The 60948-nt window shown below is 40.9% G+C and overlaps 2 protein-coding genes across 5 annotated transcripts in view; one reads left to right on the top strand and one right to left on the bottom strand.

The window, feature by feature from the left end:
* Window positions 1-975: 975 nt before the first annotated feature.
* On the bottom strand, window positions 976-42924 carry egfra (epidermal growth factor receptor a (erythroblastic leukemia viral (v-erb-b) oncogene homolog, avian)). 3 transcript variants are annotated; one of them, XM_015956651.3, is made up of 28 exons: window positions 42713-42924; window positions 23260-23411; window positions 20181-20367; window positions 19973-20104; window positions 19801-19869; window positions 18888-19006; window positions 18432-18573; window positions 17802-17918; window positions 17080-17206; window positions 16927-17000; window positions 16760-16847; window positions 16432-16631; window positions 16203-16323; window positions 15736-15826; window positions 15119-15276; window positions 14348-14386; window positions 13381-13525; window positions 13182-13304; window positions 12751-12849; window positions 8879-9064; window positions 8575-8730; window positions 7555-7630; window positions 6661-6807; window positions 4520-4617; window positions 4272-4439; window positions 2704-2751; window positions 2522-2615; window positions 976-1739 (listed from the first exon to the last, which is right to left on the bottom strand). In XM_015956651.3, exons 1-28 carry the CDS (start codon window positions 42789-42791, stop codon window positions 1420-1422), a joined length of 3555 nt encoding a protein of 1184 aa, XP_015812137.1. In that variant the 5' UTR covers window positions 42792-42924; the 3' UTR covers window positions 976-1419. The 3 variants fall into 3 exon arrangements, with proteins under 3 accessions (XP_015812137.1, XP_070397741.1, XP_015812141.1); XM_070541640.1 differs by lacking the exon at window positions 42713-42924 and adding an exon at window positions 24597-24696; XM_015956655.3 differs by lacking the exons at window positions 976-1739; window positions 2522-2615; window positions 2704-2751; ... (13 more) ...; window positions 16432-16631; window positions 16760-16847 and having other exon boundaries at window positions 16922-17000.
* Window positions 42925-52690: 9766 nt separating this feature from the next.
* The window catches only part of mmp16b (matrix metallopeptidase 16b (membrane-inserted)), a 27776-nt gene continuing 19518 nt past the window's right edge, over window positions 52691-60948 (top strand). The window contains exons 1-5 of one of the 2 annotated variants that reach the window (XM_015956649.3): window positions 52691-52969; window positions 55751-55899; window positions 56078-56092; window positions 56346-56462; window positions 57556-57860. In XM_015956649.3, the coding sequence (XP_015812135.1) occupies window positions 52841-52969; window positions 55751-55899; window positions 56078-56092; window positions 56346-56462; window positions 57556-57860 (715 nt within the window). In that variant the 5' untranslated portion in view covers window positions 52691-52840. The remainder of the gene's footprint in view (window positions 52970-55750; window positions 55900-56077; window positions 56093-56345; window positions 56463-57555; window positions 57861-60948) is intronic. The other variant, XM_015956650.3, reaches the window with a different exon arrangement.

Here is a 60948-nt window from a genome sequence, read left to right as displayed (position 1 = left end):
TTTAGTCTAAATCCAGTCTTAACATTTTTGGCCTTCTGATAATGACACTTACGTTTATATTCACAAAAAGAAAGTAAAAAGTGGTTTTACACAGCTGATTATCAGCTGATGAAGGTCCTTTTATATGAGTTTTGCTTGAAGTGAAAGCTCAAGATCACTTTCAATAGATAAAAATATTTATTTATTCTCTGAATGATATAATCACAGTCAGAAATAGTGCATATGCACATAGTATGACAAAACTGGGTATTGAGTATAAATTACAGGTGAGTATTTTGGGATACATTACAGAATAATCGCTGTTCTCTGTACACGTACCTGTGTAAAATCACAAACCAGCTGCTACAATAGAACATTCCTTTAAAACTAGGAATAATATTTGCAGAGTTAATGCTCTTGCAAGACCGAATAACATTAAAGCCATGGAGCTGATTCATGTCAAAAAGAACCACTTGTGAAACAACTCTACAAAAACACAAAAGAACAATTTTTTTATTTCTGACACTGTCATTCTAATCTTCCAAAATGCAACACGAGTAAAATGCTACAACTATGACATGGCATCACCCTGCATTTCTCAACAAAATCCAAGCAGAAAAATATCTCTGGGAACAGAAATATCATATTTTTGTAAGTATGCGTTTGCTGAGAAAAATTTAAAATCCCATGTAATCAGCCCTAAAAACCGTGCTGAGAACTTTTCGTTTCTGCAAAAAAACTGTGCCTCTTGTTACAAAGTGCTGCAGGTTTTGAGCTACAAAAACACAGCCGAGCAAACAAGACCTGAGTCACATCTGCTGTATTTGCCGTCACATTCTTCACATAGTTTGGTGTGATAAAGACGTACAAGCATGAAGAAGAAACTCGCTGGTAGATTTTAATGCACACAAACCTGTTTTTGGAAGGTAAGGACATTTTGCTCTTTCTTTTCTTTAAAACAGATTTTACATTCTGTACATGACCAGTTTATTTTTTCTTTTTTTGCTGACTAATCCTTCAGAGGAAACCTGAATCAGCTACTTCCTCTAAAACTTCCTCTAGTCTTTAGTAGAAATCAGGTTCAGGTCTACAAAAACACATGCTCCTCATGCTTCTGCTTTCCCTCCCATATAATGGATCTTTTTCACATTTTACCCTCCATTCACACGTTTGCATCCCAGGAAATATCTGCGGCAGATCTTCACTTCCTCGTATTGGTAACATTAAAAAGGCTGACTGCTCTGGCATCAACTGAGACACGATCAACTCATTGTTTGCCTTGTTTGAATTAGTAAATGTCTTCTTTTTGTTGGGTGGAGAGGAAAAAAAAAACACTCCAAAACACAGCACTTATTCATTTGTTTCCAGCTATAGGAAATCTCTCTCTCTCAGTGGAACAGAAAACAGTCTTATTTCTCTTCTTCCGATCCCGCAAAGTCCTCAGTGCGGGCCCAGGTACTCTGAGTTCTCAGCAGCAGGTATGTGTCCGTTTGTGTGGGTTTTGAAGGTGGGAGTGAAGTCTTGTTGGTAATCCGGGTTGTCTATGCTGTTGTGGGGTTGGAACTTCTGAGCGCCGCGGACCCCACCATTGGCCGGGAGCTCGTTTAGGTATTCAGGACCGTTGGACCCGGTCTTAAAGTAGTTCAGGTACTCGTTCTCAGTGTCGTCTGATGAAATGGTGGGAAGGAGAGGGCGAGATGAACACGAGCGCTGGTAGATGGGATTCGCCAAGTTGGACACTCCATTCTGGTTCATGTAGTCTATAAGACAACCAAATACTTTTAAGTGCCACATAAACTTTTATTTTCTTTTTGCTTTTATTCATTTTGGTGAGTTATCAGCAGTTAGAGGTGGGTAACAGGGGTGGTTCTGAGGGGTCTGGGGTCCAGGGTGGGCTAGTGCCACCCTGACAGTATGCTTGCCCCCCCCCCCCCCCTGCTGAGGGCAGACCCTTAGCATATAAGTACATAGAAGCAATGGTTTTGAGTCAAGAGCAGAAAGAGGTACTTGAGTCCATTATTTAGTAAAAGGATGTATTTGCGTTTTATTTGCGTGTATGGTGGACCGCCCCAATGACTGACATCTGTAGTGGTGAGTATGTCTCGTTGTTCATTGTCCAATTGCGTGCAGAGACAGTTTCAAAGACAATCGTAGCTTCCATCCCACAACTGAGCTCTCTCTATGTGTCGTGGCCAGACTATCATCAATCACCAATTTGTAATCAAATCAGAGCTGCGCTCAAGATAATTTCTTATAACTGATACAATTCCCTATATGATGAATAGCAGGTTAATAAACACACAAATAAACTGATTTTAAAAGGTCTAAAAAACACGTTGTTCGCTTGCAGTTATTATTTGCACCAATAGTTTTTTTTAAAGAAACCAGTAAATAAAAGCAAAATCAGATAACGATGCAATCCATCTTGTCCACTAGATGACACCATTTCTCACTATGCCAAATACAAAGGGCAGTGGGACAGGGTCAAAGAGCAATACCACTGTTTTAATACTGAGTGCGATGTTATTTGAAGGATACTTGCCTGGAGCTGGCTGGAAGGCATCGTCTAACGGGTTACCAGTGGGATCAGGAATGTAGCGGAGAACCATGCTCCCATCTCGGCTTGGGACTCCATTCTGCAAAAAGGGATAGAAGCCTTCAGTCACACGGCTACAATAAAGGAACGTCATTTAAGACTGATTTAATAGCTTGTTCATAACTCACCAGTAAACCATTTCTGTTTTGGAAGGTTTCAGTGCTGCTGTTGAGGCTCTGAAACAGACATCAACACTTATTGTTTTTAATTTGATTGTTTTTCTTTTTAATAAGGTCCCAGGGAGATTGTCTAAAAGAAGAAAGGATCTTCAGAACACAGTTACGGGGGTCAAATCAGATCAGATTTACTCCCATCATGTCTGTTAGCACTTAACTCAGAGAACGGAAAACCATAAAAAGAGAGCAAATACAGAAAACAGAGCGACAGCTCTGGCAATCCAATTACTTTCTACATGAGAAGGAAATTGAAGACGCTGAAGAGGCGAACCTCTGTGATAAAAAATAAATAAATAAAAAAGGGATATTACAAAAACAGACCAGTGTGAACTCCTCCTGATTGCCTGTGAAGGTAATCAAAACTGATTCTCCAGCTAGAAGAGTCAGACCTACGCCTTGGCCTTCACGAAACCTGAAGAGGAAGAGTTTTTCTCACTCAGTCTTCATCAATCAAAGGCCAACTGGCAGGAAACGTGGGGAGAGGGTCGATGAGAGGCATGAGGAGGAGTAAGGACAGAACGGCTGCAGCTATGAGCCAGAAGGGCTCAGGCCAGGTAACTCGGATCACATCTTCTGTACAGAATGATCATCAGTTTAATAGCTGATGTTCTCTCCCTTCTGATTTGATTACAAGCTAATTGTTTCTAACGAGCTAATAGATGGTAGTGTTCATTTCCACTCTGGATCACGGGCTACGGTTAAATCGTGCAATTAAAAATTCAAAAGCTTGACTGCACCTTGGCAACGAGTGCACAGCTGAAGGATGTAATGCAGCTACTTTCTCCATTAATGCAGCTTTTTTCTACATAATTGCAAACTGCCCTTTTTCTTTCCCTTTTAGTGTTTCGGTATTAAAAATAGTGATTTGTGCTGAAAGCACTAAAAGCAGAACCAGAATTCAAACTTTATGTGAAATTTGTGGTTTATTTTCATGAAAGCACAACAATAACCTGCTGGGATTTGTAACAAGGCTATGAATGATCAAACAAAACATCACCAACCAAACAAGGTGGGTTTTTAGCAAAACTCTGCCATCTTGTGGCAGATGGACTTAGCAAAATGCAAAACATGCTGGAATTGTCTGAGGGCATATTGCTCCCTCATTAATTTAAGTTTATTCAAGATAAGAAAACAATTTGTAATCAAAATACAACATGTTAACCCTTTGATGCATGAATTATGAAATCTTCAACCATGATTTTTTAAACAAATTTTTTCATTCATTTTTAGGTGTGAATGAAACAAATTTCAACAAATTTTTTTTGTAACATTTTGTTAATTTACAAATAATTTATTACACGTCCATCTCAGTGGACAGCGTGCATTCTGAACATGAAATATGTTGGCTTGACTTGCTGAAGCCCAAATGGAGGGGCTCACACGCAATAAAGTCTTCAACAGCTGTGCTTAATAGCAAAAGTAACAATTTTGAGTACCTGTCCACTGTAGTGACCATTATGCATCAAAGGGTTAAAGCTGACAAACAGGTATTTGAAACTCTTCTGAGCACAGGAACTCACCGTAGAGTGGAGCAGCGGGGTGTAGGAGGTGCTGGGACTGCTGAAGAATCTGTGCTGAGGCACCAGGTACTCGTCTGCATCTACACCGTCCTCCATGTCCTCCCCGCTGATCAGGCTGCGGTAGAACGTAGTGTCTGTAGGACTTGGTAGGTGCATACGGTCATCACCCTGGAACAGAAAAGTTTTATGGTTCCTATACATCTTTTCATCCTTTAACTTCCTGCAGATTTAGGTACTCTGAGTTTTACCTGAATGACAAGATATCGGGACGGATCTCGAGCCATCTTTGTAAATTCGGATATTAGTTCTCGGAAATGAGGCCGGCTTTCTGCATCGATCATCCAACCTGCATGATGGAGGTAGTCAAGGTTATTTATTTGATGAAGTATTGGCAGTTCAAAAGGAGACACGTGCCTTTTTTTAAGGCGCATTATGTAGAAATGAAGTAAAAATGACTGGTTACTGCAACCACTTTAAACCACTCAGGAGTTTTTTGCCAGCCATCGTCAATTTACAGTTGTCGGCGCTGCAGTATTAGCTCACAGGAGACACGACAACCCCATGCTCACTGATGGTAAACAGTGGTTACGTCCCTCCTTTCTTTGTTTTGAAAGGAGAAAAATGGACAATCCCCACAGCCAGCTGGATATGAAATATGTTTTAGTATAACCTTCCTTTCAAATTGATTGAAACAGACTCTTTTGGGATTTTCTCTCAATAAAATTCTCACAATATTCTTTCATACTGCACCTTTGAGATTAATAGTCCTATGGTCAACACAAAAGATATTTATGAAGTGCTTTGATCCAACTCCATCTCACACAAAGCTATATCAATAGTTTAATTCTTGACATTTTCAGTACCTTCCAGAATGAGCTGCTTCAGGACTCTAAACTTTAAAGAACAAGTTGGAGCTGGCCACACCCACCCATCTCCCGCTCAAGCTGCTATTTACCCTTTGCACGTGACATCACGCCACTCATGGGACCGCCCCGTTCGCCATGATGGATGGCAAAAAGACCATTTACACACGTTGAAACTCTGGTGAAGCTAGTCAAAACAAGCCAGTTTGTAGCCTTTTATCGCTTTTATTTAGTTGGTTTCACAGTGAAACAGTAAAAACTTGCTATGTGGCTGGCTGCACTAACAGACAAGGATGTAAAGTCAACTCGTTATTTATTTATTTATTTTTTCAAATAACGCGGATCGAGACTGAGGACGGAGATGAACTGCAGCGATCAATCAAACGGACTAACAGCCCTCAGGTTTACAGCAAACGTGTTTTTACCGGGTAAGATTAATGTTTATTTATTTCATGACGAAGACAGGGGACACGGACAAACGTGATGCGTTCTTCTGATAGATGGATATTTCACCATGAAGGACTAGCGGTACCGTGGTACCGTCCACTGTAGTGAAATGCAAGATAATTACAATATTGCTCCAATGTATGATTACGTGTGTTAAAATTACGTTATTTAGTACAAGCGTCGCCGTTAAGAGAGATCTTGTCTCATCCCGGTGTGAGAGCAGCAGCTGAACACGCGGTGACACCACCAGCAACAAAAACTAGTAGGACATTTTTTAAATCAGCTTCGGTGTAAAGTGAAACGCTGTTTATAACAAAATGTTATAAATCCATTCGGGTGCATTTAGGCAAAGTAGGCAGCTTGTTTACATCGGTGAACAGCTGCAGAGAGAACTTAAGCTAACGTTCGTAAGCTAGTTAATAACACTTAACTTTTGTAAATATCGCTCTCTATGAGCCCCATCTAGGTGCGCTACTTCTTCTGATAACTAAGCATCGGCTTGAACTAGTAGAGGGAATGCTAAAGATCGCAAAAACTATTTCAGGCTCTACTTTTCCCTTTGTTTAGTACTTGTGTCGCTCACTGTTTACATGCTTTTGCCGCCCAGTATGGTGGACCCACGTGATTAGGTGACGTAGGTGCAAAGGTTCAATAAGCAACAAAGCTCCAATATCCAAGAGGAGGTCAGAGTAGAGTTGCTTGTCCTCCACTCTGGGGAGGTGAGAGGATGTTTTATGCTAATTATCCCACTTGTGATGTAACAATCAGGGACTTATTGAATCAGATTATTTTAGGCAAATAACTCCTAAAACCAAACAGTGTCAAAAAGTGGTTGGGCGAGTTGTTTTCCATGTTAGGAGTGTTCATAGAGACAGTAGAACCACACATGGCAGCACGATAGTGTGCAAAAGGTGAGATTTGCATATTACCCCTTTAAGAAAAGCAAGATTGATCAAAGTTTGAAAAAAAAGAAAAAGAAAGTGATCAGCCAGTGCAGGTTCATCATAAACACTAAGCATTTAATATAAGGATGATATAACTTTAATTTCTAGCAGCTACAAGCCCCTCTCCATCCTTACATTTCACCATGATCATGTAGACATCTATGGTGCAGATTGGCGGTTGAGGCAGGCGCTCCCCTTTCTCCAGAATTCCGGATATTTCACTGGCTGGAATCCCATCATATGGCTTGGTCCCAAATGTCATCAGCTCCCAGACTGTTACACCTACAGCAGAGATGTGGCGACAAATGGTAAATGTCATTCTGATGAGCTGCCTTTCACATTGTTTTACCCCTCAACAAAAAAGGGAAGAAGCATGAGCTGACAGGACGTGCGCTCCTCAAATATCACAGAGTATCAAAATGTTGACAAATTGGCTGCGTGTGCAGGAGTGGGAGTTAACAGGATGCATGTCTGTGTTGGAGGAACTGAAGGAGGGGAAAGGAGGAAAGGAAGCCCGTGGCTTCTGCCAGCATCTGCTGATGCTTTTGCCAGATTGAGCGGAAGGCCTAATCAAACCCTCGGGAAAAGGAGATTTGGAAGCAGGCCTGCTTCACAAAAATCCTGTGCTGTGTTTGTTTTTCTTTGTTTCGTGAGTGCGTAGGCTACTCCATTGTGAGTTGAGTTTGTTGTAAAGTTGTCCACCTGAACCTGCTGGTCCTAAAATCACAGATTCTGACAGGATCTCCTCTCTTTTCTTTTGTGTTTTAGTGGCTTTGGGGGCGTTTAGGGGCTTTGTACGGTCCAAAAACAACACAGAGCTTCAAAAAGGCGCTCTGCTCTTCGCTGTTAAGATGCTTTACCCAACAAGTACGGTAAATATTTCTCCAGCCAAACAGTCATTGATAGGAGAAGTGCAGCTGGTTCACGTTTCCTAATTTCACAAGGGTCCATGCTTAATCTGGAACACAGTGATTGCAGTTTTTCCTGACTGGGTTAGACGTGGGGCATGCATTCACCACACAGACTCACCGTAGCTCCAGACGTCGCTCTGATGAGTGTAAGTTCTGTTCAAGATCGATTCCAGAGCCATCCATTTTATCGGTACCTAAAGGAACACCACAGTAGCAAAACATTAATGAAAATGCTACTGATTTAAGGGCTGAATCCAAATCCAGGGGTTGCATCCTTCTGAGCACACATTTTAAGGCTGATTAAGTCACAGCAAAGTGACAAGGCTATCCAAATTAGAAGGATACTCGAAATGCATCCTAGTTCTCCCCGAATTTCAAGGACGGGTCTGGTGATCCCTTACTCGCAAAGGCTATCCCAGGATTCATTGCGGGCTGAATGGGAGATTTTTGTTCTTGTAATAATGGTGGACTGTTGCATACAGCGGCGCAGGACTGAATTCAGCCAGATGGTGGTGTCCATCAGAGGGGCACACTCATGGAATAAAATACCAGATCCCATGAGAAACATTATGATTTATAAGAAAACATTAAAACAGTGGTTAAAAATAGCCCTGCTCCAATGTATAATCCAGCCATATGTTTTCTTTGTTTCTTTTTTATGTATTTCATATAAATGCAATAGTCTTTGTGATCTACTGTATGTAATTATAATGCATACGAGTTTTATGACTGCGGATGCAAATTAGCAATTGAGCTAATTCTGGCATGGCTACATTGATGCTTCTGCTAACATGTTGATCAATATGCATTGTCCTAATTCAATAAACAAATGAATGAAAATGAAAAAAAAAATCTGAATGGGATTATAATTTTACATATCTAGCAGATTAAAATTTAAGTTGTTGTTGGAATTATCTGTTAAAACTTATAAAAATGATTTATTCATTTAATATCTTCGTGACAGTTTGGACTCAGGAACCGCAGCACTTTCCTAAATTAATTTCAAATCCTCCACCGTCTGTCGCACAGATTGTAAATGCCACCCAGTGGCAGAAGGCTCCAACACACTTTTATGAGGCAACTCGGTAAATTAAAAAAAAACATATTTCATTCAGAGTTAAACACATCTTTGACCAACCTTTCCACCATCAGCGTGGTATTCTTTCTCATCTGCGTTGAGGAGCTTGGCCAGACCGAAGTCGGTGATCTTGACATGATGAGGAGTCTTCACCAAAACATTTCTAGCTGCCAAGTCTCGATGCACCAAATGGCGCTCCTCCAGGTAGCTCATACCCTTTAATCAGACAAAGCATGCAATATAAGCTCTTTTATACCAGTCTGAGTTATAGCCCTCATCAACAGCTGAACTTTAAGAAATGAAAACAATTAAAAAACCAAAACTTGAGTTGTGTTGAGTAACTCCTTCCTGAGCTTCCTCCTACCTTGGCGATCTGCACACACCAGTTGAGCAGGTGTTGCGAGCCGATGCTGTCCTTGTTTTCTTTGACATAGTCGAGGAGGCAGCCGTACGGCATCAGCTGGGTAATGAGCTGCACCGTGGAGGTGAGACAGATGCCCAGCAGACGACACACGTGGGGGTGTTCAACACTGGCCATCACATAAGCCTCCTGTAATGAACATTAAGACGTAAATATTATCAATTTAAAAACATCCACAAAAATAAACAATCAATGATGAACAAGAGCCTGCTTCTAGACCTGCTGAAGGAGGGAAACAAAGAAAAACAACACACAACAATACAACAGGAGCAAACAATCACTGCGTCAACCTGATGAGGAAATATAAAATCAACATTGTTTAACTGAACAATCAAACAATAATAAATCACAGTGCATTAAGTGCCAACCACAGCCTTAAGACATGTGTTGAACGTGCCCAAGTCCATACTTATGAGAGCATCATGTGAGCACCTGTGTGTGTACACGCGCTTGTTTATGTAAGGTTTCTCTATAGGAGCGTCCAATAGAGACTGTGAGGGGCCACAGATCTGCCCCCCAAAGATGTGTAGGAGATGGAAGGAGCTCCAAGTCTCAGAGATCCAGGAGCTGCCCCAGAGCGCAGGGATCCCAGGGAGACTGCAACCAGAAAAGCCCCTGCCCCCCTCAAGTGGCGCAGAGGATCACCCCGGGGGTCACAACCAGCAGCCGGCAGAGACCCGGGGGATATCAGCGGCAAGCCCACAGAGACCGCCCATATCCTCCCACCCCCAAGTTGGCCGAGCCCGGAACCCAGCAACTCGGGACCCAGAGGCGACCAGCCCCGCCGGGGACCCAAGAGAGCCCAGCAACCCAGATCCCACCAGGCAGCCACCGAGAATAATCAGGCAGACGCCAAAAATCTTAAACCCCCTGGCCCGAGAACCATGAACACTCAGGCAGACCAAGGCACTGCACTCCACACCAAGCGTGAAAGGGAGAGAGGAGGCGAAGATGTGTAGCAGCAAAAAAAAGTCCCAGGAGAGGGGAGGAGTCAAAGGCCCTACCTGACATACGCAGTCACACACTCCCTCCCTCATGCTGTCACATACACATACAACCTAAGACTCACAAAAATACACGACAGACACCCACTCATGCTCCCCATACACACCCTATTCATTCTGGTCCTGGTACTGCTGCACAAAGGGTACAACCATCACCGGTTCCCTGAGTTCGACCCTTCCTGCTGGGGTGCTGATGAGCAGGCTCCCTCACCCAACGCCGAGCAAAGCGACCCACCACCCCAGACCCCAGCCAGACGACCAGATCCCCCTCCTAGCCTCCAGCCCTGGGAAGCCAAGCGACAACAGAGGTGTGCTAAGACCCCTAGTCACCCTCTGCCTGCTCCAATACAGTGTTGGTACGTGTTGATAAGGTGTATTCCATGGCTGTGGTGAGCGGGCAGTGCAGGCATCGTCTGGCCTACGCCAGCTGATGCCACCACACCACCCCTCTTCCCCCCACAGTCCTCTGTGTCTAAGTGCAGTTTAAAATTGGAAATGGGCACCGGCACTTGGGATGAGGCTAAAAGATCCCCTTGCCAAATGCTGTTGAATGTGCTCACTCCCGAAGCCCTAAGTGTGTGTTTGCGTGGAATGTCATTGGTATTTAATGTGCAAATAAAATTGGGGGGCAGTCTGCCACAGGAATGTGGAAATGGGGTCCATACCCACACCCCCTGACTTGTCCACCCCCCAAGGTCCTGTGTACATGTTTGTGTGATGATGTGAGGGAGCAGGAGAAGAAAAATGTGTGGGGATGGGGAGGAATGGTTGGTTGTGCCTAGGCCATCCAGGGAGCCAGCTCCACCACAGGCCCCAATAGGCCCCTCCATTGCCAAAATGCCACCCAGGGCATGGAGACCCCAGCCCATCTTGCCAGGACCCAAAGTAGCAGAATCGCAGAGCTCCACAGACTCTGAGGGAATCAATGCAGCCCCACCCCAGCAGGATATCTACTCCCATACCTGCATTTACACAGCTTCCAGAATATATAAGACATAGGACATCCAGGTAAGGTTGGGTCCTCCCCTTCCTGGACATCCCCCTCCCCCATGATGGGACAACAGAGGAGCCAAGGTCTACTTGAGGCCCCTGAGCCTGGGCCAGGCACTGCCACATGTTCCCGACTTCTTCCCGGCAGCATATATGTCAGGACCTGACCCCCACGCACCGAGCCCCCAGGCCCTCACTCAGACCCATTCAGGGGCAATGCAGCCACCAAGCAGCAACCCATGGCTGCTGCCAAGGCCCCCAAGGGGCCCCACTCACAACTGTCAGTCGTCTTCCCCCCCCCCCCCCCCCCCCCCCACCCCCCCGAGGCAACCCAAGCACCTCCAGAGGGGGCAGCAGCCCCCCAGCCTCAGACACCCCCCCAGTGAACCCACCTCCAGGGAATGTCCAGATACTCCAAACTCAGACCCTCCACCCCATCACCCATATCAGCCCGCAGGACAATATCAATGACCAACCCCCCCATCCCCCACCCCCCACCCCCACCCATCATCGCTATGTGATGGAACCGATCAAAGGAGCCCAAAGAGATTGACTTGACGTGGAAGCAGAGGGTGTATCAAGTGCAATATGATCTAACATAAATATTTCTATACTGGTTAATGCAAAGGGTATCTCTATTTTTCCAATTCATGAGGATAGTTTTCTTAGCGATGCATATGGCAGTCAGAACCATCATTTTGTAAGGAAGCATGGAAATAACAAACATGTTATTAATACAAATTTATTACAAAGCTGCGTCTTTACTCATATGCGCCTTCCCACAACAGGGATGCACATTTCGGCAGGCACGCACTTTTCCAGCTCTGGGTCCTGCGCCCGTTGATGATGTCACACTATATGATTGGGTGGACGTACGACTGTAAGAAACATGAATTTTATAACAAAACTGCTAAACTCTTTCCAAAACCTATGTGAAAGAACAGAATCGACAAAGAGATGCAATATATTTTGGCTGAGTGGTATTGCTGTAGTATGACATCATCAGCAGATGCAGCACCCCAAGTAGATCCAGAAACAACAGGGAAACTACCATGAAATGTATGTACTGCCCCCTAGTGGCAAGAAATTACACACTGCCACTTTAAACAATAAAAGAGGATATGTGCATGTTAATGTCCAGGCAGCAGATAGCTCGAGAACTGTCTGCGGGATGCTGACTGTTAGTGGATACGTATTTTACACAGCCAGCTTTATTTTGTTGCCAGAAAATCTGCTTTGAGAATACACTGGGATTATCGACACAGGCCAGGACAAAAGCAGAAAAAGTTGGTTTCTTGCAGGAGAAACAGATATTTAAACTGAGGTTTCCTCTCATTTATAAAATAATCCCAAGAAAAGTTTACAGGATGAGACTGATGCACGTTTGTCTGATTGCAGCGATGCATTTAGAACAAGCTGCACCCCTCCTTCTCAGATTACACACCAGCAACACCATCACTCCCAAATGAATTAATCCCATTTCCCCAAAACAGCGCATGGCATTCTCTTTTCAGCGTGGCACATTCTCCATTACAAAGAAAACAAGAGCATGTCAGTTTGGAACAAAGCTCCGTGAGCTATAAACAGCACCAACATGAAAGCAGAGTCCAGCATGCAAGCAACAATCCCTTTGTGCAGCACTTGAAGCTAAAAAGTTGGGCCCTTCTTCACCATAAAGTAAAGGTATTTTGATAATTACTTAGAAAAACACAAATATCTCATTTCCAGACTCTCAGCAGCGGGAATAACATTTCAGATGAATCATCACTGTAACCACACAGACCAGAAAGTTTGGTTTAAATGAGCGAACTTTGAACTCACATCCAGGATCTCTTTGTTGGCTTTTGGAGAAGTGGCCTCTCGCAAAACCTTGATGGCCACCGGTATCTTCACATCCTCTCCCTCTGGCACCCACAGACCCTTCAGAGACACAGTTTCATTTGATCTGAACAGGATTTTTTGCAATAACACTTTTAAGGTTTACACATCGACTAGAAACACAGACACCTCAATTCTATCTGAATTCCTTCCTTAAATTTTTAACAAATAAAAGCTTAACCCGTATCCCTGGATGTGGTTATTACAACAGCGAGAGTGCAGCCACTCATGCGTGACGTGCCGAGTTAAAAATGCATGTTCTAAGTGAAAGATTGAAAACATGTGTTGGTATGACTTTCAGTCCTAGTGAGCACCAGCCTAAAGAAAAAACTACCTGAATAACAAGCATTACATGTAGAATGAATAATTTTTACTTTGTAAACTGTCCCAAAAGCTCCTGATCCCAAAACCTTCATTTTCTTAAATTCCGGTTCCTTCAGGATCCGCAGCAGAGCCTGGTTTGGAGCCTGCCCGCTTGGAGTGAGCGGCTCAACAAGCTAGAAATAGAGAGGAAAAAACAGGTTTTAAATAAAACCTCTAATTTTTTTGTGCTATACGAGCACCTGCGCTCACCCCTCTCTCTTGGAGAAGTCTGCGCATGGTCCTCTTCCTCTTGATGTGTCGGCGGCGGAGCAACACGAAGACAGACAGGCCTGCGATCAGAGCGGCCAGAAGCCCGCCAACAACACCAGCCGCAATCATGGACAGACCTGAGGGGCTTCAGGACAGAAGGACAATAATATAAATGCAATAGAGTTTGTTTCATCATCTATTTAGGCCTCATATGCAGAATATTTTACATTTTTGCTAATCTTTGAAATGAAACATGAGCAGATTGCACCACAAAGCCCAAAAGTAAATAGAGAACGCCATTAAACTACAACAATAATATGAGTGAGAAGGTTTCTCCTATCTGTAGACCAGCCTACAAATCAAGTTGAACTTTGAGATGCTGGCAGGTCTTTTGCCTGGTGGTATGAGTGTCCGCCCTGAGACTGGGAGATGGTGGGTTCCATGGTCGGGCCATACAAAAGACCTTAAAAATGGGGCCCAATGCCTCTTAGCTGGACACTCAGCATTAGGGGTTTGATTGGGGGGTTTAAAATGCCAAATGGTTCCCCAGCGCGGCTGTGTCTGCAGGTCACCGCTCCCCCAAAGGATGGGTCAAATGTGGGGAACAAATTTCACACAGACTTGACAACTAATGGGGCTTTAACTTTCATGTGTGTTTTGTTGTATTGCATATTGTTCTGGACCTGGCATCTTCCTGCATCACTCGCTTTTCTACTTTAAAACATGCAAAACTGATTATTTCACTACAAATAGTGTTTCACAGATTGTACTGAAGATGATGATGAACATTAACTTTGCTGCAGCGGTTTCTTTGTGACTCAACATGCTGCTCTTGGAACGATCAATGTTTGTCTACCACTCCTGAGGTGGGGTTAACAAGGATGTTGGATTTCCTCCATCTGGCTGCAGATCGGTGGTGTTATTGTTTTAGCTTGATGAGTAACGCCTCGCTGGAGCAACCACTTACCTTTTAATGTGGCAGCCTTCGAGCCCAGGACCTGTACACCTTTGAACAGAAAATATTTCATGTTAGTATTCTGTTCTTTCACTCTAAACACACCAAGAGAAGCTAAACACTGCTTTGCAAATGTCAATTTGTTCTGTTACACTTCTTTATTTTCTGACAGGTTTGATTTCACTTCTGCCAGCAAAACGGTTCAAGTTTCTGTCATTTTGTACAAAACTAAATACTAAACCAGATCAGCTGGAAACTATTTATTTCCAAATTTTCAACTGAAGCATTCATAAAACATCAAACTATACTGAGGTACTTTGAAATACGTATCGTATTTTCCTGTGTAAAAAAAGGTAGCCAGACTCTACCAGACGTGGCTGGTTAATGTGACAGCTTTCGGTGGTTTTGAGGGGTTTTCAGAACCGTTTCCTTCTCATTCACCCGGATGTGCCACCATGCCACAGTGTGGGGCTCAGAAAACATCAGTTCTGGGTTGAATCATTACGGTTTTGTTTCTTAAGTGGAGTACAGACCAGTAAAATTAAATACTGCAACAAGAGAATAAATAAATAAAATAAAAACAAACAGTAACCAATGGAAACAGAGAATATACAAAAGCAGGAGTATACAGGAATATTCTTATTTCCAGCTTTTCCACCAAATCGTTTCATTTTAGACATCTCAACTGACCGAAGGGTTCATACTTCTGAAAATGTTTAAAAAAAGATAAATATTTGCAACACAGAAATGCAGAGCTGGCTTGTTCTCGTCGGCCATGTTTACCCCTGGGTGCAGTTCTTGTGGCACAGTTGGCAAACTCTCTTCTCGTCGGCGTATTTCCACATCAGGGTGTCATCCTCTCCCAGCACGCCTTGGGGGCAGCGGGACACACAGAACAATCCATCATGGAAGTTGGCACACTTAGTGCAGTTTCCAGATCCCTGGGAGTAAATAAAAAGGAAAAGAAAACTCACTAGGTTTATAACCCTTCTGAGAGTGATAACTTCTAAAAGGAAGCTGCATCCACACAAAGAGGAAAATGGCAATAAAAGCAGCACAATTGATTATTTGGGTTTACAACGGTGTCCTCCTGCACGTCTTTTGCACATTTAGTAGCTTTTCTTCTCGCATTTTTGTTTTAAAAAAAGGGGTCTAAACTTGTCCCAATCTCAGACAGAGTGATGAGGATAATAAGGAAGACAGTTGGCAAACTTCATCTCGCAGACACACCCGTTATTCAAAACACAACATGTCTTGTGGCTAAGCAGCATTATGGTCTGTGCAGATGAAGAAATCCAAGGCTTGAAAACGTTTAGGAGGGATTTCATGCTACACAAACACTGAGATACTGTTCATCAAGGCTCAGCGTGAATTTTGCAGAGCTTTAGGGTGACACATACAGGCGCCCTGCAGGTCGCAGTCCCGTTCATGTGCAGACACTCTGGGTCACATTCCACGCAGGTTTTATTCACGACCGCCTCCCGCTGATCTCTGCAGAAAAACAATAGCAAAGCTGACAGACTCTTTGTGCAAAAAAGAAAAAGGGTAAAGTTAAACTGTAAGCATGTCAAGATTCAATGTTTGACAAATATTTTCACAGATAAACAGAGTTTGTGCCATTTCTCCAACAATGTTTGTCTTACATCTACTGGAAATTTAACTTCAACAATACCTAAGATCACAGCCTTTCTCTCAGTAATCCTCACATTTATCTAAAGACCTGAACTGGGAATGAAAACAGACTTTGAAGAAGTGAAATATAGAGGACACAGATGTGATGTTTTTGACTTCTTGTTTGCTTAAAATGAAAGGCAGGACATTTTGGCGCTTCAAAAAACAGGGACTGGAACCCTGAATCCCTCCTTACCCCTCCAGGATGTTGCAGGAGTCAACACAACTCCCACCGCGGCTGTAGTCACGGCAGGCGAAACACATGCCCGGGCCCGGCCCCCAGCAGCTGTCCTCCGTGCACTTCCTGTCACACAAAGCTGCAAACCAGACAGATAATTTCGAGCAGAGATTTAAATAATTGCTCTGTTTTGAAATTAGCTTGGAGATTTCATAACAAAATGTTTCCAAGGCAGCAGGGAGCTCACCGCAAGAGGTAGCATTAGCGTTTTCTCCCACTGTGGCACTTTGTTTTGCTGATATAAAGAGTCCAGTCCAGTGGTTTTTGTTAGTGTAGCACAAGTTCTGGTTCTTAAGGATCGCCACATCTCCGTCGCTGATTTCTTTAAGGGATCGTAGGCCCAAGTAGTCGATATCGAGCTGAGTCACAACCAGACTGCGGCCACCTCTGTCCAATGGGAAAACAAAAGTTTGATGACTATTTAAACAGAAGAAACTTCTCAGATGATGCACTAAAAAAATAAATCGTGCTTTATAGATTACTTTGGGGGAGGCGGGTGTTTACAGGGAACATACCGTTTTGTTCTTCCTCGAATTATCTCCAGATTCTCAAAGGGGCTGAGAGAATTCATGCTAGTTGGCCAAGTTTGAATCCACAAATATCCTGAAGGAACACATGATGTGTTAAATGAGGAGGCGTGTGAAAGTGTGTCATCGATTGCTCATGTCTTCCATGATCTAACCTGTAATTTCTTTAACAGTTTTAAACACATCAAGCTGGGCAGGATCCATCTTTGGTGTTTTGGTGAAGGGATCTCTGCAAATCAAAGACGAGCAGAGAAGTGAAGCAACGGAATAGCAGTTAGCAGAGAGGCCGAGATTAAAAACAAACTTACCCGTGAATTGATGTATGAATTAAAGCAATGTTGCCGTTGATTTTGGTGCAGTTTTTGAAGGAGCCAATGTTGGTGGCATTGATGGACAGGGCATGGGTCAGCTCCCCCGAGCCAATCCCGTTGCATACTGAAAACAGTTCAGAAGATTAAATACTAAGTCCTCATCATGAGCGCCGAGACCAAACCTAAACCTAAATGTGATTTATTGTGATATAAACTGAATCACCAGAATCTCTCCAACACACACCCTTACTATGCAAGTTATCTGCCTTCTGGTGGAGAGCCTGAGTACTGCATGCAATGAGTGCCAATTTTATTTATCTTTTTTATTACTGCATTATTATATAGCTATACAATAAAATATAATCCAAAGGTATTTTGCTATATTAAAATTCGTCAACTGTAAAAATGATCAGCTTTCTGATTATTAGTTCATGCATCAGCCATTACAGGTTTCATGGTAGAGGACCACAAATGGTAATTATTGCTTTATCTATTTGGGTTTTAATATTTGCTATTTTAATGCATTTTAAAATAAATATAGCAATAATTTAGATTACAGGTATGCCAAATCATTCTTTGGTAGATGTTTGTCTTTACTTTTTAGTGACAGGTTTATAAAATGTGCTTTTCTGTGAGCAGATGATCTGTCCAGTGTATATATATATATATATATATATGAAGTGTATGTAGAACTGCACAGAAACAGCTTAACCTCTGACCTTTTGGGCACAGTCCATCACACTTGGCACACTTCCTGACTCCTCCTTCATCAACCTCGTATGTGTTGCCGCTGCACGTCCGCACACATGCGCCGTGATCAGTCACAACGTAATTATCTAGAAAGAATGAGATCAGGTCAGAAGGAAAACTAGAAAATTTACAGAAACAAATAAAATTTTTCTATGATTTTCCTGTAACTGCTTGTATGAGTTAAGAATGCTTTTATTTGTCCCTCAGTGGGGAATTTGTATCTTTTTTTCTATAATAAGAAAGAGAATTAAAAGATTAAAATGAGAATGAGTTATACAACAAGGAACATCATAGGTCATACATCAGATGGAGCAACAAACAAAAACTGTTAAACTTCTAGAGATGGGATGTTGCATTAACACACCCTGAAATTCAATCATTTCCTTCCTTGTTTTGGAAGTTTATAATTAAACTTGAACAAACTGTAACCTTTAAAACAACCCCAAAGAACATCCTGGGCCAATTTGCAGAAAACCCTCATGGTGCCATTTTTTGCAATCCATAATTTTCTGTCAATGCAAGCATTTCTGCTGGGAAATAAAAGTAACGTTTTACAAAAAAGCGAAAGCAAATTAGTCCCTTTTTTTTATTGTGCTTACGTGGGCAACTCTTCACACAGGTGGCTCCAAAGTTGTACTTTCCATGTGGGTTAGAAACCAGCTGGTGCTGGTTGGGATCATAGCGCATGAGGCCCGGGCAGGAGTCCTTACACACCCCGTCGTCCTGGAAGTCCCGACAGGCCTGCAGCACAAACAGTCATCTAGCTCGCCGGGACCAAAACAGAGCCTCTTTCTAATGATAACACTGCATTCCTCTTTCATAGCTTTGGCTTAGTTCTCAAAGCAGCAGCGAGAGGGAGAGCAGACGCTGATACTCAAGGTCCCAGCCAAATAAAAATATTTAATCAGCATTTACGCGTCTCGCTGGTGTTAAAAACTAAAAACAATATCTCAGATCTTAAAAACAGACGTTGCTTAGAGAAGGGTTTTGTTTTAAAGGAGAGTTATGAGCAGATTTAATGGAAGTGTGTGTCTGTACTCATTATTTATCCTCACCAGACAGTCGGTAGGTCTGGGCCCCGTGCACCCTGCTGCACAGTGCTCGTTGCAGCAGTCGCTGGGTGAAGGTCCTTTGCATCTCTTAGAGCACTGCTGTGCACAGTTCAGCTTAGTCACTGGAGACGAGAGTGGGGTTGATCCATTACAGGAAGTCATTTTCTGTTTCCGTTTTTAAAATCCTTACATGTTTGATGTGATTACAAGATGCGATGGCATTTATCATTTCAAGGTGTCAAATAACCAGTCAAGTGAAAAATGCTTTAAGGGTGTAGTTCACTTATTTAATCAATGCATTTGCAGAGGTCTCTATTAGGAATGAATGCCTTGCAAGCGGTACTTGGGGCAAAAAAGCCCAGAAACGCTTGGATCAGCAGAGACAAGTCTGCTGCTGCAGAGTAGCAGAACACGACGGGTTTTTAAGTATTACTTCCTGATATTTGGACAACTTACCTTGGATTTGATAACAGAAACGCGACTCTACCACTGACTTGCAACATGGATGTTTCATCTCCAACTAACAAGCCTGGAGGAGTTCTTCTGTGTGGTGGAGTTGCAAATGCTAACGGTTAGCTTGACTAGTCGGGACGCTGTCTGCTGATTCCTGGACGCTAAAACAGCAACAGCCTTTACCGTCATGAGTAAAGATGGGTGAGTCCACGAATATCCACAAAGTGTGATGTAGATCTGTCGGGCTTTTCAAATCCTAGAGTTTCACCATCTATTTTCTATCCGAAGCTAGTACAGGAGATAGGTGTAGGAGACTGTTTTCATGTTCAGCCTGCATGAAAAACTCAGAGTGACTGATTATAATTGGAAACAATCAATGTTTTTTCAGTGAACCACACCTTTAAAATAACAGGGTTTTATATGACTTGATACTGCTGCATCATGAATAAAACCTAAAGCTTACAGGTCTGACAGTTTTGCGGACCAGGTCCCCAACATGAACCATTAAAGCAGCTTGTGTGGCATCTGCTGCCTAGAAAACAAACAAACGACCCATTGTGTGTTTATTTGAAACATTAAAGCACATAAATACATTTTCAGAAGTCTACTTCAGAATTGTGAGCCGTGACACTTACAGAGCGAGTTGCTGCTGGCCTTTGGAAGCTCCATACTGGGTTTGGATTCGGTATTGATGATGTCAAACCACTGGATTGTCTCCACGTTACATATCTGGTTGTTTCTAAACTTTACACCTCCTTTAAGAATTTCTGCATCAGGACATGAAATGTGAGTTCAATAAACGTAAACCTAAATGCAAACATAAACATTTGGGGCTGTAGTTACCTGTCAGGCTGGTCAGAAGCAGCTCGGTGGTGCCCTGACCTGTTGTTTTTTCATAGTTGGCAAGCACGGATAGCGCGAATGCTCCCTCATAGAGGGAATGCCCTCGGATGATGCGCAGGTTCTCCAAAGGGATCCGGGATGCCGTGTTGAGGGCGATCAGGACGTAACCACTCACTTCTTCAATAGACTGCAGAGGTTAATAAAAGAGGGAAAAATAGTTGTTAACAATAAAATCAATGTGCAAAGTCACGAGATTTTCAGTTAGTGAAAAAGCTGAAGACAATTTAGACAAGTTGGTGTTATTTCTTGTATTTACAATCATTTATACAAAAGCTTTGCAAAAAAAATCCAGATATTTTATTAAAAATGCACTTTTTATGGCAATGCCATTATATCCAAGTACATTTTAGAGTTAAAACTAATGAACATTAACTAAATCTAATAATTTTCATGGTGCATACTTGTGCAATGATAGATTTTGTGATAATCTGTGCATCATAAATTCATGCAGAAGACCAATTTGCCGGCAAGGTGGAGGAGGTGCACTGCAAACAATTATTTAAAAAAAATAAAAATAAAAAGATAAATTGTATCTTATTTTTAGCCTGAAATGTAAAAAAAATCTTCTCTGCAAATGAGGTAAATATTCTTAAGTATGATGAAAGGCTAGAACTCTTAAAACTGGCAAATTAAACTTTTTGCTACAATTTGTGAGATTATGGAAATTTTCTTGTTTTCCATCAAAAAGCAATTAAACATTATCCTGAACAGGAAATAACAGGACATGCAGACTTTGACAGAACAAGAAACAAATCAATTTAAATAGTGATTTCTTTAAATTTGCATTCATAAATAAATAAATAAACAACAATTTTGGCGATCTGCAGCCTGACAGCTCTTACTCTTTAAATATTGCTGAGTTTATAGTTCACTACATTAAGCATCAGAAGCTGTTTATTTGCAGTCAGAAAAAAAGATCTTCTTTGCAGGCCGTTTATTTTGGTATGCTACAAAAAAAAAGACTCTTGAAGGTGTGGAACTGCTCTACCCTGTGGACAGGTAGTGATTGGGGCTGGTGTCATTCTACCTGCAGGATAATGATCTATAACACATGTTCAGAACGTGTCAGCAATGCTTTCTGACAGTAATGGAGTGGCTAGCACGTTCCCTAAGATAAAAATCACCAGGTCGTCTTTAAGGGAAATAGACAACTAGAATGCATCTGCCATGGTGGAATTGCTGCACTGATTACAGCAACATTTAAAGAAAAACATCCACTTTAACTAACTGGATTGTAAATCTGACAACGTCTGCAAGTCCTATTCCTTTGCAAAATTTCCTATTCAGACAAATGTTATGAATGTAAGTATGGAAAACAAGAAAAGTGACCCAAGTGATCAATGACCTCCAAGAATGAAGAAGAACCCTATCAACATTTTTTGTTCATAAAACTGATTAGTAAGTAAGTACATTTTATTTATACAGCACTTATCACAGACATAGAATCACAAAGTGTTTCACATAGATCAAAACAAAACAAAAAAAGTCATAAAATCATAATAATTTCGAAGCAGAAATAGATTAACATCATAAAATCAAAATGCTCTCAAAACAGAATCTGATTAACATCAGAAAAAATAAAGTAATAAAATTATAAAATTTCATAAACAGATGAAATATTAAAAATTTGAGTTAAAAATAAGAATAGAAATTAAAAGATTTTGAGTATTTTAAAGGGCCTATATCGTGCAAAATTTACGTTTTTGGAGCTCTTGACCATGTTTCATTGATAATTCCTCATGAAAATCACCCCGATGCGCTTCTAGGCTTCAAGCATGTATTCTTCTCTTAGAGCTGGAGAGCCTCTACAGGCCTGCTGACCTATTGCAAACGTCTGTGTGGAAAAGTTTTACATCCTCATACACTGCCCCTCCCCATCCAGGTAGTGTCACGTCTGACTCCCTCCTCCCCTGGACTGCAAACACTAACATCCGCTCTCTTTGAGTTGCAAGTGGCAAGTGCAGTCTCTTCAGTTATGAAGAAGTGAATTCTATCTTATCTAGCCTGCACTTCGATAATGCCTAGAACTCAAAAACGTGTTTCTGTCTGCGAGAGGTAGAGGAATTTCTTCTGTCTTTTTAAAGAAGAGTTTGGTCACTAGAAATGGTTGGATTTTATCTTCACAAGCTCTCAAAAACTGAGCCAGAATGTGATTAGAGTGGGTTTTCAGACAGATTACTTTTTCAAACCAGTGATATTCCAATGTTAAAACCAGCCGATGGATAGTCCAGAGTGATAAGTAAACCAAAATGCCAACTGCGAGCCGCTAGCTGGTTATAAAGTCTGATGGGTGAGCGTCAGGGACGGATTGGGACAATAGCTGATCCCAGAAAACTATGCAGAAAAAAAGCATTTTATTGGTTAAAAAAATTAAAGAATGACAAATGAAATTAAAAGCATCTGTGGAAAAAAAAGAACTGCCTGTCTTGGAAATAACTTTAGGTGATAAAGGTTAAAATATTTCTTCCCCCTAAACAAACAACTAAACTGAAAAAAATTTGCAGGTATTGCCATGTGCAATCAGCTTTTGTGCTCCACAGTCCAAACTTGGGTAAGTTTGTGTACAAGTCAGTCAGTTCAAAAAAAAAAAAAAAAAAACAAAAAAACAAAAAAAAAAAACTCATAAAGCACGCCTTGCTAGTCCACTGGCAAATTTGTAAACTTCTCCTTTGATTTATGACTCCTGAACTGGTGCCGCAAGTGAAGAGAAACATGAAGACGACACAAACAAGACGCCAAAAAGCCCCTTTAAAAATGACTGCACTGTATCTGCTGAGTGCTTGTTACGAATATGTGTGTGTGTGTGTGTGTGTGTGTGTGTGTGTGTGTGTGTGTGTGTGTGGTCCTTTATTACATCTGTCCAGTGCTCAGAACCTCTGGCTTTAAGCAACACTCCAACCAGAGGATCATAAACACACTGAACAATTATACTCACATATTCTCAACTGGTTTTAATGAACTTTACCAAAATGAAAACGAGAGCCTTGAGAGATTCAGGACAAACTTTGAAAATGTTTACCCTGAGGAAGGACAAGTCTCGGTGCTGCTCCATGTAGGTGATCTCTAGGTTCTCCAGAACCACGGTGCAGTTGCTGTAAGTCTTCACCAAGTTCAGGTAGTGGTCGTCTTTAGAGCCTAGAAGGTTTAAGCGGTTGGTGATGCCTTGGCACACTGCAGGAAAGATCCCAAACAATAAATCAGCTGTTATGAAACATTTAATTTAAACATCCAGTAATTATGCAATAAACCATCTCAGTTTATGACTTTCTGCTGAACTTGATACGCACAGTCATAAGGTAGCCAGTTTGTTTCTGTGAAAACAACAAATCAGTGTTGCATCCACAACAGAAATCAAATCTCGGTGACGCAGCAAGTTCTGGCTGTGTTTGTGCTGGCAAAGGCTCCGATCTTTCCGAGCAGATGCAGAAACCCTCACAGATGACTGCTTCGGGCCTCATGAGATATTCCCAGGAAAAAAACACATTTGATGTGTCATAGATTCCACTGGAAATGTTTCTAAAACAGATCCTGCACAGACTTTTTTCCCTGCAGAGATTTGCTTTCACAAACAGAGATCTGTAGGATTGCATTTGAGCTGATAGAGTCAACTGGTCCAGCATAATGCAACGGCAGGCCAGGATACGGAAGGCAGTGATAAACAAGGAAAATAGAAGAGGCTTGTTCTCTTTGAACCAATAATGTGCATTACAAGTAATCTTTTAGTGGTCAGACAGCAGCTGTGCTTCTACACACAACCATGCATAAACAAACGTTCCGCATGCACGCTGCAAATACTAATGTTTTAAATAGGTTTAAAACAGAAAGTAAAAAAGAAAGTTTTGGAGAAAAATAAGCAGAATTCACATCCGGTTTATTAGAAAATGCCCCAGACACATTCCTAAACATGTCTACTCTTGAGAGCAAAGACAGTCAAAGCATGAAATTTGATTTCTGGGGCACACCCTAAAAAGCGTGCACACAAATAAATTTAAGTGATATTATAAAAAGGAAATAAATAAATCCAACAGAAACTAAGCATTTGTGTTATTGGAAGGGATTTCCCTTAATTTCCCTGATGTTGTTGATCTTTCACACACAAACACCAACAAACAGATGTCTATTGCTATTCCATTTATTAATCCTCATTAGTTTTAACCCTGAGGGATCCGAGTCTTGCAGATCCAATGCCCCGGCAAACAAGAGGCAGGCATGCAAAAGCAAGACGGCTGTTTCAATTATAGGAGCCATCTAAGACTTAATTATTCTCGTGGTTACTACTCGTTCTGCAAAACCAAACTGAAATAATAAAGTCAAGACTTGTCAGCTGTGAATTAAACCTCCAAAAAGGCATCTTACATCTCCAAACTGCAGTAAAATCTCCATTCCCACTTGAATTTTCAACCAGTAAAGGGTGAATAAGAGAGGTGACCAGAGGAGCAGCAAACTCCCTCAGACACGGAGTCTAAAACAAGAAAAAACAAAACAAAAAAAGAACAAAATAAATAAATAAATAAATAAATAAATAAATAAATAAATAAATAAATAAATAAATAACTGTTTATTGCGGAAGCAGGCAGCCACAGTAAACTCATTGCATGTCCAGCTGTTGATTTCATAACCGAACTGCAGGTGGGGAATGACCTGACACTCCACAGCCAACTTCCTCATTCTGCTGCAAGACAGAAACTAGATCAGTTCAACCTTAAAAAAGGTTACTTCATAATTTTTTTCCATTTGGTCCATTTAGCCAAATGAAAATGACTCAAATTTATGAGCTGGATGTCTCGTAAAAAGTTTGCACAACTTGCAGACGGCCTTCTTACAACAGGTGGTGAGTAAAACAAGACATTTTACTCAGTGGGAACCTTGCTCTTCCTCACAAGCACTAAAATGCAACAACCCATGGGGGAAGGGTGGAGTTGTTGGTGACGTTACTGATACTGTGACAAAGACTAATTACAGATTGCTCCACTTGCTCCAGCTGCATTATCGTCACTAAATGTCCAGGAGGCAACTGTGGCAGCAAGGAGTGGCAGGCCAGGCCTCACTTTGTACTTTACGTGTGTGAGTGTGTGTGTTTGATTAAGTGTGTGTGTGTGTGTGTGTGTGTGTGTGTGTGTGTGTGTGTGTGTGTGTGTGTGTGTGTGTGTGTGTGCAGCACAAAACATTCCCCGGATTGAGCGCTGATCAGCACCCAGCCAGAGCTCAACAAAAGACTTCATAAAGCCGATCATTAGTCATCTAAGCTTGCTGAAATGTGCGGCTGCATATCGCTCTTTAGAGGTTTACTTTGGACTAGCGTTGGAAGTCAAGGGTGTGTGGGTAGATATTTGTTTCTCGCGGCTATAAGATCTGCCCGGCTACAGAAATAAAAACTGCTTAAAGCTAAAGATAAATAGTCCACATTTTAAATCCCACAAAATAATAGCGCACACGCATTTAAAGCCAAAATTGCATTTTGTCTAAAGTTTTGTGAATGTGTCAGTCAGCACTGTAACTTTGCAAGATGCACTCATAAAAAGCTTGCAGGTGTGTAAGGGAGATCAAAATAAAGCTGTAGAGGGAAGATGTGTGTGGTCTGACTAATGATTAAACAGTACAAGAACGAACGAGCGCTTAGTTGTCTGTGAACTCAATCCAACTCTGCAGGCCAACAATTTTATTTTATCATATTTTTGGTACAAAATTGGCAACTTTTGGAGGTTTTAATGTAACAACACATATAATATATAAACAATGATATTTATACAATGAGTCAACTGCTATGCTGGTGACATTTAACCAATTAAAAAAATATATATATATACGTGTATATATATATATATATATATATATATATATATATATATATACGTGTATATATACATATGTATGTATGTATATATATATATATATATATATACATATGTATGTATGTATATATATATATATATATATATATATATATATATATATACATACATACATACATACATATATATTAGGGATGTGTTCCATTTCTGATAAAAGCATTATCTTGCTTTGGTTCCACATCTTGCAATAGGGTTTAATCCTAACCCTAACTCAAAAGCATAACAAAAAAATCTGTACTCATTAATGTTTACCCTGACTTCACACCGGAGGCATGAGCGGTGCAGAATAGCAGCGAAATGTCTCTGCTTCAACTAGAACCCATTATAGTCCATGGGTTGATTCAAACTGGCCGCCATGCTGCGCAGCGAGCGCCATGCAGTGTCGTGCCATGTCGTATCGCTGAAGGTAGTATTGAGTTATGTTTCTGCTGCAAGCCACTTCTGGGACACGTCAATTTCAGCAGTGAACATTGGGCTAGACAGGAAATCACACACAGTTTTAGTGTAAAATGTCCCGTAATTTTCTAAATAATTGAAGACTACTGATATGAAGTCTTGAGGGATTTTGTGATCTCGCGAGGAGAACTCTGCCATCATGGATGGACACATACGAAGTACGCATGTAAACCGTTCAGCACCGTTGCTGCCTCCAATGTGAAGTTAAGAGTTAGGTCCCACCCCTTAGCAGGGGGTTGGGAAGGTGCAGGATCTCTGTTAAAGTCTTTTGATGCAGTCAAATTTAGAAAATAATGTGTTATCTTGTGCAATCTGTTAGCACACAGCTAGCACTCCAAATTTTACTGTAATTTTATCCACAAAACTGACTGAGTTATGACCATTGTTGGGTTTGCCAGTACCTGGATTTTGGGGGGAAAACTGAAAACTGGTTGAAAAAATATTTCTCTACCACTTTTAACTCTCCTGTGGCCAATGTGTTTGGTTTCATAGTAAAAGATTACGGTTCTCAAACTTCTTGCTCTAGATTTTTAAGCGTGACACATTAAGTACATCTTCTGATCTGATGAAGGAGTTAGATAAGAAGGTTGAAAACCTGGATGCTTTAAAGAACTTGATACACCAAATCTGTTACTACAAGTGTTACTTGCAGAAACTATGTCAAAGAGAAATACACGTTACTCAAAAGAGGCAGAAGAAACATCTAAAAGGTTTTACTTTTTGTTTAACTCATCGTGTTTTACCACAAACAAGAGTTATTGTCCTGCCTCTTTCTCTTCCTCTCACTCACTACCTGCAATCCAATTACGCCGTGTCCAGGGTCTGGTGATTGCATTATCTGAAAGCTTAGACGCCATTAAAGGGCAGCAACAACACTGACCGACAGGACTTGTTTGTTTCTCTCTCCTCTTCGCAGCATTGCATCATAAAATCTTACCTAACCCAATCTGCTGGGTTCCAAACCAAGATGAATTCCAGTTTTAAAGGTTAATTATTCTTCTGTGTCTGTGCTGCTTTGTGCTAAGATGAACTTCCTTTATTCTTATGTCACATAGACAGTCTAGACACATTTTAAAACAGCTTTAACTTAAACCTGGATGTTCAAATCTGGCCCTGGAGGGCCGGTATCCAGCATGTTTTAATGGTTTCTCTGCTCCAACACACTAGAATATGTGGTTGAATCACCTGTGCAGCAGCTCATCAGGCTGCAGAAGCCCATTAATCACCTGCTGATTGAAATCAGGTGTGTTGAAGCAGGTTAAAACTAAAATGTGCTGGATATGTGGGACCGGAATATGAACACCCCTGGCTTAAACCCTTTGCGTTTTTCATTTGTTAATGACCCTCATTCTCTTTTTTTAATGATCTTTTAGTTTTTATTTGATCTTTATTAATATTTTTAGATTTTTTAAATCATTTTTTACTGTTTTTATATTTTAAATAATCTCTATTCATTAGTGTTTAACACTTTTGTATTCTTTTGGTTATGCGTTTTGATTTTGATGCGATTTTATTTGTGAAACTGATTTTGTTTTTTTGTGATAGGTGCCATGTAAATGAACATCTTATTAAAAGGCGCTGGTGATTTACTTCTATTGGTTTTGGGTTACTCTCCAATTCCCACACCTTTGGCTTTAGGGGAAGCATGAATCTCCAAAAGCCCAATATTGATGCATAAACAGGTGGGGAAAAGTCACTTCCTTGATTCTTTCATTGCATTTGGCTCATACTTTCTGCACACATTATTTGACTGGCTGAAATTTGTGGGACGTGTGAGAGGTCAGATGTGAAGAACAGAAAAAGAATCATAATGTGCTCATGTGGTAAATTATGCTCATAAAAACACACTTTGTAGTCGAGACATAAAACGTCCTGAAATCCTGCTCTCTCATCAGGGGAAATGCAAACTTCCTTTGTGTGGGAGATGCACCAGTTCCTTGGAGAAAACATCTCAGGGCCTCTGTGAAGAAAAGGGGGGGCCAGTTAAGACTGGAGGACACCCCCCTCCCCTTCATCCCTTGTGAATGAAACTGCACAAGTCCGTCTGACAGGAAGTTGATTGTTGCACAAGGGTCATCTCAGATGGCCACCCTGCCTCGCCGGAGCAAATGGTAGCTGATTGTCTTCTCCAGGGGAGGAAGGCAGGAGGAGGTTTTAAATCAAACTCAATACTCTATTTGTAGCATCAAAACGATGAACAGGAAGTGAGAGAGAAAAAAGAAAGGCACAAAGGAAAATATAAAAAGAAAAAAAAAACAGAAGTGGTTTGTGGTTCATTGGAGCAAGATGTGGGATTTAGCAGCTGGCCGTAGGGTCAGACTGTGGAAAACGGGTGAAAAGCATCACACTTGACGCATGAACATGGGCGACCTTTTCCCCTTAAGGGCAAGAATGATGCAAATGAAGCATCAACACGTCACGTGTTCTCCAAACATTTAAAAAACACAGGATCTTCCTCAGTCCGAACTCGGTGAGTGAAGTTCAGTTTGTTAAAAGCTTATTAAAGAGACCAAACTGAGACCAAAGAGGCTTGTGTTTACTCAGAGTGCTCTCCACCAGTCAGTGAAACACTCCAGATACCTGAGGCTGGGCCCATCACAATGTTTATTCTCCACCTCGGAGCGAGGAAACAGCGGGTTTAGGTTCAGAACAAACACAGAGAGCAAAGACAATATGTATATTCACATTTCATACTGCGATCAGCGTTTCCTAAACCTTTACACACGTCCTAATTATCATGTTTCAGTAGCTCTAGGAGCCAAGTCATTTATTTCTGTTACGACGGCCAAGGAGCGGATTTACAAGCAGGAAAACTGGATTTGGAGCAGCAGCAGAGACTTTTAACCCTAAACTGCCACTTCCAATCTAAAAAAGGCAAGATTACTTTGAATCTAAATGTGCTTTTGTTTATTTTTAAGATTCTCCATTAGCCCAGCAAGCTGAGAGAGTGTGAGAAATATTGTGGTTATTTTATTATTACTACAAAGTTCAATTTTCTCCCAAAAAAAAAGAATGATGGTAAAAATAAAGTTTGCTGTTAAAACATCAACAAAATGAAAAAAAGTTTTTGACTTTTACTTTAGTTACTTTACTTTACTTTAGTTACTTTACTAAGTCTTTCATTTAGAACATAAGAGCTCTTCCGTCAGTGATGCAATTACCCTACAGCATTACTGAAGACAGAAGTGATAAATAAATGATGGAAAAAAAGGCAGAAATGGCCACAAACTAAGATCATTTGTTGAAATACATTTGACACAGCTGCTGTTTTTCTTCCAGTTTGAGTTAAAATCTCAACAAGACTAAATCCTTCCAGCAAAAATAATCAAGTGTAATAAAAATTAAACAATTTTCTATTATGCTCTGTTGGAAAATCCATTATCGTCCTGAGAAGGCACCATCCAATCGCTCTCCGGTTACTCAAAACACACGACTCAAGCTGCACTGAAATTCGAATAATGCAACTACCATGCCTCCACAACGTTCCAAACCCACTTCCTCTGTAAAGTCATTCTCTGAGTTAAAGCCTGTTCTAGCCAAGACCCCCCACCCCCCCACCCCCCACCCCCATCTTCACCAAACACCTCACATTTTTCTCTCATTCCCCTTCCTCTGTTAAAGCCAAAGCCATACTCCTCTTCAATCCCACAGGAAGCCTGAGAGGAACACTGGAAAGGGAGTGGGCGGTCAGTGTATGGCGCTACTAGCTCAATACTAAAACTATGCAACTCCACCCCCACCATCACCCCTATAAAAACTCCTCTCCTTCCAGCAACCTTCAATGAGCCGTACCTGGAAAAGAAGAGCAGGAGGAAAGAAAAACAAGAACTACAAGTAAAGAGACCCGCACTTTTCACACATCATCCCGGCAAAAAGTAAAAGCAGCTGCGATCTGGGAATTCCCTGATGGTTTTAACATTCCTGGTGCAGAGCAACAAATTAAAAGCATCCCAGCACAAAGGACAGATAGCTCTAACTTCATTCGGACAGATGCTCCAAGGAGCCTTTCTGGTTAAGGATGTCTTATTTTTAGCCCGATTGATGACGAGTCCGTTTCTTTTGTAGATGGAGCCACTGCTGTTACTTACCACCTCAGTCATGTCAGAGCTACTCTTTTCCACTAGAGTCATCCCAGAGAGTGACCCCATAAAAGGAATACTCTATAAAAGCCCCAGGGTTTGAGTTATTAAGCTCTCCTCTGTCGGTAAGGCGTTACTCATCATTTCAAGCAAGGATTTGCACACCAGCGGGCCTCTAAATCCACTGATGAGTAGTTTTTTTCACTTTTCCATATGAGCAGAGGGCAAGAGTTGAGATCAGCTGAACCTCAGGGAATACGTTTACACAGCAGAGGAGCTTACATTATTTTCAATTCCCTGTATTTGGTTGCATGTCGAGTTGTTCTCACTGAAAGCATGACCGATTTAATATGGACAGAAAGGAATTTGGTTACGTCCTCCCAATGACACATAAAACTAAAATGTCTGAAATGCAGCGGGGTACCACTGCTAAGTACTTGTGGACCAAGCGAGCCCACGCTGTTAACATTCATTGAGTACCTTTAAATGGTTTCTATCGCAAAAAATGCAATGCAAAAAGCAAAATAGCTGCGCAAAATCTGCAGCTAACGCCTCTTCTCAAAGCTCGGAGCTCAGATTGCATCTATTGTTAACGTGTCAGGTGATGCACTGGTCTGGACAACAGAAAAAAGCATACGGCACTTCCCCAAAACAACGTTCAAAGCTTGCTTAAGATGATTATGACTGGAGATAGTTGTTGTTCCAAGGCTGTCCCGTCACTAGAGAGGTATTTAGCTTCAAATGAAGGCTGAGCTGCTTTCTGTCAGTCATCAAAGCCAAAGGCTTGGCAGACAAAACCCTTTTATTGCTATCAGCCATGCAACAGAACACAAGGACCCTGGCTCACACTCCAGGTTTGGAACTCTCTTTGGACAAACAAAGTACAAGGCAGGATTCTGAACTCCTCACACATTCAATTTACTATGAATCCAAAGAACGAAGGCAGAAATTGGCTTCAACTAAAGGAAAATGTTAATTACATCCATTACAGTTATTAAAAATAATGATCAGCAGTTTTTTATGTTGCCACTGCAAATATTTATAGATTAGAAATGTAATTACTCCAAACAATACTGAAGACCTGTCATGAGGTCCATTTATAAGATGGATTTTTCAATAACATAACAGGAAATCAGGGAATCAAGGTTTCAAAGTCATGATTAGTTTCAGAGGTTTACTTTGTATGCCAAAACAAACCAGCTTTCTGTAAAAAAGAAAAGCAAATTGTTTTGACAAATTTAGACAAATTTTACGTTTTGAGAAATTTTCTTTGTCTAAACGCAATTTCTTATTGTCATGAAAGATTGTTTTATATGACACAGCTGATGTGAAAAAAAGGTCAACAAGATCTAAAACTGACCATTTTGCATGTTGGTCTAGCATTGCTCCATTGGAACCTCCACAGCCTCGGCTGGTATTGTGGCTGGCCAATCACAACATGTTTATTTAGAAAAACAACATATTTTCATCGTCTTCCCTGTTTCTTCCATGATGCATGGCGAACTGCCCCATCTGTAGCAGTCCAATCACAGCGCTATATTGGTTTGGTGGACCAATCAGAGCGCTCCATCAGTCAGGTGGGAGGGATATTAGTGCAACTGATTGAAACTAAGATGGCGATGGCTCTGTAGCGAGCCATTCACAGCACTCTGTTGGTAGGAGGGATGTTACTGAAAAATCAAAGATAGCGACGACTCGTTTGAAACAATTTTGGCATCAACTTTGGACTATTTTGACTTGGGCTTTTCTTGGAGTCAAGAGCAGATAGAGGCACTTAAGTTTATTTAGAAAAAGGATGTACTTGCATTGTCTTTGATGGCATATGGCGGACTGCCTCGCTGACTGACATCCATAGCGATGAGTACATCACGTTGCAGAGACGGTTTCAAAGACTACCGTAGATCTGGCTCCACAACTGAGACCCATCAATGGTCCGTGCTTGTCTAAGGAAAAGCCTTTTAACTCATTCACTGCCAGCCATTTTCTGATCAGAAAAGCCCTTTGCTGCCAGCGTTTTTCAGCGTTTTTCAGTTTTTTTTAAGAGTCACAGAACGTTGCGCGCTAGGATGATGTCAGTGCCAAAGCTAACTAAACAAAGAGTAGACTCACCTCTTACATCAGGAAGAATCTGTACGTTTTGAGTGTTATCCGTTCTTTCATAATCAGTTGTCGAATTATGATCGGCAGAAGCTTTTTCGGTTCGCTCCCCACTTTTTTTTACAACGGTCCAAAACGATCTCCTAACACATGAATTTTCTGCTTCCTGATCACGTGACATGTAATGTACGTGGATGAAGATCGGCTTTAGAGCTGAAATGTTTGTTCTCATGGTGCGGGGGCTCGTTCCGACGCCCACACAGTAAAAACGTGCAAATGAGTGAACGGTTGGATTTAAAATGATGAATTTTGTTGTCAGTGGCAGTGAATGGGTTAATGCAAGGAAAAGTCTTGAATGCTCTTCTTCTGGCATTGATTCTACAAAAGATGAAACACCAATTTTCTAAGAAAATATCAACTTCGAAAGCGATAATACGTCAGATAAACTGAAGGACACCAACTACTGATATATTTTTCATCATCCTTCCTGTAGTTGAATAAATTAAATTGTTGGCTGTGACCTTTGGCCTGAAAACAAATTATATTTTTCAGTGTTTTTAATCTTTTGTAAATCTTCTTGAGGCCTGATTACTGCAGTAATGCTCAGATAAAAAACCAAACAAGTGGATTCATATTAAAATTAAAATCTCAGGCCGCTGCTTAATCAGCTCTGGAGGAGGTTGTTGATGTACATCGCTCTGGTCCAAAGGGCTAATCCTTTCTTCCTGGAACTGGTCCAACTATGCACTCCAGGGTATTTCAACCCTTTCCGTTTTTCACCCAGACACTCGGCTGTTAAGACCAAGTGGTTTGTTATGAAATTTAAGTACAGCTGTAGACGATGATCATCTAACAACACTTTTAAATGGCACTGGGTTGTATTATGAGTGCTTGGTTACCCACTGAAAATATGTGACCCATGCTGACAGTTTATGGAGCTAGCGCAATAACAGGATCAACCTGCAAGTCAAACAAGTAGAACTCATTTTTCCTGCAGTCTTTGGCTTTAATTATGAAATCATGCAGTAATTGGAGATGTTCTCCTCAAGGTCTCACTGGGAAATGTATTCACAGCTCAGGGAAACGATGCTATTAAAATTTACAGGGCAATAAGAAAAACTAGAGAACTCGGGGTGTGGAGCATGTTGTGTTTTAGAGCTGCAGGAGTGTGGCTAATCACAGATTAACGCCGTCATGGAGCAATATCGTGGGCTTATCTGTAAATAGCCTGCAGAGGAAATACGTATTACGATGCTGATGAGATGAAATTGACGTAGAAGGCAACAAAGAAAAAAAGACCTTGCAACTTTATTTAGAGCCTTTAGAAATAAGTTGCAGATTATTACCTGAAACTATGTCAAGGTTGTCGTTATAATTGAGGGATTTATCAAAAATTTTTGCAGATTTTGAAACTTTGACATCAAAAGTCTGACAATCCAGTTTCACCATTTTTCTCCAGCAGAAACATATCATAATTTGTTTATATACAGTCAGATATAAGTATGTTGCTTATTAAGCAAAATGAAGATTGGCGTAAAAAAGATGGCAAAAACAAATAATAGCCGTGTTTCCATTATTGACCCTTTCCATGGGACGTCATGGTTTTCATGAGATCGGTGAGGAGAGCAGGGGCAGCAGAGGGCAACATCGTCCTCTGCTGCTCGCTGACAAAGGGAGAAGGAAGTGATGCCACCAACAGCGGCGACGCTCTGAGGAAGTCAACTACAGTGTTGGTCGAAACATCAGCAAAAACAAGGTAAAAACAACTCTTTTGTTGTGTTAAAAAAAGAACAAAATAATACATTTAACAGTTAAATTCAGAGTTCAAAAACACACATTTTGTGCATCAACTGATGTTGTTGCACAAAAATGTTATTAGTATCATTTTAGCATGAAAATAAGATGGAAAATGTCTGAAAATCAGCCCATAGAAATCAGCAGTACATATTGGCCAACCATGTTTCGTACTTGTAGGCATCAGTATCGGCAATACCGGTTGACCTCTACTCAGTGGGTCTCTGAAATGGCCCGGAAAGTGGTCCTTTTGAAATGAAGATACGCAGATGCCACGAAGTTCCGGTAAAGTTACTCATAAGTTCCGTTAGGGGAAACGGGCCGTATTAATGTACTTTACGTCAGAATGTCGGTGCTGATGTTGACTGCATTATTCTCATCATTAGTTTAAAACAGGAACTGGTTTATCTGCGGGTATTTGTATTTCAATTTCCGATTTAATTAAAGCTAAATGGATTCTTTGACTCTTCCAGAGTTTAAGCTTTCAGCCAACAGGGGTGCCTTTCTCCTCTCTGTTGACACAGGGCCGCAGGGTCATGACTACAAGGCAAGTTAAGGTCAGAAAAGACAACCAAGACCAGAATAAAGAGCTTATTGTGCAGAGATGTGTAGCTGCGCCATTCGAACATCAAAACTCCAACATTTCTACGTGTAACAGACTAAATGTGAGCTTAGTGTGTCCTAGAAAGAACACTTTTGTTAGGAAAGCACTTCATAATAAGATGTAAGCTGAGAACTTGAACCATTCAATATATATATATATATATATATATATATATATATATATATATATATATATATATATATATACGTATGTATGTATGAGGAAAAACACTGGAAGCAATATACGTGTGTGTAAAAACAAATTCACAAAATTCTTAAGTCTTTTTTCCTAAAGAGGTCACTTATATACATATCATCACTTTTTTAAAAAGTGCACAATAAATGACAGAAAACTCAAACACCTTTTATTATATTTGAATAGTTTTGACCTACGGATGCAAAATTCTCAGGGAGTTCTGCAAATATAGGTGTTGCTTGATGCACTACCACACCCTTATCAATTAAACGTGTAATACCTTAATGAGATCTGCAAAGAAAACACTTTTTCTAATGGATTGAGCTGTGGTTGAGCTACGAACACTGACATGTCTGATCAGGGTTCTTTTGAAAAACTCAAATTGTTTTTTTCTTTCTGCAAATCAAACAGTTAAAGTGTTCTGAGACACACTAAGCTGTCTATGTTGATTCCAAGTTAAGTGAAGTAACTTTTACCTCTATAATTATAATGTATAACATCTTTGTTTATTAATACAGACAAAAAAATCCTCTAAACATTTTAGCAGCAGACATGAATTATTTTTATATTCAGGATGTGAAAAAATGTAATGGGAATATAAAGATGCAAAGATTTATCTAAAGACTCCCATTCGGGAAACACATTTCAGGGATCAGCCGCCACCCTTCCATAATGCTTTTTTATATATTCTGGGATAGAGATCTGTTTGTGAAACCATTGTTCTCTTCTCTGTAGGGGATTTTTCAGTGTGCAGAACTGCTGCTCAGAATGACCTGCAGGTCGTCGGAGGAGGCGACACACCAACAGGAGGTCTGGAGGATAATGGAGGACTCTCACCTGCAGCTTTTAAATGCAAGAGTGAAGCAGCGGCTGCTAAGAGGAACACACCACTGCCTCTTTGATGACCAGTTGAAACAAAAATCTGAAATGAAAACAGACCTAACCCCATCCATCCTTTTGTTTGTGAATCACAGACTTTCCTGTTTTTCTCCACTTCTGTGACCCTTCCTCCAATCCATTCACTACCCTCCATCCCATGGTTATATCTTACATTTGCATAAGCTCAGAATTGATAAGAATGGTTTGTTTTGTTTGGAAACAAAGCCGATCTCTCGTATATATATATATATATATATATATATATATATATATATATATATATATATATATATATATACATAGATAAGATACACAGACAGACAGACAGACAGACAGACAGACAGACAGACAGACAGACAGACAGACAGACAGACAGACAGACAGACAGACAGACAGACAGACAGACAGACAGACAGACAGACAGACAGACAGACAGACAGACAGATAGACAGATAGATAGATAGATAGATAGATAGATAGATAGATAGATAGATAGATAGATAGATAGATAGATAGATAGATAGATAGATAGATAGATAGATAGATAGATAGATAGATAGATAGATAGATAGATAGATAGATAGATCGCTCAACTAGTAAGCACCTGACCTTCACACAGGGGACCTGTGTTTGAATGGGACAAATGCCAATATCCATTTGGGTCCTTGGGCAAGACCCTTGGCGCTACTGCCTACCTCATACCATGACAAGAGAAACTGAAATGTACGAGATACCGGCTCAGCAGTCGCCTGGATGCTGGGAACCAGAACACCCTGATGAAAAGTGGGCTACTGGAACAAGACGGAGGTGAGATGCGAGAACGTACAGTATATCTGTTGGAATGTTACTACTCCAGTAAATCGAGTCAGAGGGGTTACATGAAGGGATGAATGATCACTTAGAACGCAACACTAACTGCAAAACAACCAGTATAGCTCAGTGTTCCAGCATCTATCACAGTTTGAGATTGACAAGATACATGTCAAATGCTTCAACGGGGGAGCCGGGACACAAGGTCAGAGGTCATTGAATCCCAAATTGAACGAGGCTATGCAAAGATGCCTCTGAGACAATCCACCATAGCGGCAGGATGTAAAATGGACTGGAAGCCCCAGGGTCGAAGTGGGTAACACTCCCTAAGGAGCTAGAGAACGAGAGAGTCAAGCTCCTGTGGGACTTCCAGATCCAGACTGACAAAATGGTGATGGAGAACCAACCGGACATTGTGGTGGACAAACAACAGAGGACAGCCGTTGTGGTTGATGTGGCGATACCAAGTGATGCAACATCAGGAAAAAGGAACACGAGAAACTAGAGAAGAGCCAGGGCCTCAAAGAACTTGAGAAATCCTGGAGAGTGAAGACATCCATGGTGCCCATGGTCATCGGGGCAGTAACCCCCAAACTGGAGGAGTGGCTAAAGCAGATCCCAGGAAAAACATCAGACATCTCAGTCCAGAAAAGTGCAGTTCTAGGAACAGCTAAGACACTGCAGAACCCTCAAGCTCCCAGGCCTCTAGTAGAGGACCTGAGTTTGGAAGAATGAGACCACCCGCGGAGGGTGAGATGGGAATTTTTATTACATATATATAAATTGTTACAAAAAATGATTCAAATCAGCAAATTTTCGGTAAAAAATATCGCAGGAAACAATGTGACAGCTCTATATAAAATTGTTTTAATTGACAACCAAAGATTTTTTGTGCATTTCTTTAAAAAAATGAAAGGAAAACAAGAAAGAGAGCCTCAAGCTGTACTTCAAAAATGCTCCAAAGTCAATTTCTATCTTTTTACAAAGCTTATTTCCCCTTAACTACAAAAATAATTGGGTTTCTTCAGAATTCAATGGTTCATAGTCCAAACATTTCTTCTGAAAATGAAAGCACTTTTTTTACTTAAAAAGAGAGAAAAAAAACCAACTTCATAGGGCCTGAAAAATGAGACTCTTCATCAACAACAAGGAACAACTTTTCTTTAAAACAAAGACACACACATAAAGGATTAGTAATTCAATTAGTCCCGAGGACTCTTTTCCCCTTTAACGTGACGCTGCAGCACATGATGAGAAGGCAGATAACAGCAGGTCACTTTTCCGGCCTGAAAACCAGCGTCTCTTTCCACTGGAGCGGACGATCATGGAAAGGCCATAAATGTCACAGAGTGCTTTGTTACCGTGTACAAACAAAAGGTGTAAATCTGTTCAATCAGTAACCACATCTTCACTTACTTATTCTATGCTGGAGGTATACAAACCACTGGAGCAGAACCAGACACATAATTATCATTTACAGAAGTGTGGTGTCACCTGATACAAAATGTGTATTCAGGGAAGAGAAGAAAAAACGGCTTCACTTGTAGATGACACACACACACACACACACACACAAACTCAACACACACACACACGTCTAGATTCAAGTGTCGGCCTGGATCTCTGCTGCCCTACAAAACTACCCGTGCTGCCAGATAACTTGCCCTCCACACAGAGATGCTATTGTCTGAATGTGAAACCTAAATCCCGCACGTTGCCAGCTAAAATTGCTTCCTCGCTTAGATGTATTGCAGTTCCTCAAAGCTGCAGAAATTTCACTCCAGCTCCCACGGCCCCAACCTAAAAAGCTTGATTTCTAACAATGGCTGCAGCAGATGTAGGTCTGGGAAGATCGTCAGGTGTGCAGCATACCACTCTAGGCCTCAAAGACACAAATCTGTAAGCAATATTTCACTATCACCCCCATAGAGTGGGCTTTAATGAAAATAAAACATGGTCTTCAGAGGAAAAGACAGATGACTGATGAGTGAAGCTGGCCCGTTAGATCTCAGCTAAACACGCAAGGGAGAAAACACTTAGGAGGGATGCTGAAATGTGCTGCAGAGGTGAAATTTTTATCACGAATCAGCAAAACATTTGCAGATCTGCAAGCCTATTTTTTTATGCAGAACGTAGGAAGCTGAACTCAACCTGCTTTTAGTCTCGTTCTGTCAACAGCTGAAATAACTCACTCACAAAAAGGAATAAAAGCAATATAAGAGGGTTATTCTCTGGCTGAATAGTAGGGATTAAGGATTTCAGTCTTTGACATGTTTCTGTGATTAGTTTGATCTTTCAGAGGTTAACCTCTTGAAACAGGCTTGATAACGAATATCAGCTCATTGGCTGCAAAACGAAACCATCATCCAGTTTAGTGAGTATAACGTGAAAGCTGTCAAACTCAGCAAAGATGTCTCTGAACAAAGGTTGAGCAGGAAAAGACTGATCGGTGTCAGGTGCAGAATCATTTAAAAAAAATCCTCAATCCTCATTTTGATTACAGCCCTGCAAACATGATAAACTGATAAAATGCTTCTGATTTATCAGCAAAAACGTGATTTAAAAGGATACTATGCAAATGTTTCTTTTTTTTAAATAATTTTCTTGAGCCAGTTTGTGCTAAAATGACCATTTACAGGGATAATGAAAGGCCACCTGGCCCCTATCGCCCCCTTGTGGCCAGAATATTCCACTTGCAACTTCAGACTGGCGGCCGCTCTGTTGAGCTGACATACCCGGCGCTGCAGTCTGGTTCCAGCAGGTTTCCTGCATATTTTAGATCACGAACACAGCTGATTTGTTTGATTTAGTGATGAATCACCCCTGTAGACACTAATGAAGGCTGGGGAGTCATTTCAATTGTTATAATAAGGTGTTAAAAAGACAATTACACAGCAAGGAGAAGTTTTGCTTTCAGTTCTACTTACGGACATTAGAGGGTGATAAAAGCAAGACAAAACTGCCTAGTCTCCCTTTAAAAGGATAAATTATGGCCAGTTCTTCTTTTTAAAGAAGCAACAAACAAGTAGGAACACGTTTTTCCCCTTAAGATATTCACCAGTCAGATCAAACACAAGTCAAAACAACAATGAGGAATAAACCCTCACCTGTAAGCTGGAATGAAATACAAGTTGCACTGGTGTTTTTGAAGAATTTGCCCCAAAGCTTCATGGGAAGGTTGCATCTTTGTTCTGTTTCCACCTTTCTGCTTGTTTTAATGATAATAATGAGACACACACTAAAAAGTGACGTCACAATAGCCAGCACACGTTTGTGTTGACATGGCCACCTTCAGATAAGATCGACCATCCGCTGCATCAGCTTGGTAAACAAACAAGAAGCAAGAGCATGCAAGCGGATCTGTCTGAACATGCAGCAAAATGAAACGTCAAAAACAACATCAAAGTAAAGGAGGCAAAATTGTGATTATGTTGTAAAATAGTCCTTTTGAAGCTCCTGAGGGGTCACATGTTTCTAAAAAGTTGCTCTGATTAAAAAAAATCAAATCTATCAAGGTCTGTTTGTAAGTTTAAGTCAAAATCCAGACATAATATTATTTATATTATTTGTTGTTTTTGTCATTGATGAACCAAGTTACCACAGGGACATCAAATAAAAATATATGTTTCAGGTTTTTATTAGCATGGTGGCATTTTTTATGCTTTATTGTTTTACTAAAATCAAGTTGAAACTACATTGTCCCTGCTCCTTTGTCCAAAAATAAGAAAACCCAGAAACAACGATTACAACAGCAACACGTAAGAAAAATAAAGTCGATTCCTCTAAAAAAATGAACGAAAGCAAACATGTAGCAGCTCACGCCTCATCTCATCTGGATGTGATAAAATCCCAACATTCCCAATCGCTGTGGGAAGACTCGTTGCTGCACGAGGTGATTGTTGTCTGATTTGTTCAGTTGGATAGAAATATTCAGGGATTTGCTTTGGTTCCCAGAAACGCAGCATCCATCACCCGTGCAGAGAGGAAAGATGCAACGTTCACGTGCGCTTCTGGCTCCAAACACACATGCTGATCTGCTCATGAGGACAAACAGCGCCAAGCAGGAATCAGTGTGGACAGATATTATCCACGAGAATAGGAAGTAACAGTCATCAGGGAGTGAAGTGATGCTACTGGTCACTTTCTCTCCTGGCAGCTCTGAGAGGGCTGAGTGACTCAACTTAGTCTGAATGTTTTGTTTTATTAAATTTTTTTTGTTGTTTTTTTCTTTACTTTAGTCAGCATAGCAGAAGTATTCAGAGTCAAAACCACAATAAGTAAAGGTAATAATTGGGGCAGCAGTAGCTCAACAGGTTGAGCGGGTTGTCCAGTAATCGGAAGGTTGCCGGTACGATCCTGGCTCCGGACAGAGAATTCTGCTGTTGTGTCCTTGGGCAAGACACTTAACCCACATTGCCTGCTGGTGGTGGTCAGAGGGACCAGTGGTGCCTGTACTCGGCAGCCTCGCCTCTGTCAGCGCGTCCCAGGGCAGCTGTGGCTACATCGTAGCTCATCACCAGCAGTGTGTGAATGTGTGTATGAATGGATGACTGATACACTGAAGTGTAAAGCGCTTTGGAGTCCTTACTCTGAGAGGCGCTATACAAGTGCGGGTCATTTATCATTTAAACATAAAAGAAATTATAAAAACACTAAGAAAATATTGTGTACAAGCATCACGTATCACTGGTTCTGCTTATTTCATTTTTGCAAGATAAATGAAGACACATTTTTAATGTTTTCAACAAACTTCCTTTAAAGTGCAAGTGATCAGCTTATTTTTTGCATTAAATGATGTTCGAATATATTAACATACAGCTGTGTAATGTACAGAAAGCTACTTTTGAAATTGTAAATATGACAATGGGATGTGCCTTTTCTGGTTTTGAGACCGATACCAATTTTAGACAAACTGAATTTGTCTAAAAGGACTATGATTCATTTTGTTTTAAATTAATGGTTGATGAACTTGATTCTGTATTTAAGTAGGCATGAATCAGCATTGATTGTGTGTTCATAGTCAGAAATTTGTCAGATTTTTTTAATTGTTGCTAACGTTCACAAACTGAAAGAAGAAGGTTTCAGATTGGCCACTGGAGTTTCAATTCTATTCAATTCCATTCTGTTCAGTGTAAACATATATCGTTTCCAATTAGTAGTAAATCTTTTTGGTTCAGCTCTAGGATAAAGAAAAATCCTTTAAAGTTATGTATTTTTTAGCTAATGGCTGATTTAAATGGCATAAAAACACCAGAGATTTTGTCTAATTTTGACAAATCAATCATTTTAATATTACATTTGTAAATATAAAAAATGCACAATGAATAAAATCCTAATTTAGCAAGGCAAAGAACAACTAATTGCTCTGTCAGCACCCTTTTCCATCATGCTGCCAAAATTTTGCTCTTAGATGATATCTACATCTTGAGAAAGATGCGCGTTTGCGCAAAAACTAATTAGCCAGTTATGGAAATTAAGACGCTCTTATAAAGTAGGCTACACCGTCCGTTCTCTCCAGCCTTCCCGAGGCTCTAACCAGGCCACAGACTGAACAGCAGGGCTGTGAGAAACTTTCCTCCCAGGCAGGATCAGGTTTCCCTGCGGCTTCGTGACCAGTCTGTGATTTCTCTGTGATTTACGGAAATGCGGGACAGTGAAGCGAAAGGCACCAGGCGACCCACTTTACCCACAACAGCCCTCACATACCTTTCCTTTCCGCCAGAACACAAGAGCCCACGCAGAGCAGAGAGGTGAAGCTGATCCACTTCAGAAAACGGCTTTCCATGGTGCTTTTCCTCTCATTCCATGTCAACAAGGCGCGATATTCCAGCCGAAAATAGATATTTTCCCACCTCTTCGTTGAAGACTTTTCCCTCTCTGGGCAACTTTGACAGCTCCTCCTCCTCCTTCTCACTGATATCTTCAGCAGTCAGAGCACAGCGCGAGCACAAACCTCTGGCTTGTGACGTAATCAGGAGGAAGGACCAGGACAGACGTGCCTCTCTCAGGTACACACAGAGGATGAGCAGAGGACAAGAAAAAGAAAACATTCACTGCTGCGTAAAAACTCCAGGACGCATTGCGCGCAACATGAAAGGGGAGAAAATAGCGCATCATCTGCTTCTGAGGTGCTGAATCATGTTAAACCCTTTCGTAAACTTCCGGTGGTGGACACAAATGTGGTTGCAGGGAGGTTTATGGTCTATTTCCTCTGCAGAACACAATAAAAGATCCAACAAAGATAAGCTTTACTATTACTCATATTACCCACTAGAGCACGAATCATTTAACAAATTAACTCTTCCTTGAAGTCTATTTTTTAAAATAATAACAATTTTTAAAAACTCATGAATTTGATAGTAAATTAGTGACAAATGACAGTTGAGCTTCATTTTCATCAGATCTTCGACTGGAACAGAATTCCTATAATTCCCATGCAGGCACACTCTCATCCAATTTATATGTTACAGAAGTAATTGTCCAACAACTAAGTGCTTCACAAACATCTCCTGAGCTTAAAGAGAATGCTTTGAACCACACCCAGTTGGTGGCAGAGGTCAGAAGACAATGGGCAGACTGGTGCAAGGTGATAAAAAGGCAAAAACAGCTCAAACCACCACTGGTTCCAACCATGGAGATGGACTCCAGCAGCAGAAGAACACATGGGGCGTGTCTCCTGTCAGCTAAGAACCAGAAAACGAGGAAACAATTCAGAATTGGAGCAGAGTAGAACAAAAATTGGGTTTTTTGTACGAGAGTGGGGAAATGAAGGTTAACCAACAAGTTATAGATAAATGCAAATATGCATATCCGCACAAAGGTGCAAGACAAACAGATAAATAAGAACAAAATACTGTATTTGAACCACAGCTGTCCCACCGAGTGCTTCCAGAACAGGACATCTTTCTTCGATAAACTCTCAAAGACCCAGATATGTAAACACGATGGGAAAACAAAAAAACAAAATAAGGTTGAAAAATCATAAAATACCCAGTAAAACGTGACTTTATGGATACGATACAATAAGTTGCAACACAAGATGACACAACACAATATGAGATGCTGTAATACAATACAAAACTATACAACACAGTAACACACAACATACACAATGCAGTATGATATGAAATACTCCACTGTCCCCTTTCATAAACACGTTTTGGAATTCATCTCAGTATCTGCCTTCACAAATGATCAGTGAAGAGATGGACCATTAAAGCAAATCCGATCCATCCGTGGTTCTGTTTCACAGCATTTTAGGAAAGGAGCAGGCGGATTCATTTAGGGCCGCATTCCATTTAGAGGAACTTCTGCTTGCAAGTGTTTTTCACACAGCTACTATTTAAATGCACAGGTTGGTTGCTGTGAAAAAGGGCTGTTGTTCTTGTTTGTGTTGTTTATTTTTGATGTGTCAAATGTTGCACATAGCATGTTGGTATAGAAACATTTTGGAAGTTCACCCATTTAGAAAGGTTTGAAGATCATTTAAAAAATCAGAGGGGTAAATAATGAGCTTTAGTTTTCTTTCTTTCCTTGCAAAATGAACTCCCAGATTCTCTCTCTTTCAAAAAATTGTTCTAAAACATTTACTCTGCAGTCTTGCTGTAGCATCATTGTAGGGATAAAGGGGTTTGATTTAGTCTGTTATGAGTGACAGCATCATGTCCTCTCTTTGGTGAATAGACAAAATGAAGAATTAATCAAATGTTTTATAAATTTGGTGCTTGGGCAGCCTGGCAAACATATGTAAATGTATAGCGTGGCCACGACCCATAGACAGAGCTCGGTCATGGGGGTGAAATCTATGCAATCTGTGCAACTGCACAGTGCTAGGACCAATCAGAGCAATTAACAACATGATATATTAATCATTACAGAAATCATTCAGCTGGGCAGTGTGCCATATACAGTTCTTTTTCAAAATAAAGGACTTAAGTACCTCTTTCTGCTCATGTGTCAAAGAAAATCTAAATTCTAAGTCAAAGCTAGCGCCAAAAGTCGTATCCAATGAGCACCATTCCTGAGTTGACACTATTGTCCTTGTTTTGCTTTGTCACAGCTCTTCAGTCATCGTTCAAAAATTTGCTCTACCATAATGTAATGAGCCCATCCTACAGCGATTGGCCCAGCCTAAACTTAGCCGAACCAATGGTAGGCCTCCTGAGGCTACAATGGATCATGTCTAGACCGACCTGCAGATCAAAATCTTTGATACTGTTATGGTTTTCTGGCTGAGCATGTCAGAGCAATCCCAGTTATGATTTCTAATCAGTGTTCTGTTCTGGTTTATTACTTCACGTTTACACTGGTGAAGGTTCTCAGTCATCCAGGTCACGATAACCCAAAGGGGTTTGCATGAAGGCGACTGGACATCTTTGGCTTCTTGAAGATGTTTTGCTTCTCATCCGATGAGATTTTGTCAGTTCTGACAGGATTATGGGAAGCTGAAACTACTTAATCCTCAGGAGGTATGGAAGAGGGGTATTCATATGTAGTTTCTATTCTTTAAGCAACAACAGACAACTACATTTTATAAGCTTCACTCTCCCATATTCGAGTCAGAACTGACAAAGCTCCTTGGATGAGAAGCAAAATGTCTCAGAGAAACCAAAGAAGTCCAGTTGTCTTCCTCTGAACCCCTTTGGATGACCTCATGGTCACTTATAAATGACAGTGGTTGGTTATCTTCTGTAAGCAGTATGTGCATCCAGCACATAATACATTTTTCCTGACAAAGACTAAGCTTGTCTGAACAGAAATTAGCCAAAGCATGTTTGTTGTTTAACACAAATCAGACTCGATGAGGACAGAAGTGATGGAAATCATTTTTCACTCTGGCGTTTATTTCATTATTGTGGCCTAATGGCTCAGCAAATCTTCGTTGGTTGTGCTGTCGGTGGAAGAGGCTATTGTGTTGAGCGGAATGACTCCACGGGAATTCTCCACGGGAAATTAAGTAATGTAAGGCTAATGTTTCGTGCGAGGCAGCCCACTGTCCTCTGTGCTCTGGATGTGGTGCAGCTGGCATCAGGCCTTTTAACTTTTGTTGTTGCTTTTCAAAAAAAGAAAGAAAAAAAAGACACCAGGAGTAAAATTTCAACTAACAAGATGTGGAATGACCTGAGTTTGGATAATCAGAAGCAAAATATTATGGTCTGATTGTTACACTTTGGCCAGAAGTCACCTTAGCATCTCAATGGGGTGGGGTGGGGTGGGGGGGGGGGGGGGGTGTCTAAACCACTGGCAACTGCCAAATTATTGTGAAATGTTTCTCAAAGTGAAATAATTTGTTGCAATTCATTTCTTCTGCTGGAAACAGTGCCTTTTTCTCTGCTTATATGAGCAGAAAGCACCAACCAAATAAAGTCTAATGATTGTAGAAGATTCAGAAGAAAGCGGGAATAAAATTTTAGGGAAAAAGACGAGGAACCACAGCTAGTGACCCTTTTTTACAAGCACTCTGTTGATAATTGGCAGCATTATGAATGAAAATTATGAAACACAGCTTATCTTTGCAGTTTATTTAGTAATAACAGTTAGGACCAATATGGCCGCCCTTCTGTTAACATCTTACTGAGTAATATTTATACAAGGTCTCTTCAGTGTGGCAGAGCTGTTGTGCAATGATGGGAGGTGAGGTGACTTGTCGGAGGGGGATGACAGAACCCAGACAAACCCAGAAACCTCTTGGCGTTTGTCAAAATATTTACAAGAAAGTAACAACCACCATCACCACCATGAATATGTGTTTAATTTGTGGTTTTATGTGCATGGCATGAATGACATGAGTCATATGCAGAGCATGAAAAGGGGAAGGCAACCCTTGTCCTGGTGTCGCAGTCAAGCATGTTTTAGTTGTTTCCCTGTCCCACCACACGTGATTTATTCCGTAGGTGATTAACAGGTGTCGGCAGAGCTTGATGAGCTGCTGAACAGCCATTGAATTAAATGTGTTCCCCTTTAAAAAACACCAATCTGCAGCATGCCCGTTCAGAAACGACACACAGATTGAATTATAGGGCACACAATGTGACTGTTTCAGACATATTCTAAAGCAAATGTGTAGTTTATGTATCTTTTAGAGGACATAATATGCAAAACTCATTTTTGGAATACTTTTGTGCTGCCATGCGGGCCGTACTGCCTCTACAAACACTCCAAACATGAAAACCTGTTTGTCTGTTTTCTGTCAGTTTTTGGTTTAAGGATTTATGCTCCCAAAAAGAACCATTTCAAAAAGGCCTCATTTCTGAAAAACAAAAGGAAAATTAGAATAGAGGCCAACCGATATGTTTTTTTAAGGCCAATGCCGATACCAATTTTTATAGAACTTTGTTGCAGATGACGATATCTAAAGCCGATTATTTAGGCCGATACATATACACATTTGAGCAGAACATTGATTGTGAAAGACAACTGAACACTCACTGTGTGCAATATAACTGACATAAGTCAATAAATCTCTTGATATTTATTGAACTTCAAATATAAAACAAATTCAAAACATAAAAAAAAACGGTGTGTTGGGGTCTTCGGGTCCTTGCTTCAATCTAGTAGTGGTGGCAGTTGGCTACACAGGTGCCTGTTATTTTTTTTAAATGGCTTTTAAAAATAGTTTTGGCCGATGGCCGATATAGAAAAAGTGGATTATATCGGTCGGCCTGTAAATTTGAATAAAACCAACCCTTCCATGCAAGAGAGAGCTGCTGGTGGAGTAGCAGTTGCTCTTCTCTGATACCCCTCCTACATGTCGGAGCTTCTTAGCTTATAGCAGCCTGAGCAAGGGATGGGTGGACGTGGCCAACTCCAGCTTGCTTTCTTTAAGTGACAGACTCCTCAGACGGCTCAATCCGGAAGGTACTAAAACTGCAAATAATAAATCTGCTATGTGAGAGGGACTTATAGAAAAAACTTAAGGAACACGTTTAATATCGACCATAAAACTATTATAACTTTCAAGCTCCTTTTGATGTTTTGATGCTAATTTTGACACTTAATTTAAACCAATTAAAGGAAATCTACAAAATAAAAAAGCAAAAAAAAATAAATAAAATAAAAAAAAATAAACTGAATGTTTTAAAGGCTTTTAAAAATGTTATCCCTAATATAAAAATGTTAATATTTAAATTCTTATTCTTACTCTTGGCTATTAATGTGCTGAAACAGTTTGATAAGCAAAGTTTGAAATAAAACCTATAACAAGATCACAAGCCTCAATAATAATTTGGATCTGTTTAAATAATCCTTAAATAAGATATTTCAAAACTGAAACCCTTTGCAAACTCTATAATTGTTCATTTTTGAGATTTTCCTTCAAGTGGAAATATTTTAAAATATTCTAAATTGCCATTTGAGCTGTGAAATATTTATTTTTCGGGACTTATTTATCTGTTTCTAAACTTGAATGATTTCAGACTCCTCTCCGTGCTTCTCTGCTGTAACTCAGTCACTCATCACAGCAGTCAGATAAGATTTCTATTAGATTTGAGCGACTCAGAAACGTCCTCAATAAAAGCAGCTTTAAAGCCACTGGACCTTTGTTGTAAACTGTAATTAGGTTAATTAGAGAATCCAGTGAAGTTTACTCAAATCCCACCATCTGTATGCCTCCAGGATATTTCCCCAAAGCTAAAATAGTGAAAGTAAATGTTTAGCTGTTTGAGCCATCTCACACATGCACATCTTTTAGAATAACAATTAAACCCATGCTTTTTATCCTGACCATGGCCCCTCGTTTTATGCTCTGAGCCATACTCACACGCCAAAACATGCGGTCTCCAAGGCTCTGCTATGAGTTACACAGTAAACTGTCATGTTCTGTGTCCCCTTGGTCCCCAGCCCCCTTCTGTTTGTCCTCTGTGTTCTCCTCATGTTCCTCCTGGTGTTTTCCAGCTTCTCAGGTCTCTCCAGTCACCCCTCTGTAGTTTTATTTTCTATAGGTTCAGCATTTCATTTTATTTGTTCCCTTTAGTGTTTGTGTCCTTCCCCGCTTGTTAATTAGTCTTCCTTACTCCTCTTGTCATTAGTTGTTTATCTTGGCCCTTAGTTTCTAGGTTTGGTTATGTAGTGTTTTTATAGGTTATGTTATCTTCCCCTCTGCTTGGTTTTCCCTTCCCATGTAGTTAATTGATTTCACCTGTCACCTGTTCCCCTGATTGCGTTCCACTGTGTTAAAAGCCTGGCTCGTCCTTCAGTGTTTGTTGGGTCATTGTCATATGTGTCTGCGTTGCTCGTTCCCCCTCTCGAGTTTTCCCGAGTCTGTGCTCATATGTGAGCTTTTGTTTGTTTTGGAATTTTCAGTGAGTTTTTGAGAGTAAGTCTTATTATTTGTGCTTTGGATTTCAGCACATCCTCTTTTAATAAAGGAATTATTTTCTTTAAACCTCTCCTGCCTTGAGTAGTTCTGGGAATTTCTGCGTCTTGGGTCCAACCTCCTACACTCAACGTGACATAAACACTTAAAGTAAATGAACTCTTTTTTTTTTTTAATCTGATCGGAATCTCTTTTCTCAACGACTCAACCTGTCGCATCCTGTTTCCCAACAGGACACCTTGTGCACAGTTATGAGTAATGCAGGCGATGTTCAAAGGTGCTCTGGACGAGAGGCATAGAAATAATTACAGCATTATGTCCAGCGAGTTCTTCACTAATGCAGGAAGAAAACAATTATAAAAAAGAAATATTAAGTCATTTGTGCACAAAATGACATGTCTGGAATAAACACATGCCTGTATGACAGCTTCACGTGTAACAATCAGTTTATATACTGAGTAACTGAGTGAGCAGTGAAAGGGTTTTGAGCTTTTTCTGAAGTTTTCCCATTCATTTCCTTTCAGAAAGCAGCTACCCTGCTGTCACATCCACTCTAAGCTGTGACTGGATGGTTTTCCTACAACTACTGGAAACTCTGACTCATTCATAAGCATGAATCAAAGATATCGAACAAACTTAACTGGCTGCAGCCATGCTCTGCCAAGCTAGAAATGTGTGATTCATGTCAAGCTTCTTTTATAAAAGCGAATGATTGAGAATGGCTGTGGATTTTATTTCTCTCTGAAGGTGGCTTTGTTAGCTTGGGATTGGGTTTTTGCACGGTACAGCGAAGTTGGTTTCATTTTCAACTCAGCTTGAGTTTTGCAATGAGAAAATGAGATGTAAGTGCACATAAAAAAAACTCCACATTTATTGATCCAAGGATTCACAGATCAGCAAGCATTAGTGTAAGTGACCAATCTGCCCCAACAATCAATTAGTCATTGGGCATGTCCAAAGTGTGGCTCGGGGTCCCCACAGAGGGATTCTGGGTGGCCCCAAACTAGAATAGTATTCTGTTGAAGCAAGCAAGTGATAATCAGTTTTTTATTCAGTTTAATTAAATGACTTACTCAGTGTAATTACATGTACATCGAGCTACGCCATGGCAATAGTCAAGCTAAGTCCTTAACCAAAGTGGGAGCCTTTATCCTATATGTCTGTTAGAAAATTGAATTAAATTAAGTGAATTTGTCTTTGCAACAGTATGTGCTGGAATTCTTCCAATTAGCCTATTGCTGGGGTATGCAATTCCGGTCCTGGAAGGCCGGTATCCAGCACGTTTTAATGGTTTCTCTGCTCCAACACGCTTGATTCAGTGGTTGAAACACTTGGGCAGCAGCTCATCAGGCTCTGCAGAAGCCTGTTAATCACCTGCTGACTGAAATCAGATGTGTTGAAGCAAAGTAAAAATAAAAACGTGCTGGCTACCGGCCCTCCCTGACTGGAATTGCATACCCTTACCCCCAGCAACAAAAATAGTAAACAAGCACTGGTAGGAGTGAAGCAGAAAGAGTAAAACGGGATGTACCCAAAAATGAACGACAACAATACTGCAGCCTAGTACATTTGGTAAGTATTGTACTTTTTGATGGTGTGGCAATGATATCATCAGAAGACCGCTTCTGTAGTTTTGTTACTTCTGGAAGGGGAGTGCCCAGCTCGTCATAGCTCGGTTTAACTGGGATCGTGTTTACATGCAGAGATAATCTGGGCATTTTAGCTCGATTAGGGTTAGGTCAATTCGGTTAGACTTCAGCTGGACTTAAGTGTTACATGCATATCAAAAGTAAAGTTGGACTAAGGCAACAATTTTTTTCTTAATGCATGTAAACCCACTGAGTGACTCCTGTTAACAAGCTGAATTTAGAAAATGTTAACATATTTTAAATAAATACATTTTAATAACCCTGATCAGTTTTACTGCAGCTGATTGAAGACAAAAAATATTTAAAAGACCAGAAAAAATAACTAGAAAACCACGAATGAAATCTCATTAAGACAAAGGTATGACAGCCTTTTTTGCCCCAAATCTACATTTAAAGAATATCCAACAAAAACACCAATAACTCAGTTCTTTCTTTTCTTTTGCATGTTTAATGTATTGTTGAATGTTCTAGAGAAGCTACCTTTAAAAGGTCCCTCTTTGTTCTAGCTGTACCCTGAGGAACAACTGGGTCTTTTTGTTGGGGGGGGGGGGGGGGGGGGGGGTGAACTCCAGTATGGAGCAAGAGGGCAAAAATCCTTCACCTGAAACAGGATGAGCTCAGTCAGACATGGATCAGTCCTGCCTTAAGACTCAGACTTCTGAACACAGATTTTTTAAAAAGCAACAGAGAAATGTGACAAAGACAGTGGAAACAGTGCATCTTGTACAACTTAGCAACATTTTGAAATGCTTAAATATCGCTGTGGGAGAACAGTTCAGGACGGATCTAGAAGTTTAGTGAAAGCAAAGCAGACCTTTTCTTGGTGTCTCTTGATGTCTGCTTCATTGGGCAGTTAAACTGCTAAAATACATGCTGTGTGCAGATGTTCAATTTCCTAATTTTGGTCACAATGACCGTCAGAAGAATAAGTCTTTGATGATTAACGAGTCAAACATGAGCTTCCTCCTTCCTGATTGCTTCAGGTCCTTCCTTCCTGTCATCTCCGATCAAATTATCGTTATTTCCTCGCCTCATTAGTTTACATGGAGTGAAATGAGGTCCCAGTTTGTCCTGGTTTCTGAGGGCCCTTGGTGAGCTGTTGGTCTAGTTCTGTGAGGAAACAATGCCCTCTCGTGGCCATTGTTGCTCCTGACAGGTTGTTGACTATAATCACAAAGAGCTGAATTAAAAAAAATGTCTCAGAAATAGATTTGCTGTTATTATGAGAAGGCGTTTCGTGAATTTGTTGGGAAAATATTATTCTTGTAAATATCTGTGGAGGACTGATTAAGCTCTTGAAAAACGACATCAAATATATCCGAATGAAGGACTATTTTATAGTGGGCCTTTTTTAGCCGCACAAATGTGCGTAAAAACACTTAGCTCTAGATTTTGGGCTTTCACAGCTCAAGGATTTATGTTCTGGGGTTCTTACATCCTCGGATTTTGCATTTTAAACGTGAGATGCGAGGACAGGATTGTGTTTTGTCTCTCTCTCATCCGTAGGGCAGCTCTCATGATGGTGCCAAGCGGCGCTGCGCGGTGTGAGAAATCAAAGCGCAGGCGTCGTGGCGGGGAGGGAGGCTGTCTTTGCGCAGACTGGGTAGCTTACTGTACATGGCCATTGATACTGCTGGATGGATGTAGCCCCTGGTGTAAATAGGAATGACGAGGGGTGTGAATCTAACATGCCGCGTTATCTCCGCCTGACATCGGATCCTGCCTGTTTTTTATCACCAGCTGGATTTTATAAAGCGCCTCTTCTGTCGACGGCTTGACAGCTCGCCCGATGATTTTCATTTGACTCAAAGCAGACGGGCGGCTTCTCCTAATAAACACTCGGGAAAAGAAAACATAATAAAACAGGTCATTATGACCTTAGCATCCGCCAGTAAAAGGAAACCACCGGATTGCTTTTACGCAGCGGCGTTCTGCCTGCATCTTTTGCTTTGGGTCTCGCGTTCCGTGTCCGGAGAGGAGCATCATCAGTTCAGCGTTGAGGTAAGATAAATGGCCTTCCCGTTGCCCAGCATCACAGATGACCGCGCGCTCTCCTCAGCATCATCTGCGTGGGAAAACAAAACAAAAGGGGAAAAAATGCATGCGTGCATTCGCCATTGAAACCATCCTGAACTGGATACATATCTCAGATTTATGCAGGACGCTCATTTGAGGCTATTGCATGGCGGTGCATGGGGTGATCCAGATCCAGATCACTTAGAGCTTTTTGTCCTCCCCGGATATTTCCTCATGGATGCTCTTTCTGGCAGGTCATCATGAGACGAAAGCTGATTCCACAACATAATGCATGGATTAAACATTGACAAGTTGCATAATGGGATTTGCTAGTTTGTACATGATTAATTGATGCCATCCTCTCCGCCCCCCCCCCCCCCCCCGCCCCCCCGAAGAAATTAAATGCTGGAGCTGACACTAACAAACACACACACACATCATTTAATTTAACGGTCCACGGAAATCTGTCTAAAAATCTGACTTTTGGACAAACACAAGCCAGCTCAGAAGCAGTACGCCCACAGAAACAAGCTGGGAGGAAAAGAAAGAATAAACAAGGCGTTTAGCTAAGCAGAAAAAAGGCAGAATGAAAGGGAGATAGGAGGATGGATGGTTGGATGGATGGATGGAAGGAGGTAACAGCAGCGGGAATCTGGATGGCAGGAGGTAGGAAGCATCTCTGGTATGAGCGCAACCTCTGGATGATGCTCAGATTTACTGGCCTTTATGTTCTCTGCATTAAGTCACACTTTGGCTTCAGGGCAAGAGGAGTCAGAGCCGCAGTCCTTCACATGAGACACAAACACTGACTGTTGTCACTGGAGGGGTTTGAGATGCTGTTTGCATGTTTTAATCCTGTCCACTGAATCTCTGGACAGATTAAATCAAGCCCAACCTCTGCTGCATGGATGATTACATCAACACTTTAAATTCTACTGCTACATATAAGCCTTGTGTTGTATGACACACTCGGATCAGCTGTTTTGATCATGTGAGTGAAGGTATGATTCAACTTAAGTAGCACAGAATATAATTTAATTTGGATTTGATTCTGATTTCTCAGGATTTCATGCCAGAGTGAACTATCAAATCAAAAGGGAAGTCTGGAATTTTCAAGAATCAGGAATACACGATACACAGTGAAAAGCTCTAGGGTCTGCAGGACATTGGTCCCTGCGCTTCCTTGTAACTCTGAAGCAGCAATCCAAAGTTTTCCCCTATCAGGAATTCTGTATGATTTTCATCCATAAAAGTGATACTGTTACCCTGTGCTGTGATATGATGTATAGGTAATACGTCCATCTTTTGCTAATACCGCCTCCCTCCCATAGAATGCCATTCAGCATTAGCCAATAGTGTTAGAGATCCACTTGCATACAGATGTCAGTCACAGAACTTGCACATTTGTCGACATACCTAGTCTGATGCAGAGTGAACACTTTGTTTGACAAAGGTAAGTCTTTTAAACATAAACAGCATATTGTGAGATTAATGATGGTATGTGTGCCTGACAGAAAAAACTCTGATTTCTCAATCTATGAGTTCCAATGATTTTTCTCAGAAGATGATATTCATTCTCTTCTTTGTAGCTTGAACGCCCAACTCTAACTTAAAAACAAAAATCACTTCTTTATCCTAATAACACCAAATCAAATCTTCCAAAAGCCGAACCCACTCTACAACAAACAGCCTAAGCAAAACAGATGGAAATGAGATTTGCAGCCTCTCTTTTGTGCTTTTTGGATTTTTAAGTTGATGCACTGAGCTACAAAAACACCTCACCTAACCTGGGCCGAAGGGTGCAAATAGGTGATGCATCCATTAGTAAGACAAACACTGCAGCCTTGGAGTTCCTCTAACAACAGAGAGAACAAATACAAACGTTTTTATTATTTAAACAACATTTATTAATCTGGTTGATGCTAGCAGGTTGTAAAGAGACATCATTTGTGCAGATTAAGCCTTCATTAGCACACTGGCTAACCAACATCCACCACAGTTTCTGAAGAAGTTCCTTTGTAGTTTTTTTTAAGAAGTTTTCATTCGGAACCAAGACTATTGACACAGAACTCCTGAATGTTATTTTTTTCCTTGTTAGCTTTCCCCAGCATCATATCTCATTTCAGCTGATGAAGGTAAATTAGCTTGATGTGAATTAGCACTATTAGTTTTTTTTAATGCAGAGGACCCTAAAAGCAGCAAGGAAGCAAAAGAGCTGGTGGAACACAATCAACATTTTATTAATAAATAAAAATGCTGATGTGGCAGTAATGCAAAAGCAGCAAACAAAGCAAGGGCATGGAGGAAATCGCTAATAAATCAAATAAACCGAAGCAAAAGGTCGAATGTGACAAGGGTCTAATTGAAGTGAGGGGTGTATTCACTGGGATGAATGATTACTGAAATGAAAACCTAATGAGAAGACAGAACTAGAGGAGCTCAGATTAAAACAATGACAAATGTCACACAAAAAAAGTGGAAAGTCTAGTTAAAAAAATCTCAAGAGATCTAAGAAAAACAAATAAACAACACAACACAGAGGAAAAAACAAGGCTTTACATTCAGGGAACAAAATGAGATTTCAAAATTAAGAATAGTAACAAAACACTAAAGCTAAATTTAGCACCTTCGTTGCTCATAACAAATTATTTTCTATCCCACAATCTGGTCAAACCTGCATAATAAGCTATGCCATTCCCAACTTTCTCCACTGCAAAAAGTAACTTCTATGCAGGCTCAGACGTCTCTTCTCCTTACATCTCTCAGGGATGGCTACAGAGATACGGCTACCTTCCCCCCACAGAACCAGGAATGTCGGTCCTGCGCTCAGCCAAAACCATGCAATCAGCCATTGCTGCCATGCAGCGTGTCTATGGCCTCAATGTCACAGGGACACTGGATGAGAAAACTAAGGAGTGAGTACACACACGTCACATGCACAAACACAAGCTGTGCAGCACTTTTTAGTAGGCAAGTGATGTCCTGCTAGTCAATAAAAGACAGAGATGTTTCATGTTCCCAAATCGTCTCACTCAGAACAACAGGCAAAGGTTTTAACGCTTTTCCCTCTTCTCATTTTGCATGATGATGCAGTGATATCACTCTCAGGTGAGAACTAATGTTTCCCCTGTGTAATTATTGTGCTTGTTGGGTAGTTGTGACACATGATGTGGTATGAGTGACAGGATCTGAAGTAGTTTAGCAGCACTTTGCATCCCTTATTTTTCTTTTGCTGGAATTCTCTTCCAGCTGTCAGGAAGAGAACGGAGTTCGCTCCAGTGCTTTGTGTCGTCTCGGGATGCAAACAGGGATGCAAAAGTTCTCAAAGTGAGCTCATCTTCTGTTCTCTTCTCTTGTAAAGGTGGATGCAAAAGCCTCGCTGCGGCGTTCCTGACAAGTTTAAAGGTGCCGCGAGGTCACGGAGGCGAAGATACGCGCTGACAGGACAGAAGTGGCAACGCACATTCATAACGTACAGGTGAGGGTCGGTGGGAAATGCTGTTGCAGAGGCCAGGAAACCTTTCTCTGGAATCTTAGATACTAGACATGGAGCTGTTTATCTTCTCTGCTGTCCTCCATGGCAAAGACCTACCGGTAGTTTGGTCCTACACACGTAGGCTGGACTGACAGACTCATGATCTGCACGTCCATGCAACGTTGACTGTTTGCAGGGATCCTACACCTCTTTAACCACTTGGGACTGCATGTTTTGTGTGTTGTCATAGCGACGGAACAAATACGTCACACGTGCACAAAATATAGCAACATTCACACATGCAGAACAAAACGATTCACACTTAAATTGTGTGCTGTGATTATGTTTCCTGTACGGTTTCTAAACGGCGCACTGAACAGTTAAAAGTGGGTAAAGACGTGTTTTAAAGGCACTCTCATTCACAAATGTGTCGTTTTTCATTAAGCTAAACAATTACAGAAAAAGTCCCTTGCAGAAAATATCTTGAAACTATAATTGGAAAATATTTATAATTGCAGTAGAAATAGCCAAACTCGTCTTATCTGGTGTAATTAAACTCGTGCTTTAAATGGGTTCTGAGGGGAACTGATAAACGGGTCGCTGGCATGACTGCAAATTGACAGGTTCCAGCAGCAATAGATGATAACACTGGCAATTTATTCAAATCCTTCCTTCCTCACTGAATTTGAATTGACGAGCTACCTCTTCCTAATGGAACGTCAATCAGTGCTGAGCCGCTGCCGCAGCTTCCCTGCATTTTACTCCTGAAAATAAGTGGAGAGGGAGGAAGAAGATTTCCTCTTCTTCTCTGCCTGCCAGACTCTGATAACGACTGCTGTGTTAAAAGTTCAGCAAGAGCGGCTGGGCTTGAAATAGTTGTGTCAAGTGCAACTTTTTTTCTAGTCTGAAAAGTGAAAATCAACATTAGTGAGATAACAAGCATGCATTTTATTCCTTCTGAATATTTGGTTCCCCGTGAGTTCAGACCGGTGAGCCGCTCACATTTGTTACTTTTACAAACTCTTTAGGCAGAGCCTTTTCAGCCTCCACTTCCCCTGAAGTGTTTCACAACAGTGTTTGTTTTCTTTTCCCGTAGCATCAAAAATGTTACACCAAAAGTGGGAATCCAGGACACTCATTATGCCATCCGGCGGGCGTTTGACGTGTGGCAGGAAGTGACTCCTCTACGCTTTGAGGCCGTTCCATACAACTTCCTGGAAACTGGCCGGCGTGACGTGGACATCACCATCATCTTCGCTTCAGGCTTTCATGGTGACAGCTCACCCTTTGATGGGGAGGGCGGATTCCTGGCCCACGCCTATTTCCCGGGCCCAGGCATAGGAGGGGACACACACTTTGACTTAGACGAGCCTTGGACCCTCGGAAATCCCAACCACGATGGTGAGATGTGTGTTTTAGCTTAAATGGTGCACAAGGGAGAGATAAATGGAATGAGGAAATTTTTGTAGGAACGATTGCAATGTTTTCACTATGTCAGATATTATTGGCCAATATTGGCATTAATATGTCATATCAGGTATTATTGGTATCAGTTTTTACTCCTAAAGCCACAACCTAGGGATGGACGATATGGCCTAAAATAAATATCAGATATATTGAGGATTTCACCTCGATAACAGTAAATGTTCGATGACTACAGGTATGCGCAGAAACAAAAGTTGTCAACTAGATGGAGCTGTCACATGAATTACCTTGAGTCACATGTTTACGTGAGGCAAGGTGGTGCAGCTTCTTAAAGGGACATGAACGTTGCCAACCTACACACATCTTCCCCAGTTCATCCCGAAGGTTAACCCACCAAACTATAACCGTGCAGCTAGCAGCTACCAGCTAGCAGCTAGCATTCTGGTTGTACTCACAGCTTGGGCCTATCCATTGAGTGGTTTATAAAGTTGGAATTGGGCTGGTTTGAAGAAGTACTCCATCTGAAAACCCACACCAGTATCTACCTTTAGGTCACTGAGAAGGTTTGTATCAGTATTGGAAGTTAGATCAGATCAGATTTTGGTAAAATGCCTATATCAGACATTTCTATATTTACCCCAATAACTTGCAGGATAGAAACATATTTTGTTCCTTATATCTTATTGGGAAAAGAAACTTCTAACCTCAAAAAAATATTCAAAGTATGAAGATGTTTGAATAAAAAGCTACACGTTCGCTCGATTATTATCTTATAGGACAAGTAAGCTACCTGACAAGTCATGATCACTTCAATTCTTGAGTTACCAGAAATAAAAGAAAAATAGAAACATTTGAAATAAAACACAAACAATTAAAATATTTTGTAAAAATTCGGTGAGTTCCCTTTCTAATTTTTAATACAAGTATTGCTAGTATTGTATTCATTATTTAAATATTATCTTACAGTAAATGTTAGCTCTTATTGTCCAAAATGAACAAATGATGCAAAAAAGAAAGGCAATATGTCATTTGTTTATTTCTTTGTGAGGACGTTAAACCATTAAACAACGACTGACTTATGCTGAGGAATAATAGATCTTATGGTAAAATCTTGAGAACATCATGTGAGATTTCTGAATGGTTATCAACTTTAGCTCAGAGTTAATAATTAAGACTTATTCATAGCCATTTTTGCATTTGCATTGAATGGGAGTGACTCAAAAAGTTAATCACTTATGAGTGATTACTTTCTGGGAGTTTAATTAAAAATCTGTAGTTCGTGAGACCACAGTCAAATAAACACACAAACACAGAAGCAAAGACATAGCGCCTGCCTTTTGCCTTTTCTGTGGTGCATGATAAAAAAGGGGAAAGTTAAGTGGAAGAAACGAGGAAAGGAATCAGAAAACGGCATTCACCTTGGAGAGCTGATAAGAAGTGATTGATAGTAGATCCTGGAAATACAGACGGCTTAGCAGGAGGAGGGCGTTATGGAAGCGATGCTATTGCTGGGCAGTGTGTGAGGGACGCTCAGTCAAAAACAAAGAACTCAGAGATGTGTTTGATGCAGCCGTGCTCTGTAAAGACGTTATCACCCCATCTGTAAGGACTTTACTTTTTCCCTTCACAATAAGCTCCTCAGATGACAGGATAGAAAGCCCAGCTATTTTGAGACTTAGCTTGTTGGCACACGATGATGGTGATCCACTGTTGTTGTCTGGTAGAACATCTCTGGGTGGAAAAAAAACAATAAAGATGCTTTTTTAAGGCCTGCAGCACACCTTAATTACTCTACCTACAGGGTACCAGACCTGTGAAAGCACCACCAGGTGGCTTTGCTATTATCCGTGATCCATTGAGAGTCTCTCCAACCATTAGAGAGGGAGGAGGCTCACATTGTGTTCTGGGAAACTGCTGGCCACCCACCAGCTCCTTTCCCTCCTTCTCTCCCTTGTTCTCTAATGGTAATAGTCTAAGACTGCTAAGTCAGATTCATGTTCACCTCGGCGCAGCATCCCATGGTTATCCATTTGCAGTGCTGAGGCTTGTTTGAAAACCTCCTGTCTCAGCATGCGTGCCGAGGAGGCTGTGCAATCTTTAATGGGCTTTCACAGCAGTGTGTATGTAGATGTTGCATGTTGACATGTGCGCTAATGGTAGCTCCTATCTGCCACTAGGGAGTCCTCCCGTATTTTTTATATTTTATTTTTTGCTCATGTAGAAGAGCCTGGTTGGATTAGATGAAAATAGGAGGGAAGTATCTTTAAAGCTGAGGGTCAGTGGCCGCTCTATGCAGCGCTGCTGGCCAGAGAGAATATCATATTGTAAAGGGCAACAATCTCTGGAGGACAGGTTCAGTCACAATCTGCACAGAAATGTTAAATTTCCTTCTAAATCAGGCTGACATGCAGAGCTGACCATATACGCAGGCTGTGACGCTTTTATTTTTTCATGTGAGTGTGTGTTTCAGTGTGATATGAAGTAGAAACACAATGATTGCCTGTGCTTGGCCAACATTTTCCTGTGCTCAGATGTATTACATGTGTGCCCTGGGCCGAAACGGGAGTGTGTGTGTGTTTTACTTGAGCTTATACGCACTAAGCCTTAGCTTTCTTCACTGAGCAAAAAGGATGAAGCTCTCGTTTTTTCATAAATCACCTCCAGGAATGCTGCGACTTATTGGCACGACTGGAGCAAATTACTAATTTTGTTCTTGGCTAATGTGTTGTTTTAGACCTGTTTATGTGTAAAACTTGTCCAAATGCTAAAATATTTAAAATACTTAAAGATGTGGGACACTCATTTAATCAATACATTTGCAGTGGTCTCTAGTGGGAAGGAATGCCTTGTAAGTCATTCTTGGAGGGGGGAACACAGGTGTACCGTTTCAGGAACTAGAAGTGAGCCACATCACTGCAGAGATTAAGACACCAGAATTTCCTGATATCTGGACATCTTGCCTCTGACTGGATAACAGCAACATGACTCTACCACTGACGTGCAACATGGATGTTTTATCTCCACAAATAATTCAATTCAAAGATACTTTATTAATCCCAGAGGG

This window comes from Nothobranchius furzeri, chromosome 11, assembly GCF_043380555.1.
Source record: "Nothobranchius furzeri strain GRZ-AD chromosome 11, NfurGRZ-RIMD1, whole genome shotgun sequence".
Taxonomy (NCBI): Eukaryota; Metazoa; Chordata; class Actinopteri; order Cyprinodontiformes; family Nothobranchiidae; genus Nothobranchius; species Nothobranchius furzeri.
This window is presented reverse-complemented; position numbering and strand designations above follow the sequence as displayed.

Bases quoted from the DNA above. Each gene is read 5' to 3' on its own strand.
- egfra (XM_015956651.3), bottom strand. From the start codon at position 42,791: ATGGAAAGCCGTTTTCTGAAGTGGATCAGCTTCACCTCTCTGCTCTGC. The intron at 20,368-23,259 runs GTAAACATTTTC...TAACCTCTGCAG, and splicing joins GAGACTTGTCCTTCCTCAGG to TCTATTGAAGAAGTGAGTGG. The intron at 12,850-13,181 runs GTAAAAATTATT...GTGTCTCTGAAG, and splicing joins CTTTTGGGACAGTTTACAAA to GGTCTGTGGGTGCCAGAGGG.